At 46.7% G+C, this 72,089-nt stretch overlaps 2 protein-coding genes across 4 annotated transcripts; one reads left to right on the plus strand and one right to left on the minus strand.

Moving 5' to 3' along the window:
* The first annotated feature begins 2,445 nt into the window (after window positions 1–2,445).
* On the plus strand, window positions 2,446–22,032 carry LOC125544565 (two pore calcium channel protein 1). Of its 3 annotated transcripts, XM_048708298.1 has the most exons (25): window positions 2,447–2,902; window positions 3,349–3,508; window positions 3,588–3,731; window positions 3,960–4,067; window positions 4,483–4,578; window positions 5,156–5,265; window positions 5,879–5,939; window positions 6,371–6,537; window positions 6,623–6,728; window positions 6,849–6,926; window positions 7,727–7,788; window positions 15,132–15,204; window positions 15,551–15,616; window positions 15,967–16,107; window positions 16,765–16,822; window positions 17,954–18,061; window positions 18,609–18,672; window positions 19,366–19,534; window positions 19,795–19,859; window positions 20,323–20,413; window positions 20,560–20,646; window positions 20,944–21,015; window positions 21,098–21,138; window positions 21,222–21,313; window positions 21,590–22,032. In XM_048708298.1, the coding sequence occupies exons 3-24, from the start codon at window positions 3,648–3,650 to the stop codon at window positions 21,301–21,303; spliced, it is 1,989 nt and encodes a 662-aa protein (XP_048564255.1). In that variant the 5' UTR covers window positions 2,447–2,902; window positions 3,349–3,508; window positions 3,588–3,647; the 3' UTR covers window positions 21,304–21,313; window positions 21,590–22,032. The 3 variants fall into 3 exon arrangements, with proteins under 3 accessions (XP_048564254.1, XP_048564255.1, XP_048564253.1); XM_048708297.1 differs by lacking the exon at window positions 3,349–3,508 and having other exon boundaries at window positions 2,446–2,902; window positions 21,581–22,032; XM_048708296.1 differs by lacking the exon at window positions 3,349–3,508.
* A 45,752-nt stretch (window positions 22,033–67,784) lies between these two features.
* LOC125544566 lies at window positions 67,785–70,814 on the minus strand. The gene has a single exon (XM_048708299.1). It carries the CDS (start codon window positions 70,756–70,758, stop codon window positions 68,020–68,022), a length of 2,739 nt encoding a protein of 912 aa, XP_048564256.1. The 5' UTR covers window positions 70,759–70,814; the 3' UTR covers window positions 67,785–68,019.
* Window positions 70,815–72,089: the final 1,275 nt, after the last annotated feature.

Raw genomic sequence — 72,089 nt, forward strand, 5'->3', positions numbered from 1 at the left:
GGCGAGCCGGCTCGATGATGTTGGAGGAGATGTCTGGCTCGGGACCAGATTCGCCGAGTACGCCGATGAAGACGTGGATCTTGCCGAAGGGGACCCGGTGCCCGTACCCAATCAAGTCGGCCTGAGGGCGCCAGTCTGAATCATCGATGTAGAGCTTGCCTCGACGACTCTTCGTTATCTGGCTGATCGCGTATCCCTCGATCTCTGGGAGAGCTCCCTCCAAGAACTCAACACCCCCGTGCGTGAGCCCCATGGTGGGCGCCAACTGTCATGGTTTTGTCACGGCAGATATCCTTGTGAATGGACTACGTCTGGAGGCCATCGCAACTAGGTGGTCGCTTGAGAGGGGTTGATCGGGAACGAAGGACACAAGTTTACCCAGATTCGGCCCCTCACGGTGGAGGTAAAGACCTACTTCTTGCTTGATTGACGTTGCTGGAAATCTCGATTACAAGGATGCGGAATCGCTAACCTAGCTCTCGATTGATTGTAACTCAAGTCTTTTCTCCCTAGGGGCTCCCCTTTATATTATAGGTCGAGTCCCTAGGTTTACAATAGATTTCGAGTCGTACCACAACATGTGTCTTGCTCTGTTTTCTACTCATCTCCCAATTAAGGAGAATCTTCACCCTTGGGCCTTCGTCAAGCCAGCCCATCAAACGCCTCCTTCGAGCCGGCCTCCATCAAGCCACACCCTAGTCTTCTGGGTCTATCATTTGCATTGATCCGGCGAGTCGAAGTGACCTATGAGCCGGTGTGCTCTAGGCCGGGTCATTTCTTCCTAGCTAGGTCGTCCCGTGGGGAATATCCAACAACGGGTCTAGTTATTGTTATCTGGGCTATTTGGTTAGCTCGAAATCGAGCTACTTTTGAGAAAAAGATGATCAAATCTCCTTTTGAGATTGTGTTTACCGCTTGCTCCTTTTTGTTGTATTGGGCAGGTCTCCAGAAAGAAGGCGACGCAAAGACGATGCAAAGTGCAACCGAGATGATCCGTGCAGGGACGATGCATTTGTTGAGGGTATGTGACGCAACCCATAAGCCAACTGGAGAAGGCTGAATCTGAACTTTGACGCTTGCTGCTGGAGTTCGTTGGTGGTCGTGCAATCTGCCCGAAGCTTTGCTTTTGTCTAGCGTTATTGGTAGCTCATCTTAGCTTGTTGCTTTTTGCCATGTCGTGGGCTTTATTTGCGCCCTGAACCACTGCTTCCCTCTGTTTTAATAGGGCTAGTTTGATCATGGTGCTGCTAGGTTTCGCTCCATAGCAGCCGTTTCAATGTCGGACAGTTGTAGTGGGTTTTCCAACAATGCATTGAACTCGCTTTCCCTTCCTTTTCCTGTCTCCTGTGAGACTTCCGTTCTCAGTAATGGAAAGGGGGTTAGAGCATGTCTAACAGAGCCCTCAAATTCGTCAAACCCTCAAAATAACTGTTTTTTAAGGGTTGAGGCCGAAACTTAGCGCGGAACAGAACCCTCAGACCCTCAAATTTTTTTGAAGGCTGCACCCTCATTTCCCCACTAGACCTGCACTAGTGCAGATTGAGAGGCAAAACTGAAGGCGCCTGCATTTCGGTCAACGCGCGCACGCGGGAGGGAATTTTCCCCCAACTGCCTCCCCTCCTCCTCCACCCGACCGGGAGCCGCCGGCGCCGGCGCGCTCGATTCGACCGCCACCGCCGTCCCCCGCCTCCCCGCCGCGTCGCCGCCGTCCCCCGCTGCCCCACCGCGCCTCGATTTGGCCGCTGCCCCGCCGCCCCGCCCAAGCCCGTCCCCGATGTCCGCCTCCCCGCCCCGCCCGAGCCCGTCCCCGCTGTCGCGCCGTCCGCCCCACCGCCCCCCGCCTCCCGCCGCCCGAGCTCGACTCCGCCTCCGCCCGAGTTCGCAGACCAGTGCCTATTTTGAAGGTTTGAAGGCCGGGGCGCAGATCAGTGCCCTCAAACCAACCCTCAAAACAGAATAGAGATTTTCGGTCTTCAAAACGACATTTTCTCAGCCCTCAAACTTGTTTTGAAGGTTGAGTTTGTGAGGGCTCTGTTAGACATGCTCTTAGCCCGGTTAAAAAAGAAAACTTTACTAACAAAATTGCATCATGGCATTACACATGGCGCTCATAAGTACACACATAAGCACGACAGATCATAAGTACGAACATAATCATGACAACACAAATTCAACCTCACGCTTCTTGGTCGGAATCTTGAGATTCGTATCAATGCTGTCTGCATCCACTGCTCAAGAATTTTTTGCACACCTGTAGCAGCCACGTCACCACGAGAACGGGCATGCAAAATTCTTCACGATAATGCCCCGCAGACATCACCATCCGAACCCCAGCTGTGCCGAAAGCTACCCCCGCGCAAACGACCTGTACGGCCGTCCACCGTCAAAGCCAAACACCAAACACCGGCGTCCACCAATGAGCTACCGGGCGCTGGTGCCCCGTCTCCCTGCCCGCTGTCGGTCCACGCGCTAATCCCAACGGGATTACGGGCGACCTGTGCTTCGTATGCGGCCAGTCGAGATGGCCGCAACGTGGTCGACTACTACCTGAACACGATCCGTTCCGGTTACTTCTAATCCCATATTCCCATTTCCACACAAGACACAACACCTGTTTAAACTAATCCACTTCCGCCTCCACCTCCGCTTCGGGTTCCACTTCCGCTCGTAGCTTCAGCCTTCAGATCTCCGCTTGCATCTCAGTCTAGCCAGGGGGAGAGAGATGAGCGAAGCGGAGGCGCCTCTCATCACCGAGGAGGCGGCGGAGCGCGGCCTGGCGTCCTCCGGCAGTCGCCGCCTCAGCGACGGGGCCGGCGGGCAGGGCTCCAGGAAGTACCGCAGGCGGTCGGACGCGCTAGCCCATGGCGACCGTTACCAGAAGGCGGCCGCTCTCGTCGACCTCGTCGGTTCCCACTCCCAGTCCACCTCTCTTGGCTCTCTCTCGCTCTGCTGGTCCTCTGCTCCACTTTGCCCTGTTTCGTCGAGCGTAGCTGTTTACTGTAGAGTATAACTGGGACTTGAGACGCTCTAGCCTCGAGGGGCTTGTGTTGTTGGTTGTTGTGGCCGGCAACTGTGAGTGTGGTGGCGTAGGACTGGTGTTTGATGGATTGTCGGCCCTAGCTTAGCATGCTGATCTGGTGCCGAGGTCCACGTGGCCGCCGCTGTCGTGCGGAGATGGTTAGGAAGTTTTTTTTGGGTCTAGGTCTCGGCTGGTTCGTGTGTGTTAGATGCTTATTGTCTATCTGATGAAGTGCCAAAACATGTTACGAGTTGATCCAATATTTTACATTATGGAATTTGACATTCTATTCGAACTTATACAATGAAATAATATTAGTCATATTGCAGAGACATCCTTACACCAAGGGCCTTGAAACAGCAAGTCCCATTTTCTCTTGCAAGGAAATCAGGGTAACTGAATCTTAGCTAGGCTGCACTTATCAGACTATGTTGGATAACCTTTCTTTCGGGAAGAATATTTGTTGGAGCTTCTATGGTGATATAAAACGTACTGTTCATCTGTTAATTTTTTTTGCATCTTTTGACTTACTCGAAAGTCTAATTAGTAATTACAATTACTTTGGCAGGCAGAAGATGGTGTTGGTATCCCTGAGGATGTCTTGAATGATACGAGGTTCGGGAGGGCAATGAGTTTCTATTTTGTGTATCTCCGGTTGGACTGGCTGTGGTCACTTAACCTGTTTGCTTTGATTCTTTTGAATTTTCTCGAGGTTAGTTCTTTTCTTTCTTTCTTACAGTCACGAGGTTAGTTCTTAGAAAGTGGGATCTGTATATTATTTTGTATAGGTTCTTTAGGTCAAGATTGGTGTTGTATTATTCTAACAGTGACCAGGCATCTTAAGTGCGGAAACTTTCCATGGTCAAAATAAAGAACAAATTAGGCACAGTCTCATGATTCCCATATGGTATTGATGTGAGTTCTGTCGCTTGCATTTCAGAAGCCTCTATGGTGCCGGAAAGATGCTCTACAGGCTTGTGATCAAAGGGATCTTTACTTTCTCGGGCAGTTGCCATACTTCAGCAAAACTGAATCACTCATCTACGAGGTACGGCTTTATTCATAAGGGTAGTACTTCTATGCTCCGTCCAAACCTTAATTACAGAAATCTTAAAGCAGGTCAATATTAGATTAGTAAGTCAAGCCCTCAAGTTGCTTTGAGAATTGCACTTCCACTTTTATGGAGAATATCAATGCAACCTGAAAATAAGTGAAATGAACTTGGCCGCTAAAAAATCTGTTGAATTTTGAGATGTGTTGCAGAATTAGTTGCATCAGGTCATATGTATTTTAGTGGATTCAGCTACCTGAATTCTGTTATCCTCGAATTTGTATGATTGGAGCTATCCTATCATAATATGAAATGTGCATATCTTGATCCAAAAGCATGTAGTGACCTATATGGAGAACTGAAAACCTGAATCTGATGTATTGATCTGTAAATGGTTCTTTTTAAATTTCAGGGGCTTACACTTGTTATTCTTGTAATGGATATCTTTTGTCCACTTTCTTATGAAGGCCTAAATATTTTCTGGAGGAGCACCACGAATAAGTTGAAGGTAACAATTCTGTCTTCTCGGAAGCACATAATTTTCCAGTACATCTCTGCAAATATCAGATAACATAGAAAACCTAATAATTCACAGGAGTTGGCTTAGTGAATGTTGTTTCGATGCACTGTGAAAGATGCATGGCAAATAGAGGTCAATAAATTGCTTTTATATAGGCCCAAGTTTAGATTACTGCAGAAATAATGGGAGATGGGAAAACTTTCTGACAAAATGACACTGAACATTTCTGGCTGTTCTTCCTTATAATACAGTGAGGAACAAGGAAAAATAGTTACTACTTATTAGACACAATAAGTTGGAGTATATGTTGTTGACTGAGTGAAGATTTCATTAGGAAACTATATGTTGGTAAACATGAGCTGAAGTTCAAATTTTAATTGGGCTTTCCCTTTTTTGTACATTAATTATATTATTTTGCATGCACACTTCTCACAGTTTAGGTCCTTTCATATTTTGACAGTCTAATTTTCAAACTTGAATTTTATTAGACTACCTTGCTGTGTTAGATGTGTGATTTTGCTTTCTAGTTCACTATGGCTTACCCATTTTTCTGCTCTACCTGTAGATTCTTCTTCTCTTCATCTTAGCATGTGACATACTGGTGTTTGCCTTTAGTTCCCAACCTTTCAGATTAGCTCCATACATCCGCGTAGTGTTTCTAATCATGACTATCAGGTATGCAGTGTTTTGTTTGTTCCAGACTGCTGGTACCTTACTGAACACAGTGAGAAGGTCCTATCTTAATATATTGATAATTAATATGTGTGTTTGTGGGGGTTGGGGGGCGATTCTCCTCGTATACCACATAGATAAACCGGCTATACCTCTTTGTCATTTCCATACACTTCATTAATAAATACTAGATACCCCAAAGTGAGTTCTACAAAAAAAATCCATTTGAGTTCATATATGTTATAATAGTTATATTATTTGCATACTGTTTTCTTTACATAAGAAAGGTATATTGCATAAACTAAGGAATCCAATGATATATTTTCATAACACTTGTATTGATGTATCTAAGAATAATTAATGAGCTATACTTTTAATGATAATTGATACATTGTTATAATAGATACGTATACATGCACGCGCGCGCGCACCACACACACACACACACAGAGGATGCACCTAAAGCTGGTGCGTATGCTAAAGTGCTTCTGTATACAATAAAGGACAAAAAATGTAAATTTGATTGTGAGCTTAGATATATACTGATTTTTATCCAACAAATGTCATATGCTATGGGTTTAACAGATAGATTAACGTGTTCTTCTGTCTGCAATAGGGAACTGCGAATGTGTGCTATCACACTGGCCGGTCTTATTGGGACATACCTCAATGTTTTGGTAAGGTTATATCTATACACAAAATTCTACATGCCTATGCATTGTAAGACGTGCAAGGATTAACAAATTCACTCCAGGACAAGTCATTACAAATTTTATCCATTGAAGTCATGAGGATCTTTCATTAATTATGATCAATGTATGGAGTAAAGGGTATGTGGCACATGCAGTTGAGTTGTGTGGTGGACACAGGGTGGGTGGTTAATTCCACATCTTTGCTTGTAGTGCTTTACTGTGGCAAATATAATTTTCAATTATACCTCTTCTGGTCTAATATAGAGATACCAACAGCTAATATGTTCATCTCTTAGACTCTTATGTCTATTTACTTTAACATAACGATTCCTGTGCTTCTGCATGTTCACCTTAATGTTTGCAACCCATTATCTGTTCACTTTGATGTATAACCTTAGACCGTCTATGTCATGTAGGCTCTCTCTCTGTTGTTCCTCTTATTTGCAAGCTGGCTAGCTTATGTAACATTTGAGGATACTCCACAAGGGAAGACCATTTTTTCATCATATGGTGTAACGCTGTATCAGATGTTTGTCCTCTTCACCACCTCCAATAATCCTGATGTATGGGTGCCTGCTTACAAGTAAGATGGTTATCAATATTTCTGATGTGTTTATGATAATGGCAGTCGACACACATGCAAGTTCACCATACATATTTTGGAGCAGGATATCCCGCTGGTATTCCCTATTTTTCATCGTCTACGTGCTTTTGGGAGTTTACTTCCTGACAAATTTGATTCTTGCTGTCATCTATGATAGCTTTAAGGAGCAGGTACATTTTTACTTGTGTCCTATCTCTTCGCTTTTACTATACTCTTTACTTCTGAATCTTGTGTGTTCTTCTGCCTAATAGTAAATACAACAATAACATGGCATTCATTTGGTGATACAGTTCGCAAAGCAACTTGTTCAGGTGGACTCTATCAGGAAAAATATATTACAGAAGGCATTTGATCTTATTGATACCAACGTGAGTGTTCTGTTGTTATGTTTTCTTGGACACTGATGTACTATATTTTAGCAAATGTATTTTGGTAAACTTCCTATATAATTTAGAATGGCTGGTGGTGTTCAAGTAACCCTTTGCCAGAATATAGTTAAATCACTTGAATCGTCAGTTTTGAGAATCCAACTAGGACAAGTTCCTGGGGTTCCACCCAATTACGTTATCTCATTTTGAAGAATCCCCGAATCCCCCCCCCCCCCACACGCACACACATACACCAAAATGTTTCTGGACCATGTTTAAGTTAACCCAAATATTCTTCAGGGAAAAAGTGCAAATAACAAAACTTTTTTTTGTGTGTGAAGATTCCAATAGTTCATATTTGGTGTTCATATTGTTTTAAATATTTTTTTTTACCAATTGTTATCACAATATCATGACAATCTATAAACAATGTCCATCATTCACAGCAAATGTTCCATTAGTTCGAATGAAGTGTTCTATCAATTAAGCAGCTGTTTCCTTACTAATTTGGGGGAAATGTTCTAGCATAAAAAAAGTGTTAGCTACTTTATATTATAAAGTCACTGGTGAATCAGAAATTGACACATGCAATATAAATAAGCTACTACTACAACTAAATATTAAAGCTGCCATAATAAAAAATAAACTGAAATATGCCTAATGTGAACTGACGAGGAAAGGTGGGTAATATATTCACACTTTAGTAGTTACATATTGCTGTAGTGCCAACTCATGTTTGTGTTCATTCATTTGTTGTATTTCAAGTTTGTTGTTGATCTTGCCTGTTGTTTGTACATCAGAATCGGGGTTATCTCGACAGGGAACAGTGCATATCATTGCTTAATGAGCTGAACAAGTACAGGTAGCCGAAGTCCCCTCATACATTACACTGTATGTTTGTATCAAAGCACTTTCTACATTATTTTTTCATCAGTAAGTCTTTTTGATGATCTTTAATTTTTTTCTCTTGAGAAAACTCAAGCCTTGCGGGTGCATTGATAGAAAGAAGAGTTTGTACAAGACCTTTAGTTGGGAGGCGATCCATGATCCTGTTGACCAAGGGCTAGAGCGCCACACTCGAGGGCTTCTTGAGCCCTAGGGGAGGTAGCAGACTACATAACCTATGCTGCCTCAAGGGCCTCCTCCTCCGAACAACCGATGGGGGACACTGAGCACTTGGCATAGTTGGTGTGCAACCCCTATGCATGCCCGAAGAGCGCAAGCAAGTTGCGAACGATAGAACGCTCCCCCATACCCAGGAGGCAGAAGATGAAGACTTTGTCTGCATAAAACGATACAGTAATTATCAGGTCGCGGGGCGCAAAGCCAAGGAGCAACCCGAACTCTCTGGCCCTAGCAAACAACCTGTTGAGAGCATCAATCACCAACACAAACAACATTGGGGAGAGTGTCTTGCCCTGATGCAGGCCCTTGCGGTGCCAAACCGAAGGCCCCGGTTCGCCGTTGAGCATCACTCGTGCTACTTGAGTGTACAGGAGGATGTCAATCCACTCACGGAAGCATGGGCCAAAACCTATCCCGCGAAGCACTTTGAAGCGAAGAGCCCACAACCCAAAACACTGAATCGAACGCATGGACGGTATCCAGCTTTAGCATGGCTCATGGCTCACCCAGCCGCTGCAAATATCTCGCCATTTGCTGAACAAACATGAAATTATCATGAATGCAACATTTCCTGATGAACACGCACTGTTTCTCCTCAACCAGCGCCCCTAGCCTCGGCGACAGCTGGGTGGCTAGCTTCTTTGCCACCAGCTTGGCAAAGATGTGGATGAGACTAATGGGGCGGTAGTCTCCAAGGGATAACATAAACATAGGTAGGAGGTAGTCTCGGCGAGAACACTTATGTTTCTAGACACCGCGGGTGGTGCTGCAGGCCGCGGCGGGCGAGTCGCTCCGCGGTCCAGCAGCGGTCCTGGCATGCCAGCCAGTGGAAGAACTTCACTTTGGGTGGCGCCCAGCTCCTCCAAATGAGCTTCCAAGAGTGGCAGCCCGTTGCTCCCTGAAACGTTGCCCTGTAGCAGGACTGGGCAGAGTATGCGCCATTGGCAGTCCAGCTCCAAAGCAACTTGTCCGGCGCGTTGGACAACTCGACCTGCTGCACCAAGTGCCATGGCTGCAGGTACTCACCAATCTCTGGAAGGCCGAGCAGACCTTGAATATCCCGCGCCCAACGATTGCCGTCCAAGGCCTCCGCCACAGTTCGCGATTTCCGGCGATGCTTGGGGATGCACTGAAGGAGCAAGGTTGCGGACGGATTGGCCGCCGAGCCAGCGATCCTCCCAGAACAGGGCGGTCCTGCCGTCCCCAATGGCCATGGTCGTGGAAGCGTAAAAGAGTGCGCACTCCTCCGAAGTGAATTGCAGGTCCAGCCCATGCCATGCTCGCTCAGCGTCCGTGCGCGCGAGCCATAGCCAGCGCAGCCGTAACGAGAGCCCCGTGCGCTCCAGGTCTCGGACGCCAAGGCCGCCATAATCGAGCGGGCGGCAGACCCGGCGCCAGTTCACGTGGCAGTGGCCACCGTGGGCATCAGCTCGGCCGGCCCAAAGGAACCCACGTTGGATCTTCTCGAGCTGCTTAAGGATTTTCTTCGGTGGCAAGAGTGCGAGCAGCTGATGAATCGGGATCGTGCTGAGGACCGACTTGACGAGCGCCAGCCGTCCGGCGTTGTTCATCAGCCATGCCTTCCATGAAGGGAGTTGGCCGGCCACCGCGTCGACGAGGGGCTGCAGCTGGGCCGTAGAGGGGCGGCGGATGGTGAGCGGAATGCCTAGATAGGTGACCGGCAGGGTCACGACCGGGCACCCAAGCAGCTCCAATAGCCCCGTCGTCGACTCATCACCGTGTATCACCGTGGCAGAGCTCTTGGTATAGTTCACCCGGAGCCCGGACGCCATGCCGAACACGTCAAGGATGCCTTTGACGGCGGAAATCTCCTCGGCATTAGCATGGCAAAAGAGCATCACGTCGTCGGCGTAGAGAGAGATTGCCGGGATGGCGCGCCGGGGGTGCAGCTGCTGGAGGATGCCCGTCTGGAGGGCGCGACGCATCAGCCTCCCAAGTGTGTCCACCGCGAGCACGAAGAGTTGCGGGGAGGTGGAGTCGCCTTGTCTCAGACCGCGGCGATGCCAGATTGGCGGGCCGGGAACACCGTTGAGCATGACACGGGTGCTCGCCGAGGACAGCAAAATGGCCAGCCACTCTCTGAATCTGTCCCCAAATCCATACTGGCGCAGCACCTCGAAGAGGAAGGGCCAGGAGATGGAGTCAAAGGCACGCGTGAGGTCGAGCTTAAGCATGATCCTGGGCGCCCCCAGTTGATGCAGCATCTTGAGGGATTGCCGGACGAGAATGAAGTTGTCGTGAAGACTCCGCCCGGCGATGAACGCGTTTTGGTTGCGGCTGACAAGGGTGTCGAGCTTGGGAGCTAGGCGCAAGGACAGGACCTTCGCGAAGATCTTGGCCACGATGTGGATGAGGCATATCGGCCGATAGTCGCCGAGCTTGTGGGCATCTGCGCGTTTGGGCAGCAGGGTCAACAACGCTTGGTTGAGCTTACTGAACCTGCGCCCTCGCAGAGCGTAGAGCAGCTCGAAAACGTCCCAGACATCCTGCCGGATGATGCTCCAGCAAGCGCGCAGGAACTCCGCGGTGAAGCCGCCTGGCCCGGGCGCTTTGCGCGCCGGCATCCGCTTGACTCCCTCCCAAATCTCCTCCTGGCAGAAGGGCGCATCGAGGCATTCGAGGTCACTTGGGGCGATGAGCTGGGAAAGGTCCAGCGTGCGTTCCCGGTCAACGGCGGTGCCCAGCAAGCCATCGAAATGCATGAAAGCAGCGTTTGCCATCTCCTCGTGGCCAGAGAGCACCTGCCCGTCCACCACAAGGTTGTGCACACGGTTTTTCTGCCAGCGGAAGGAGCATTGCCGGTGGAAAAAACTCGTGTTGGCGTCGCCGTCTTTGAGAGACGCGATGCGGGCGCGCTGCCTAGCAATCGTGCGCTCCATGGAGGCCATGCCGAGATAGGTGAGCTTGAGCTGTTTGCGCAGCCACTCCTCCGGAGGCGAGAGCGCTCGGTCCTCCCGCGACTTGTCGAAGCGCAAGATCAGCTCACGGGATATGGCCAGCTTGTCCCGAATGTTGCCCGTGGACTTGGCGCTCCAACTCGAGAGGCGGCGCGCAGTGGCCTGGAGGCGTTTGACCAGCCGCCGAAAGGGGTCGTCGTCGTGCACCGAGCCCCAGGCCGCGGCCACGGTGTCGTGGAAGCCGTCCAGCCGGAGCCAGTAGTCCTCGAAGTGGAAGCGTTTGTGAGCCGACGGCATGGGAGAGCAATCCAACAGCAATGGGCAGTGATCCGACACCACCGAAGCAAGGCATCGGAGGTGACATTCGCCGTGCGCATCTTCCCAATCCGAGGTGCATAGAACGCGGTCCAGGTGCACCATCGTGGGTGGCGATTGCTCGTTCGACCAAGTGAAGCGACGCCCATTGAGGTAGATCTCCTTTAGGGCGAGGTCGTTGATGGCGCGGCGAAATCTGCCCATCATGCGCTGATGCAGGCCACCCATGTTTTTGTCCTCGTCGCGGTATATGAGATTAAAATCACCGCAGAGCATCCACGGACCGGGGCATGCCGCACGGATGTCGCGCAGCTCCTGAGGAACAGGATTTTATCAGCGTCGTCCTGTGGTCCATAGACCGTCGTCAGCCACCACGGCGTCCCGGAAGCCACGGACACTTTCGCCGTGAGCGCGTTCTGGGTGAGCAGGGGGTCGGAGACCGAGACAGCCCTGCTCTTCCAGGCGAGGAGGATGCCGCCTCGTGTGCCATCAGCCGGGAGGTACGTGTAGTCGTCGAACTCGGAGCCGAGGATGTCAAGCACGATGGACGAGTAGATCAAAGCCATTTTAGTTTCCTGTAGGCATACAGTAGAGGCGCCGGTAGTACCCAACAAAGAGCGAATGGCAGTGCGCCGGGCGCGCGAGTTGAGTCCGTGAACGTTCCAAACAGCGATCTTAAGTCCGTGATCCATGAGCAAGGGGTCGACGGTGAGCGTGTCGGCAGGTCTAGCACAAGCTGGCAACGGCCTCGCGCGCGGGGGACGTGAAGCATGCTGGGATCACCCGGTCGACCAGGGCGGCGATGGCCTTGAGCACAGACATGGGGATTGGCGCCGCAAACATGTCGTCGTAGGCTTTCATCTCAACTGCTGTGATCTTCTGGTTGATGCCCACAATCCCCAGGGTGCGCAGGATCTGCACATGGGCCCTCCGTTCTGCCGTCGGCGGCGCCATCGCAGTCGTGGCGGCAACCGCGGAACGGCCTCGCCGAGGGGCAAAGTTGAGGGGGCGACGTGGCCTCTTTCCAGGAGTAGGCAGCGACGCGCTGATGTGCTTCGTGGCGGCAGCAAGAAACTCGCCAAGCGTCCAGGCCTGCGGCGTGGTCACACGACTGCGAGATCGTTGCATCGTGATTGGCGGCGATGCGAACCGCCCAGGTGCCGGAAAGCGTGGGCTGCGACCCGACGGGCGGCGATCAGCGTTGGGCGCGGGCGTGAAGGAACCCGGGGGCAGCTGCATAAGGGTTGGGCTCGGGGCCACCGCGTCCAGCGATCCAGCGGCTGGCGGACCAGCGGCCGCCCCAAGCGGCAGCAGTGTGGGAGACGTGGGCTCGGCATCGGGCGGCCCAGCTCTATTTGGCCCAGCATCAGCAACGGGGGAGGCCTCTGGCGCGTGCGCGAGAACGGGTGGGGCGGGAACCGGTGTGCCCTCTCCCGCCGAAATCGCCGGTGTGGGGCCAAGGGCCAACGTAGACCGGTCAGCGGCGGCTCCTAGACCCGCCGGGGCGACAAGAGTGGGCGAGATGCCACTTTGCCCCGACAAGGCGGCAGGCGATCCTGGCCTCTCTGATCCCTCTGGCGCCATGGGCTGGGAGTCTGGGACCTGGCTCAAAAGGGCAAGATCCCGACAAGGCATTGGATTAGCCGCGGCAGGAGCGGGCCCCGCGGAATCGTCCTCGGGATCATGGGGAGAGCCCGGGTTTGAAATTCCTTGGCCTTCCGATGCGCCAGCCACCAGTGGGAGCTCGCCAGCTGGCGCCTGCGCAGCCGTCCTGGCGCTGTCAGCGGTAGCGGCAGCTGCCTGCGTCTGGCCTGTCGCCAAAGTCTGCTGGCGCGGGCCCCTTCTTCCCCCTTTCTTTCCTCTTTTAGCACGACGACGAGAGTGCGTGGGGCCATGCTGACCTGGCCACGACATCATGGCATCCCTCAACGGCCGGGCGGGCGGCGCCACCGCCGCCGACGCCGGCTGAGGCCAGGAGGTTGCCGTGTTCAGCCCGTCGGTCCGCCCCGAGCGGTCGCAGGCGCGCCATGCATGCGCGTCCATGGCCATGCCGTTGGCTCGGCCGCCCGGTGCAGCATCAGTTCTTCTGCGCTTTCTGCCACGGCGCCGCGCCCGTCCGTGCCGGGGCCTTGGCCTTGGCCGTGCCCGTAGCCAGCGCCGCCCCGGCCGGGGTCGTCGTTGCCCTGAACACCGGGCGGGAGCGCCTGGAGTGGGGTGGTGCGCACGAGCGCAATGGAGATGGGGTACATGAGTGTCCTGATCTCCGGCGCCTCTGAGGGGACGCGAGCTGGCAGCAATTCGACAATCTCCAGAATGGCGGCCAGGCGGATGTCGGCTGGATCATGCACGCGGCCAGACAAGTGGAAGACCGCCAGGTTCTCACGAGAACGCGTGCGAGGATGCAGCCTCTCAATCCAGCAGCTCTCCCCGAGGATGTGCTCGGCGGTGGAGAGATGCCAGGCTTGGGCGGGGATGCCGCGGAGCTCGAGCTCGACGGCGGTGTTCGAACCCGCCAGCGCCAGCGTGCGCCAGCTTGCACCATGGCCTCAGCGACAGAGCGAACCGAGGCAAGCTGATGAAGTGCTCACCATTAAGACGACGCATGGTGTCCAGGGAGGAGAAGAAGATGAGGAAGTCCTCGGGGTGGTGCTCGTGCACGGTGAAGTCGCCTTCGGAGAGCTCGAGAGAGCGGAGGAGCAGCTCGGCCACCTCGGCCGCGGCCACCTGCGGCCTGTTGCCGGTGATGGAGGCCACCATGGCGCGGCCAAGAACCCGCTCGGACTCCTCCATCTCCGTGGACTGCGCCATGATGACCCGCACAGGCGCGTCAGGGCGCGGCAGTGGGGCGGTGGCCAGTGGCGGCGTGGCGACGCATGGGAGGGGGCGGCGCTGGGCCGTCACGGCCAGGGGTGTCACGGCGTGGGCGCGTGCCGTCGTTGCGCCGCATGTCGCAGTCACGAGACTCATGGCCCGAGGTGAGGCAGCGCCTGCACCGGACGTCGTTGGTGCAGTCGTGCACCCTGTGGCGGTGGTCGAGGCAGCGAAAGCACAGCCCAGCCACCTCCTCCGGAGACGGGCTGCGACGGCAAGGAGGCGATGGGCTGGGGGTGCCATCCTGGCTCGGCCGGCGGTAGCAGCGGTTCTTGCGCCGCGGCTGCTGGAACCCCTCGGCGTCGAGCACGGCTCCGCCAGAGACGCGGTGGACCTCCGAGCGGGCGGCCGGCGCAGTGCGGCCAGGGCCCCTCGCAGCCGGCGACTCCGCCGGGGCCGGTGGGGTGAGGGCGACGTCCCTGTAGGAGCGCGTCGAGGACTCGCTCTCCGAGCTGAGCTAGCGGTCGCCAGAGGACACGCGCTCGCCGGAGAGGGTCGCTCAACGGTCGGTAGGGGCGGCACCGGTGGATTCCATGACAGGGAGGCAGGGGAAGGGGGCTAAGGGAGCTAGGAGGCCGGCGGCGGCCAGTTGACTTTATCGTAAGCCTTTTTGAAGTCCACTTTAAAAATAACTCCGTTGAGTTTCTTGGAGTGGAGTTCGTGAATAGTTTCGTGTAGGACAACCACTCCCTCCAGAATGTGTCGTCCGTGCACGAAGGCTGTTTGCGCTGGTCGAACAACAGAATGAACAATAGTTAATACCCTATTAGTTCGAACTTCCGTAAAAGATCTAAAGCTTACGTTCATCAAACAGTTTGGCCTAAAATACTTAGTTCGCACCGCATCCTCCTTTTTTTGGAAGCAACGTGATAATACCAAAGTTGAGACGAAACAAGTATTGAGATATTTTCATATTCTTTTGTTGCTAGCTCCTCTGCCAGCTATGGCTATCACATAACTTATTTCACTTTTGTAGGTCCTTACCAAAAACCTCAAGGGAAGATTTTGAATTAATTTTTGCCGAGCTTGATCGAAGTGGTGATTTCAAGGTATGTGTTCTTCTTATGTTCAGTTGGCATGTTTTGCTTTGTGAAGTCAGCAAGTACATAATATTGTTTAGTATTGTGTTGAAGAAAGAATGACATATTCATAATGTTGCTTGCTCCAACTGATGGTACATGCAAATACAAGAGTTGGCGCAGAAATAATTTTGCAATCTGAATTTAGAGTTTCTGTTAAGATTTACAAATGCCTGAACCTTGGTCAATAGTTGCAAGGAACTGAGCTTAGCTTTGTTGGTGGGAGGCGGGGGTGTACTCCCTCACCGCCCATGTCTGAGTCCTCTTCAACTCAGATTTTGGTGCCTATTTGTTCTAATTTATTTATCTTGTCCAGGTTACCTCCGAAGAATTTGCTGACCTATGCAATACCATTGCAATAAAATTTCAGAAAGAACCACCGGTATATTGTTCTTACTTTGGCATTCATGATCCCATACATTTTCCGTGTTACAAAAATGATGCGGTTACTGATGTACACCTTTGGCTGTTAATTTTAATATAGTATTTCAGTAAAAGTTCTAGAACTGCAATTGAAGAATAGCAATTAGACTTTAAGCATAATCTGCCTGTTGTGTAAATATATGAACGGTGAAAATTTGAAAGGTTTGATTAGCAAGGATATAAATTTATTTTGTACCAGGGGTAGTAATACTTTGAAATTTAAATATATATATTTATTTTATGTTAATACCGTGTTACTGTAACCAACATTCTGAATTATTTGACTCAGTGTTGTACACATGTTTGCAGCCGTCTTATCTGGAAAAGTTCCCATTCTACCATTCACCACTTTGTGGGAGGTTGAAATCTTTTGTGCGGAGCCGGGTGTTTGAGTACATTATTATTTTCGTTCTTCTGGTAAACCTAGTTGCCGTCATTATCGAAACAACGGTATGAAATCTTTTACATTTACAATTTTTTGAATCGACAGTTGTATAAATGCTATACTTGGTGGTGTGATATGATGATTGACCAATAAATATGATATATGATCTATGATGGGCATATATCTGATAGGTAGAACCATAATATTTTCAATTCTCGCAACTTATGCACCGAAGTTTTGTGAAAAAGAAAGATCAATGCTCTTTGTCCAATATAGTAAAAGAAAAAACAATTCTTCACATTAGTTGGGAGCAAGTGTTTGCAGCATTATTCATTAACTACGGTGTCCAAATTGGAATATTTTTTTGTTAGAAATGATGAACTTATGAGAAGAAGCCTGATTTGTTAACAACGGTATTAATTAAAAATTGGCACGACATGAGCTTTGTTAATTATAGGACTTTGGGTATTTTGTAAGTGAAAAGGTTATAACTGTTGGGAGTCCTATTTGTGAGCAAAAATAATAATCGAAATGAAGTTTGAAGTAGCTATTTTTTCTTCATTTCTTATTGTCCGCTCTCGTGTGCATGTTTGCTAAGTGATGAATAGTTGGTAGCATAAATGTTTGCAACCCACCATCCTCTTACAACTAAAAATCAAAACAATTGAACTTACAATTGCAAACTATCCCTGACAATCTCTTTGCTAATGTGATATTTGCAGCTTGATATAGAAAACAGCTCCTCACAGGAAACGTGGCAGGAAGTAGAGTTCTTTCTTGGTAAGGATCTTGTGGTGACATTGTTTCAACAGTTCTATGTAAACAGCATTATGATTTTATCTGATGAATTTATACCTAATATAACTTCCGCTGGGAAGTATATCATGTCCTAGAAAGGACGCTGTCAAATGTTTCTCTGACGTTGACTATTAATATATTGAAATTGGATAGGTGAAAATAATACCATTAGATCTATCGTGAAGAATATTACCGCAATAGCATGATTTTATTTTTTTCTCTGACATATTTATATGAAAAGTAATGGTAGAAGTTGCACAATGGAGACCGTGCCTATGTCCAAAGTGTCATTTATTTCCGAATAAAAGGTGTACATTATCTGATTCCAACATACTTGAATAACATATATTATCATCTTGTTGGCTTCCAAAACCATCTGAACCTTTTTCCCTTTTATAGCAGTTTCTTTTCCAGGTAGAATGCCATATGTAAGCATCTTTGTGTTGCTCCAAGTTTAGGCTGTAATGGTGTTCTACATAATTCATATGGAAGCATGTTTAGTCACAAATTCACAATGGGTGTAAGGTTCAAAACGAGCAGAACTTGAGCAAGCCATTTTTATCCCGGTGGAATGTCATACTTAAGCATCTTTGTGTTGCTCCAAGTTTAGGCTGTAATGGTGTACTGCATGATTCATATCGAACCTTGGTTAGTCACACTGGTTGTAAGGTACAAAACGAGCAGAACTTGAGCAAGTTATATATTGGAATATCAGAATTTAAACGAATCAATATCGTAGTTGTATCATATATTCGAGTGATGTGTTCTCAAAAGTAAATTAAGTTATGAAAGATGAACTCGTTCTAGAGGTCACCTCTTTTAGTAGAACTTTAGTGCATTAATGCCCAGAGCATATGCTAGCAGTGGCCTAAAAAGTGTGGCAGTACATATTAGCCTTAGCTTGTATTCTGCAGAATCACACTTCCCCGCCACATTTGCTTGGTGCATGTGTTGCACGGCAACACTTGGACTTCACATCACACTTCTTTCATTATTGTCCCCTTTCGTCTTTCCTGTTGGCACCTCACCAGTCAGTTAACATATTTTATTGATGTTTTTTTCATCTTCCTGGAAAATTTATATTGAGATGTTAATCGAAGTAATATTTTGCAGGATGGATTTATGTAGCCGAGATGGCACTGAAAATATTTTCATTAGGATTTGGTGCTTATTGGATGGAAGGCCAAAACAAATTTGATTTTGTGCTTACTTGGACTATATGTAAGTTTATCACACGTTCTCTTCGAGGAAATTTTATTCGGTTTCTTCTATCGATACCTTTTATCTTGTATTGTTAAGAAAAACATCTGCACTAAGAATATTTTGGTTCAAACGGGAGGAATCAGATCCTTTTCACAACTCTATAGGATTCATAAAAAGAAAAGAAAACTACATCTAGTAATTGTGTATACAAGATTATGGAAAACATATGATCGAGCATAATTGATTCACCATTGATCAGAGTCATCAACTTACAAATCAATATGTATGATCTAAAGAAATATAATGCATGGTTCTTGTTAAAGTTAAGCTTTTGTCTATCCTGGAGCTGTATTGTTCCTCCATGCATGCACTGAAAATAAGTTAACAGCTACTCCCTCCGTAACTTAATATAAGACGTTTTTGACAGTGTCAAAAAACGTCTTATATCAGGTTACGGAGGGAGTACTATTGTTTGAGTATTTCATATCTTTAATAACTTTTCAATGGAAGCTAGTATATCTTACATTATATTCTTGTAGTAATCTAACATATGATTTCCTTGTAGTTATTGGAGAGACTCTAACATTTGCCTTCCCGTCAAAGCTTCCCTTTCTTTCAAATGGAGAATGGTAATTTTAACTATTTTGGATGCATTACTTTACAAATTTTAGTCAAGTCACCATACGTATCGATAATATTTCCATTCCAGTATCCTGTGTGCTCTTCTTATTAAAATTCTAGAACAAAAATGAATGACCTCCATGTGTCTTATGAGGTCAAAACCCAGTCCTAAACCTCATGCTCTACGATAATGGCCCACAAGGCTAGAACCAGTTCAACCAAACTAAAGTATGCTTCTTGGTATGACGGCGATTTGGGGGGGGGGGGGGGGGGGGGGGGGGGGGGGGGGGGGGGTGGCAGCAGGGGCCCTGGCCCCCCCTCCCCCCCCTTAACATCAGAGATGTAGTGCTAATTTGCTGATGAATAGCGCTAAAATTAGTGATTATTTCCTGTCAAAAGCATGTTTTTCATTGGCTTCGCCCTCCCCAAGCAGTTTTAACATCATTCGGCCCTGTTGATACAATTTTCCTGGCTCCGCCACTGACTTTGATTCCACTGTAACAAGAAACTGCAAGCAGAAATTAACCCCCTGAGATATATGTAGTGATGAGCCGTACTTGTTGGAATTACCATTTCAACATTTAGCTACTTTGAAATGTTTCGAGCTATCACATCTGAAAGAATCTGACATTATCTTGTTTGCTCAATCTTTGCGATCTTGCGGTCAGATATGTAACTTTCATTTGATGTTTGCCCAACAGGATTCGATATCTTCTCCTTGGAAGGGTGTTGCGCTTAACAAGAATTTTGCTGCAAGTTCAACGTTTCAGAGCATTTGTTGCAACATTCTTTACCCTGATGTCTAGTTTGATGCCATATTTGGGGATAGTATTCTGTGTTCTTTGCATGTACTGCTCCCTTGGTTTGCAGGTTAGAATGTTTGCATATTAAGTTTAAGATCCAATCTGTTCTTTGGACAATGATCCACCTACATACAATAGTTTGTTATTTGTGCCACTTATTGCTATTTTTTCTTTCTTTGTTCACAGCTTACCCATGCACTAATTACTACTGTTGTTTGAGTTGAACTTATCCTAATCTGAACTGGACATCTTCACTGTTGAAATATCACTAGCACTTTTGACATGTTACTATTTGTGAACTGATAGTTTAGTCTGTTTCATTTGCAGATTTTTGGGGGCATCGTGTATGCTGGAAACCCAACACTAGAAGAAACGGACCTCTTCAATAATGAGTATCCTTGTTTGTTCTTCTTCCACTGTTGGGATTCCACTAGGAATTTTACAGTTTCTTGTGGCCAATGATTCAAATACGTCGTTGCTAACCTCTGTAACTGGCGCTTACTGGCCGTCCTAGCTCGGATTGGTAATATAATGTCAGTCTGAAAGAGATGTTTTCAAATTTTCATATGAATTGACATGAAACAACAATTTAATGCTCATATAAAACCAAAAAACCACAATAATATGAGGAAAAATATATGTTATAAACAAATATCAAGCTAGAATAGATAAGGCACTCGGCTGGTAACCGCCAAGTTACCGGCTAGCCTGCTACTGGCCTTGCTATGGTAAATTTACGAGTTATTTTTTTATCATTTGTCATGGACCACTTAACTGCTATGCTAAACCTAAATCATGCTTTTGAAATGTATCTGTTTCACATAATTCTTGCATTTTTTCCCTTGACATATTCAGTTATCTTCTTTTTAACTTCAATGACTATCCAAGTGGTATGGTTACTCTGTTCAATTTGTTAGTGATGGGCAATTGGCAAGTATGGATGGAGGTAAGAATATTTCTCTGTTCTATAAAATGAATTAAAGTGGTCAGGATTGTCTTCCTAATCAATGCGAAGACATCTGGTAAAAATACTGAACAGATTTTTGTATTTTCTAACCTGTGTTTCTTTATCTTTCTTTCTAATACTTTCAGAGTTATTGGCAACTGACTGGAAGTTCTTGGAGCCTGATTTATTTTGTCAGCTTTTACCTTATTTCAATATTACTACTGCTTAATCTGGTAAGATCTTAAATAGATCCTCATTTTTTTGTTCATCCAGTAACATGCATGACATAAGTTTCTAACTTCGCATAATTTTAGATTTTGAATGACTGACCTGCGCATGGCTAGAACTTTGTTGAGAAGTGGATATTTCCAAGAATTGTACTCCCTCCGATCTAAAATAAGTGTCGCAGTTTTGAACTGGGTTTAGTTCAGAACTGCGACACTTTTTATGGATCGGAGGTAGTAGCTCATTATATGTTATTAGATGTTTAGTTACTGATTATAAATTTTGTATTTCTTTTATCTTCGTAGATTGTAGCATTTGTGTTGGAGGCATTTTTTGCTGAGATGGAACTGGAGAAAGGTGAAGAGGTTGATATCCAGGTGAGAATGGGATGAATAGTTAAGCTACTTTTTATCCGGATTGAAATGGCTGATATTTTAGGACACTCTCCATCACCTGCAGAATCCTACGTCTGGAGGAATAAAGAAACGCCGGTCTGTGCGGTAATGTAGATCTTGTTATTTTCTATTATTATATATCAACATACGGTGGCAGGCTTTGCGGTCTTATCATTTATGTGTTGTAGTGTGAGGTCAAAGGGTACGATGGTTGATATTCTTCTGCACCATATGCTGAGCAATGAACTTGATGGATCTCAAAACTCTTGAACAATGACTGGTATTATCCTGCTTCTCACTCAGAACTTCCATATAATTGTGCTAAAATAATCAAATTCATGAACTTAGATGTTTTTAGTGTATGATATTATCCATGCCAGACACTAGCTCATTCCTAGTGTTTGTTATTTGTTGATGTCTTTTTACTAAATGTCTTACTGGTTAGGTACCTGGCATTAGTTCGCCTACATTATTTTAACGATTACGTTCTGTCGGTGCTGCCCTCATTGTGCTTTAATGGTTATAACTCTCGGTTATTTTTATTCGGTTCTGCTAGGATGGAAGCAAGAAAATACACGGACGCTTCCTGGTGAAAAAGTACATGAATGATTACAGCCAGTATATTCCCAAGCACGGAGTATGTTGCAGCCGCGATAAATTTCTGAGTAGTGCTGTAACGGACTCGATTTACTTCCTCTTTCAGTATCAAGAAATACATCGAATATGCGTATTTGTATCGGGTCGATTTGATACTGCTCTCTGTCAGGCTGATAAGAGTTTGGTAGAGTTCAAGTCACCACTCCGTCTCAGTCAACATACCAACAAGCAACTAAAGAAGAGTTCAAGTCACCACTTCAAAGTGTAGTCAGCAACTTGTATAAAGCAAAAGGAACTGTACTGGAAATCAATATGATACTACAGGCTCTGGTGCTTTTTTCTGTAACTAATCTTATATCAGTTGAAATACTATCAATATATGACACTACAGGCTCTGGTACATTTTTCTGTAACTGGTCTTATATCAGTTGAAATACTGGGCATTTTGTTGACCTCCTATTTCCATGTCTAACACATTCCTCCAGATTTAGAGGAAAATGAACATCTGGTTGGGCCTCTCTTGTTTTGTTTTCCTTTCTGTGGCGTAGAGGTAATGGTGGAGACCGGCAGGCAGAACCCCACCATCTCCTTAGGCGAGTGCCAAGCGGAGTAGTTCCTAGAGGTGGAATTTGAGTGAGTCGAGTCAGCTCGGCTGACTCGCTAGAGCTCGTTTAGATAGCGAGCTAGCTTGGCTCAACACGTTAACACACGACAAAGTCAAGCCGATGCCTGCACGACGATATTGGTTAGAACCGTCCATGCAAAGCAGAAAGTGCAGCCCAGCCGCAGATTTAGTGTCGTCCACAAATCGTCCAAGGAAAAGTCGTCTGTATAGTAGTTTCGACTGGAGGAGTCATTGATAAAAATAGATAAATCTGGAGCAGCTCCCCGTTCCCCTCCCGAGTCGCCCCGCGCGCGACCGGGAGGAAACCCTAGCCGCCGCCGGCCGGGTCCCCCTCCCTCTTCCCCTTTCCCCTCGCCGCCGCCAGAGGGCGCGGCCAGGCGAAGCCTGGTTGTCGCCGGCGGCGGCGGGGAGTCCCTGTCCCCTCTCGCGTCGAGCTCGGGGCGGGCCGAGGCCGGTGGGTCGGGGTGCCCCGCTTGACGGCGAGCGCGGCGGCGTGCCGGTGCAGTGGCGGCGGCGTGACGGGCGTCGTGTGTGTGTGGGGGGGGGGGTGTGCTTGGGGACGGGATGCGGTGGCTTGCTCGACCAGATCTGGCCCTCGGGTGGCGCGGGCCGTGGGTGGCGCGGCTGCGGGCGGCCTCCTCTGCCTTGGCCGTCCTGGCTGGGGGAGGTGACGGCGCAGGTGTGGTGGTGTGTACGGTGGCGCAGGTGGTGCGACCGGTGCGCTGGCCGATCTGGTGGCTGCGTACCCGGCGGATTCAGTGCCTGGAGTCCGGCGGGCGGCGCGGGATGGGTAGTGGCCTGGTGTGGCTGCTGCTCCGGCATGTTTCGGCGTCGGTTCGTCTGTAGGCGGCATGCGGCGGCCTTCGATTCCTCTCCCCGTCGCCCGCGCTCCACTTCCGTCGATGGACTGGGCTTTTTCTAGCCGTGGTCCATCGCCCGTCTCGCGCCCGGCAGCAGGACCGCGCTCGTCTCGCGCCCGGCAGCAGGACCGCTCCCGTTTCGCGCCCGGCAGCAGGACCGCGCCCGTCTCGCGCCCGGCAGTAGGACGGGCCGATGGCGGCTGGTTGGGGGCAGCTCAGGGGTGCGAAAGGTGGGGCCTTTCCACCCGTCTTTATAGGTGGCGTGGCGCTGGGTAACTGGGTAGGTGGCGTCGAGGTCTTGGATGCCGGGGCAGCGGCTCTGGGGTGGTGTCACAGTGCTCTTGGGCAAAGCCCGTGCCTGGGTGCTGCCCTGTGACCATGGTCGTGTGGACGGCATGGTCGCCGGGGTGTGGCGTTCGGTGGCGGTGAGTATTGGCCGGGGTGAAAACCTGCTCTATCCTCGGACGGACCGGCGGCGGCGAAGCTCGTTCCCTTCTTGAAGGCGTCGTTGCGGCCATCATTGCCCGTCGTGTTGCTCCAGGGGAAACTCTAACTCTCGGGTCGGGCGGTGGCGGTACTCCGGTGTCGTATCCTTCCTGAAGGCCCCGCCTTGGAGCCCACGGTTCGTCATATATATGCGGCTTCATTTCTTCGCGGTGGCGTGTTCACGGTCGCGGACCCGGCTGCTCTTGTAGTGCTTGGGGTGGTGTTGCTGCGCTCAGCGCTTATGTATCTTGCTTCGGGTGTGTGCGTGTGTTGTGGTGGTGTGCGTTTGTACGGGGTTGTTGTTGATCGTTGTTTTATTTACAAAGCGGGGCGAAAGCCTTTTTGGGTAGTAGTTTCGGCTCGTTAATATAATGATCTCAGATCAAAGCATGGCTCGACTCCTGTAACTCAGGAGCCAGCTTGTTTAAGCTAATTATGCATATGAACAACAAATATAATGATCATAAAAATGATTACATAAGTATGTAATATGTATATTAAGCATGCATAACGTAAGCAAAACAGTTTTAGTATGCACATATCACGAAATGCCGACTCTCCTAGCCATTAGTACTAGACGAGGGAGAGGCGGCCGAGAGAATGAAGCCCGTCGGCGTCACCACTCGCTAGGGGAAGTAGGACATTGGGGATCAAGGGCGGGGCTTTCGCAGAGTTGTGATAGGCGCTTGGGCTAGACGGTGAGATGTATTGATTTGTTGTTCATATTAGAGCTTGGCTCGGCTCGTTAGTCATTGAGTTCGAGTCGATTCGAGCGGTTACAAGCTACTTGTTTAGCTCGCGAGTTTTGAGTTTTGATTCCAGCCCTAATAGTTTCGTCGGCAAAACTGCTAGCCGGGTACTTCAGGAGCGTGGGTTCCATACTACCATATGTACGGTAACGGCGGTGTTTGTTTCAGCTTTAGGACCAGATTCAGCTTTGAAAAAGCTAAATTTGATAAATACTTCCTCCGTCCAGAAATAGTTGTCATCAAAATCTCCTCTAATCTCTCCTATATAATAATAATAATAAAGCAGATATTGCTTCTGGTGGTACGTCATATAATTTGCCCCTAAAGTTGCTAAATATTACCCACCAATGCCATCTATAAGTAGGAAAAATGATTCAGTTTTCTTTCACAAGTCGCGGCAGTGGTCTCTGGTTTATTTAGTTGGTTGTCTCTAATGCGAAAGAAGGATTTAGGTATTGCATTGGCTGGAGCGTGGGTCTTCTACCGGGGAGACGCAGGTTCGATCCCCTGCCCTCTCAACTTTTTTCATCTTTTGCTGTTTAACCTTTATTTTTTCCCTTTTTCCTGTTTAATTTTTCTTTTTCCTGACAGATTAAACTGGTCTTCAAAATATTTATCTTTCAAACACTAACTCAAAAAGTAACATCTTATATATGAAAAAAAAAACTAAGAAAAATGTGTATAAATTTTAAATATACATACAAAAAATCCTTTCGCCGGCCTAATTTTTTACGTCCCACGGATTAAAATGGTCTTCAAAATATTTATCTATCAAACACTAACTCAAAATATAACATGTTATATATGAAAAAAACCCTGAAAATGTGTTTAAATTTTAAATATACATACATACCTGAAAAATCCTTTTGCCGGCCTAATTTTTTACGTCCCATGGATTAAAATGGTCTTCAAAATATTTATCTATCAAACACTAACTCAAAATATAATTATATATGAAAAAAAACCCTGAAAATGTGTATAAATTTTAAATATACATACATACCTGAAAAATCTTTTCGTCGGCCTAATGTTTTACGTCGCATTGGTCCGAGTCAGGCACAGACGATACACGCGGTTTTTTCTCTCATCTCCCTTTGATATTCCATCTGAATCTGTTGAACGTGGACATAGGACTAGATATACACATGTATAAAAATATCAGAACCAACACGCTTCTTAAAAAATAGGCTCGCCTCAGCAAATTTGTCGCTAGGGCCGCTTGTCGTCGCCTTCAGCGGCAGCCCTAGCATGTGGATGCATGGATCTAGACGCCATGCAACACGTTTTCGATCGGGCACATTAGTACCATTATATTGATCGCATCAGCCATTGCTTCCATCAATCAATCATCAATGGTATAAATTTTAAATATACATACGAAAAATCCTTTCGCCGGCAAATTTTTTACGTCCCACGGATTAAAATGGTCTTCAAAATATTTATCTATCAAACACTAACTCAAAATATAACATGTTATATATGAAAAAAAAACCCTGAAAATGTGTTTAAATTTTAAATATACATACATACCTGAAAAATCCTTTCGCCGGCCTAATTTTTTACGTCCCATGGATTAAAATGGTCTTCAAAATATTTATCTATCAAACACTAACTCAAAATATAACATGTTATATATGAAAAAAAAACCCTGAAAATGTGTTTAAATTTTAAATATACATACATACCTGAAAAATCCTTTCGCCGGCCTAATTTTTTACGTCCCATGGATTAAAATGGTCTTCAAAATATTTATCTATCAAACACTAACTCAAAATATAACATGTTATATATGAAAAAAAAACCCTGAAAATGTGTATAAATTTTAAATATACATACATACCTGAAAAATCTTTTCGTCGGCCTAATGTTTTACGTCGCATTGGTCCGAGTCAGGCACAGACGATACACGCGGTTTTTTTCGCTCATCTCCCTTTGATATTCCATCTGAATCTGTTGAACGTGGACATAAGACTAGATATACACATGTATAAAAATATCAGAACCAACACGCTTCTTAAAAAATAGGCTCGCCTCAGCAAATTTGTCGCTAGGGCCGCTTGTCGTCGCCTTCAGCGGCAGCCCTAGCATGTGGACGCATGGATCTAAACGCCATGCAACACGTTTTCGATCGGGCACATTAGTACCACTATATTGATCGCATCAGCCATTGCTTCCATCAATCAATCATCAATGGTATAAAGGACCCTCGATGATCACATCGTATGCACATATCAGCATAGGGGAGTTGGTCATCTTGTGATTGATTATATCATTTATACGTATATGCACTCCATGGAGAGACCGACACAAGAAGTATTGCCACGGCAACTTTTGATCGCCCTAAACATATTTGTGATTTGGCATTGATTAGTCTACAAGTTTACAACGAGATGGGGAGCTTGCCGATGAGAACCGAGCTGGCTCCACATGCCTCGCTTCCCTCGAGTGGGAGCTCACAGGAGAAGCAGTTGTCTCGATGGGAGGCAGACACGGTCATCCCCGTTGAATCGGTCCCTCACATATCTTCTTTGCTTAGAGCTCAAGCTGATGTATATGCCCTTGCCTGCTGAACAACTGGCTGCAACAACACCTGCAGTAACGGATGTCGCAAAAGCTAGGTAGATGCTTTCTACCGACCATATAGTATTTGACACGTACTCCCTCTGTAAATAATTGAAGCACTCTTATATTTCTTTAAAGAGCGAGTATCATTTTTCAAGTTGAATATATTTTTGGGTAACCTACATCTTTCTTACCCTTCACCATCGTTGGTACCAAATTTTTCCATGTGCATGATCCCACCCAAATATATCCCACCCAAATATATACAATGCAACATCATAGCCTTCTATTGCAGTTATAATGATTACCATCAAGGGATGTGGACACTAGCTTCAAGAGGAGCATTTGGTTATATAACTCAGATACAAGCAAATCAAAATCATTAATTTTGCTGACAACGAAAATAAAACAGATCAAGGCTCCAGTTATTAAGATGGCACTCGGAGTAGGCCTTCACATTCATCTCTCCTTTCTAACTGGCATTTGCTCAGTATGATGATGGAAACCACAAGGCCGTATACATAATAAAAGTTGCAAAAGGGCGAAAGGAAACTTCCAAAAGGGCACGAGGATGAATATGTTGATGACAATGACAAGATGGAGCAATTGTGATAAGTGGCGAAACATAATCTTATTACCCCGTTGTAACACACGGGCTCGTTTGCTAGTGAATAAAAAAGAATGTATTTAGATGTATTTTAGATTTAGATACATCCTTCTTTGTCTATTTTGATGATAAGTATTTTCGGATGGAAGGAGTAGCTATTTTGAACCGGCAGCCTGAATCTGATTCGGGCTATTTCTATAGTGTATAGGGTTGATGCATATCCCGGATCCCGGTGTACTTCAGTGTCAAATCAGATTTGCCAGCCCCAGTGAATCCACAACTGATTCTGACGAACCTGAGGCCTAAACAAACAAGCCCATTTTTTGGGTGGTATTTGTGCTTTATTTCTCTTTTTCTATGCTCCTTTATTCTGCTAGCCTCATCCAAACACTATTTTTAATTACTTCCTCGGTGATTTTAGTTCCGGAGTTCAGCAAATACGTTTCACCACTACATTAATATTCTTTCTTGGGTTCTGATTATTTAAAACTGACCATAAAAATATATGATTTTAAAGCAACTCCAATCATCCCCATTGCTAGATGTATTAACACCTTCTTTATTATTTTTAATCCACGAACAAATCATGATGCTGGTAATAATAGTATGAAGCTCGTACCGATATCTAAACATGTGAGCACGTACCGAACATATAACTGAAACATCTATAAACACAATAAATACGACTAGCACTGAATGAGTAAATAGGGGATGAACAAATCATACCCATAGTGACCAGGTGAAAGGATCGATATGGTTGACTAGAGGGGGAGGGGGGGAGGGTGAATAGGCAACTAACAATTTTTAACTTTTCTTTACCGAATTAAACTTTGCATCAAAGTAGGTTGTCTAGACATGCAACTATGTAAGCAACCTATATGATGCAACAACAACAAGCACACAAGCAAGCAAGGGAAATAACACAAATAAGCTTGCACAAGTAAAGGTACGAGATAACCAAGAGTGGAGCCGGTGGAGACGAGGATGTGTTACCAAAGTTTCTTCCTTTTGAGGGGAAGTACGTCTCCGTTGAAGCGGTACGGAGGCACAATGCCCCCCAAGAAGCCACTAGGGCCACCGTATTCTCCTCACGCCCTCACACAATGCGAGATGCCGTAATTCGACTATTGGTGCCCTTGGAGGCGGCGACCGGACCTTTACAAACAAGGTTGGGGCAATCTCCACAACTTAATCGGAGGCTCCCAACAACACCATGAAGCTTCACCACAATGGAATATGGCTCCACGGTGACCTCAACCGTCTAGGGTGCTCAAACACCCAAGAGTAACAAGATCCGCAAGGGATTAGTGGGGGGAATCGAATTTCTCTTGGTGGAAGTGTAGATCGAGGCCTCCTCAACCAATCCCTAGAAAACCAACAAGTTTGATTGGCTAGGGAGAGATCGGGCGAATGGAGCTTGGAGCAACAATGAAGCTTAGGGTTCGAAGAGGTGGTCAACTCGGAGAAGAAGATACCCCTTATATAGTGGAGAGAGAAATCCAACCGCTATCCACTTAACCAGCCCGCGATAAGCGATACTACCGCACCTGCCAAGCGGTACTACCGCAAGGCCTTACGGTACTACCGCACACCCTTGCGGTCGCAAGGCAGGGTTGGACCAGCCTGGGAAGGCCGTGGACAGATAACGTCCGTGGCTAGTTCCGCTGATATCCAAATAGTGCAAAAAGTCCGACACGGTACTACCGCTGAAGGCAAGCAGTACTACCGCGCGGGGAGCGGATGTAAAAAATTACATCCACTCCTACTTCCGCTACTGGAGCTGTGCCGGACCAGGGCTCACGGTACTACGGCTCCCAAGGAGCGGTATTACCGTGACCACATGCGGTACTACCGCAAAGGTATGCGGTACTACCGCAGGGGCCTGCGGTACTACCGCTCCGAAGACCAGTACTACCGCAAGCCTCAGAACAGCAACAGATAGGGCCTTCTTTTTGCACAAACAAGAAGAAACGAAGGATGCTCCAAGGTGCTAAAGGAAAGGCGGTGCAAAGAGGAGTAAACGTGTACGTGATGATTCCACCCAAACCTTTCCAAAGCAGACCCCCTCTTAATAGTACGGCTTTCCTACGACTCAAATCCACCGAAAAAGGAACGTAGAAAAACGCCGTCTTCAATAATCTTCGAGGGGCTCCTAACCGTCTCGTGCCTAGTCATGAAATATCTGAAATACTCGAGACACACGATTAGTCCGCAAATGCATTGTCATCAATCACCAAAACACCTTAGGGATAAATATGCCCTTACAATCTTCCCCTTTTTGGTGGATTGATGACAATACGGGATTTGCACAAGGGAGAAAGAATAGAACATGAACAAACCATACATCTCTAAAATATAGACGGGCTCCCCCTAGATGTGTGCTAGTTAGATGAGTGCTTTGGACTGCACGGCACACATACTAGGATCAACACCCCCCCTATATTTTATAGACAAGGCATATCTTGCAATGACAATGCTAACACTAAGCATGATAGTAGATAAGAGCAAGAACTAAGAGGCACAATATATCATAAGCTCAGTAAGGTGTGATAGATAGAGTGCATATGTCTTACACCATATGAAAGATAAGTCTCACACGCTCAAATAAGCTCAAACCAAACCAAACACAAGCGAAGCAAACACGACACGACACGGAAAATCCCTACACTCTCTCCCCCTTTGGCATCGAGACGCCAAAAAGGTAGAGAGGACATCTACAACACAAGTGGTGGCTCAAGCGGAGTAGTCGCTCGCACGCTCCTCGTCAGACTCGGCAGCGGGAATGTGCTCCTCCTCAGAACGAGTCCACATGTAGCCTTGTTTTGCCATCCATTCAGCCTCTGGAGTGATGTGCTCCTCGGAGCCGCCAGAAACATCCTCTCCAAAAACCCTCATGATCTTCTTATCGCGGCGGCGACTCTCCTTGGAGGCCACGTGAGTCCGATACTGCCCCTTGGCCTGCATGCAGAACAAGGCCTTCATCTTGGCCTTCAGCTTCTTCGCCCATGAGGGCTTAGTGGAGGGAGGTGCATATCTCGCAAAGCTGTCCTCAACCGCACTCTCCTCCTCAATCTCCTCCTCATCCGCAACCCTCTTAGCAGCCTCAGCCTCGGCACGAGTAGTAGTGTTAGCCCACTGGGGCTTGATGCGGAGTCTGAGGGAGTCATGACGGATCCAGTCAGGGGCCAGAAACTCCTCATTGGGATAGATCTTCTCCCAAGTCTTCGAGATCAGGAGGAATAGATACGGACCATAGATGGGTACCTTGTGGGTGAATACCGCGAACCGAAGCTCACACCACATGATATGTGAGACATCAAGTGGTTGAGTCTGAGAAACTCGGGCCTCCTCACAAATGAGCAACATGTCCACAATAAAGGCATGCACCTTGTCCTTGTCCCCAATGCGAGGAAAGAGGGAGTGGCGGAAGATCCGGTGCATGATGTCAAGAAACGAGTTGAGCACCCGCGTCGGCTTGCCACTGGCCAGCTTCTTCTCAACGTAGAATGGCACAAGCTTGTCCTTGTTTGCTGACTTGGTGTTGGCATGAGGGCGAACACCAACAGGCGTGTGGAGCCCCTCATCAGGCACTCTGAGCAAATCCATGAACTCCTTCCAAGTAGCAGTCAAATGGCGTCCATTGGTCATCCAGGTCCTCCGATCCTCCCCAGAGTGGAAGTGGACCGAGGCAAAGAACTGGGCCACCAGCTCGGGGTCATAGTCTAGATGAAAAGAGATCACATCCTCAATGGCAAACTGCTCCACAAGGTCCAAGGCCTCACCAAAGTAGTGACAATGCTTATCCTCCCTCATGTGATGCATGTCGATCCAGTGCACATCCACATACAGATTCTGCTTGGCCTTGATCACATCCAAGTAAATGAGATTCTGCTGCTTGGTCCAAAACAGTTCATTCCCTCTAAAGTTTGCACAAGGATGCGCATAGGGGTTGATCTTCCTGAGAGAGATAAACTCAGCAAGAGGTATCTCATCCATGTCCCTTGTTGGTTCCTTGACCTTGCTAGCAGTGGTCTTGACATTGCGCTTGGGGCATTGGAGCCCTCTGGAACATCCTCTTGGTTGCGCAGACGCTTGGAACCCGTGTCTCGGCTTGGATTGGAACGACGAGCAGGGACATCGGAGCCACCACTTGAGACACACACACAAAACACAAACACACACGAGAAGCGAGACGGGTCAAAACAAAGACCACAGCAAAACACAAGAAACCAGTAGAAAATGCATATGGTAATTGCCATGAAGAAGATTTGATAGCAGCGGTAGTACGGCCTGGTCGCGCGGTACTAAAAAATTAGTGCCGCTCCTAGTCACGGTAGTATCGCGCGGTGGCACAGTAGTACCAGGGCTCGGAGCGGCAGTAGAGTTTTAGTACCGCGGCCCGTGCGGTAGTACCGCGCTTGAGGAGCGGTAGTACCGTACGAGCGGTAGTACCGCACCTGCTAGGCGGTAGTACCGCACGACATCAGATCCGAACAGACGAATCTGAGAACAACCGCGACAACGAGGCAGTACTACGGTTGATCAAGTCTACCACGAGACAACATATCAAGTACACTTTCTACGCATCACGACTCTCCTACATCCTATTCTTGCAAAGATTTGGCCTAAAATCTCAAGAATCAACATGCATCTCCCCAAAACCTAGAAGCGAAAGCACGAACAAAAGAGAGAGGGATTTGGGGAGAGACCTTGATCCATGGCAAGAGGAAGTGGTGGGGAACGATCCCACCGGTCGGAATCCGAGGAGAGCAGCCGGGACGGAGATCCGGCGAGGCTCTCTGACGCCGTTCTTGAGCAAGAGAGAGGCAGTGGGGAGAGAGACAGACGAATGGGTATGGGGAAGTTGGAACTCCCCCTGCCCGGGTCTTAACCCCACGTGCCCTCGGCAGCGCGATAGTGCTGCATCTCATCGCAGTAGTACCGCTCGGGCAGAAGAGCCGCACCAAAGTGGTAGTACTGCTCCCCCAGGCGGCAGTAAAAAATTACTGCCGCGCTGGGTGCAGAAGTACCATGCACTCCACAAGTGGTAGTACCGTGGCAGGCCGCGGTAGTACCGTGAGCTCAAAACGATGCAAGTTTCAAACAAAAGAAAGGGGCTACGCGAAAAAAACGACAAGCGAACGAGACACCACAAGAACACGCTCAGCATGGAGAAAGAAAGAAAGGCAAGAGACAACAAGGACCAAACACGAGAACCTCTCCAAGGAGAGGGCGGTGGCCGGAGCCACATATGTTTGAGTCAATTGGTATGGCACCGCGAGGAATTATCCTTGGGCCCATGACCAAAACTCGTCTTTGAAGCACAAGTGCCATCAAAAAATGGCTAATGTGAAAGAGTTGATCAATTTATGCATAATGGGGGGAGGGAGAGTTCATTGAGAGAACAACACTCCCCCTATGTCCATGCCTACACCTAAACAAGATAACAAGTTGAGTATGGTGGGGTGTGCACGGGTTCAAGCAACATTGCTCGAATCAATGATATTTAGCTCATGCCTTAACTTGCGAAATCTTGCTTCATCTAAGGGCTTCGTGAAGATGTCTGCAAGGTTATCAAGAGTGTTTACATAGTTGACCTCGATCTCTCCTCGCCTAATATGATCCTGGATGAAGTGATACCAGATCTCAATATGCTTCGTCTTGAAGTGTTGCACCGCGTTGAGAGAAATCTTGATTGCACTTTCATTGTCACACCAAAGAGGCACTTTGTCACAAAGGACACCGTAATCCTTTAAAGTTTGCCTCATCCATAAAAGTTGTGCACAACAACTACCGGCCGCCACATATTCCGCTTCGGTGGACGAGAGACACACACAACTTTGCTTCTTGGAAGACCAACTCACCAAAGAGCAACCAAGAAATTGGCACCCTCCGGAAGTGGACTTCCTATCCACTTTGTCTCCCGCCCAATCCGAGTCCGAATAACCTACAAGCTTGAAGCTTGCTCCTCTTGGGTACCATAGGACAAAGTGAAAGATCGTGGATGTCGCCTAGAGGGGGGTGAATAGGCGTTTTAAAATAATTACGGTTTAGTCTTGAACAAATGCGGAATGAACCTAGCGGTTAATTTGTCAAGCACAAAACCTAAAACAACTAGGCTCACCTATGTGCACCAACAACTTATGCTAAGCAAGATAAGCAACTATGTGATAGCAAGATGTATGACAAGAAACAATATGGCTATCACAAAGTAAAGTGCATAAGTAAAGGGCTCGGATAAGATATAACCGAGGCATGCGGAGACGATGGTGTATCCCGAAGTTCACACCCTTGCAGATGCTAATCTCCATTTGGAGCAGTGTGGAGGCACAATGCTCCCCAAGAAGCCACTAGGGCCACCGTAATCTCCTCACGCCCTCGCACAATGCAAGATGTCGTGATTCCACTAAGGGACCCTTGAGGGCGGTCACTGAACCCGTACAAATGGCAACCCTTGGGGGCGGTCACCGAACCCGTACACTTTGGCAACCCTTGGGGGCGGTCACCGGTACCCGTCAAATTGCTCGGGGCGATCTCCACAACCTAATTGGAGACCCCGACGCTTGCCTGGAGCTTTACACCACAATGATTGAGCTCCGAACACCACCAACCGTCTAGGGCGCCCAAGCACCCAAGAGGAACAAGCTCAAGGGTACCAAGAACCCAAGAGTAATAAGCTTATCAACTTTTAACTTCCACGTATCACCGTGGAGAACTCAAACCAATGCACCAAATGCAATGGCAAGGGCACACGGAGTGCCCAAGTCCTTCTCTCTCAAATCCCACCGAAGCAACTAATGCTAGGGAGGAAATGAGAGGAAGAACAAAAAAGAGAACACAAAGAACTCCAAGATCTAGATCCAAGGGGTTCCCCTCACACAGAGGAGAAAGTGATTGGTGGAAATGTGGATCTAGATCTCCTCTCTCTTTTCCCTCAAAAACTAGCAAGAATCCATGGAGGGATTGAGAGTTAGCAAGCTCGAAGAAGGTCAACAATGGGGGAAGAACATGAGCTTAAGAGATAAGGTTCATTGGGGAAGAAGACCCCCTTTTATAGGAGGGGGAAAATCCAACCGTTATGTGCTCAGCCCGCACACGAGCGGTACTACCGCTCCACAAGCGGTACTACCGCTGGAGGAGCGGTACTACCGCTTAGCATGGTCAAAACACCCGAACGAGAGAGAAAACACGAGCTGAAAACTGCCAGAGAGGAAGACAGTATGAGCGGCACTACCTCTGTAGCCAGCGGTACTACCGTTGGCCGCAGCGGTACTACCGCTTGGCCCAGTGGTACTACCGCACAAGAGCGGTACTACCGCTCCTACTGCCGCTGAACCCGACATGAGAAATGCCCCCCTTGAGTCGAGGCGGTAGTGGCCTGGTACCGCAGCGGTACTGCCGCTGAGGACACACAAGTGGTACTACCGCTGGGGCTAGACAAAAGCCACTTCCAAGAAAACAAGAACTATCATAACTTCTGCATATGAGCTCTGAATTGAGAAAACTCAAGCTTGTTGGAAACAAGACGACGAGTAGCATCAAAATAGGAGGCAGGGGAGGTATGCCTAACAAAAAGAGGAGTGAAACCTCCAACTGAGAAGAACCGGCAAAACCTCCAACATCGAAAACATCATAGAAGATGCATGCGAACTCCGTTTTCGATGAACTCAAGCTTGTCATCAAGATGACCATAAGCTCTAAGACTCACAAAGAGAACCAAACAAGAACCAAGAAAGATGATGCAAGGATGCAATGGTTTGATCTCTCTACGAATGATACGGTCAAGCTACTCATCGAGAGCCCCCCTTGATAGTACGGCAACCGATCCTATAACCCGGTCTCCCAACTACCATCATGAGACCGGTAAAATAGAAAACCTATTAAGGGCAAACCTTTGCCTTGAACATGGTACACTTGAGATAGATGATGACGATCTTGACTCCCTCAAGTTGGACCACCTTTCTTGATTGCATTGGCTTAATGAAGACTAGTTGATTGCTCCCCCATACTCCACTATGGGTGAGCCACTCTTCCGCACATCTTCGCAAGTCCATTGTCACCACAATGGACGGCAAGCTTCAAGCATTTGATCTCTTCGTGATGCTTCACCTGAATTTGCACACCGCAACCTAACCCCACAAAGAACTCTCACAAAGATCATGGGTTAGTACACAAAGCGTAATTGACAATGCTTACCATACCATGGGATCGCTTGATCCCTCTCGGTACATCTTCTATGCTTTGTGGGTTGATCAACTTGATTCACTCTTTGACTTAGTCTTGATCAACCTCTCGCAAGACCAATCTTTAGGTAATTCCTTGAATAGCACCTTGGTCGACACAAACTCTCCTTGAAACCAACACATGTACTCCAAGAAAAGCCTATGGACAAAACCTTCAAATATAACTCAAGGCAACCATTAGTCCATAGAGATTGTCATCAATTACCAAAACCAAACATGGGGGCACCGCATGTTCTTTCACAAAGTTTGGGGTATGAGCCAAATATCGAAAGATTCGCTTGACCGCCACGAAGTGACTTTCCTTAGGTGCGGCTTGAAACCGTGCATAAATTCCCACACTCAACATGATATCCGGTCTAGATGCACAAAGGTAAAGCAAAGAGCCAATCATGGAGCGATATACCTTTTGATCTACCGCTTTACCATTGGGATCTATATCAAGTTGGCATTTGACGGGCATAGGAGTGGCCGCCGGCTTACATCACTTAGCTTGAATCTCTTGAGCATGTCTTGAGTGTATTTGGCTTGGTTGATGAAGGTTCCTTCTCTTCTTTGCTTCACTTCGAACCCGAGAAAGAACTTCAACTCTCCCATGGAAGACATCTCGAACTTTGAGGTCATGAGAGCGGCACATTCCTCAGTGAAAGCTTTTTTAGGGGAACCAAAGATAATATCATCAACATATAATTGGCACACAAACAACTCCCCTTTGACCTTCTTGGTAAAAAGAGTGGGGTCGATTAGCCCAACTTCAAAACCACGGTCTTGTAACAACTCGGTAAGGTGGTCATACAACGCACGTGGGGCTTGTTTAAGGCCATAGAGTGCCTTATCGAGTTGATACACATGATCGGGAAAGTAGGGATCCTCGAACCCGGGGGGTTGCTTGACATAAACCAACTCATTAATGGGACCATTAAGAAAAGCACTCTTCACATCCATTTGTTGTAACTTAAAGTTATGATGAGAAGCATATGCAATCAACATGCGAATGGATTCAAGACGAGCAACGGGGGCAAAGGTTTCACCGTAGTCGATACCCTCGACTTGGGAGTAGCCTTGTGCTACCAACCGAGCCTTGTTGCGAATGATAATCCCATGAGAATCTTGCTTGTTCTTGAATATCCACTTGGTTCCAATGACATTGTGGTTCCCCGTTGGCCTTGGCACCAATCTCCACACCTTATTGCGCTCGAAGTTGTTGAGTTCTTCATGCATGGCATTGAGCCAATCCGGATCTTCGAGTGCCTCATAGAACTTTTGGGGTTCAACACAAGAGACAAACGCGTGATGTTCACAATAGTTTGCTAATTGTCTACGAGTGCTTACCCCCTTTCTTAAGCTTTCAAGCACATTTGTCATGAGATGATCCTTGGTGGAGAGCTTGGAAGCAATCTTGGCGGCACGACGCTCCAATTCCTCCTCGGAGGTGAGACGAGGAGTGGTCACTTGATCATCTTGAGCGCCGTCTTGAGCTTGTTCTTGATCTCGAAGAAGCTCTTGATCTTGAACTTGCTCGGAGGAGAGAACTTGACCTTGGGCATCACTTGATGTTACAACACCATCTTGAGATTGACCTTGCCCTTGGTCTTGTTCTTGAGGTTGAGGGCCTTCACTTTGTTCTTCGGAAGCATGTGGGCCTTGGGTTGGTGATGGCTCCACAAGAGTGGAGCATTGTCCTTCTCCTTCGGCCACAAGGGGTGCCTCAATGGGTAGGATAAAACCAACACCCATTCTTCTTATGGCTTGGGGAGGAATTTCATCACCTACATCACAAGTGCCACTTTGCTCCACTTGGGAGCCGTTATTCTCATCAAACTTGTCACATCCTAGCTAGTTCATGCATTAGAGTGTTGCATCATGTTTACTTTTCCAGAAATTTGAAATGGGGATGACAGAACCCCCAGCACCCCTCTGAAAACAACTAGGGTTTACTAAAATCATTTTCAATGAACCTGAAATGCCCTTCTAAAAAGTCCACCCTTTTTGTCTTGGGTTAGAACCTCTAACAAAATGGGTTCATAATTTTCTAGGTCATCAGAAGATCATTGAATTAAATCATATGTAACTTGCATTTGGGCATTTAAATGCTAGCAACTATTTTAAATGTCCAAATAATCCCAAACTGAAAATGTTCCATGTTGGATATGTTCCATACAGTGAGCATGTGCAGTTTGGTGAATTTTGGAAATGCCTAGGTATTTTATAGAAATGCCACAAACTTGCAGAAATAAAGAAAACAGAAATAAAGGAAAAACAACTTACATGGCCGCAACCCACCACCCAGCCCACCTGGCGGCCCAGCACTGTGCTGGCCCATGCCAGCCAGCTGCTTCTTCCCCGCCAGGCAGGCAGGGAGGTGACGCCGGTGTGCGCGAGCTCGCCATGGCGCCACCTGCTTGCCGCTTTGCCTCTAGACGCGCTGGACGACCTCCATGTCGCCTCCCCGAACCCCTGGACACATCCATTCTCCCCCTGCCTCTCTCCCTCGCCCTCTCCCACCATGGCCGACGCAGCCGCAGCCGCACCGCCGACGTAGACGTGCCCACTATCGTCCCCGCGCCGCGCCACCGTGTCCAGAAGCTCCGCCGCCCTCCTCTCCTTCGAGCAGGCCGAGCCCCAAGCGCTCGCTTGCCCCGAAGCCGCTGCAACGACCTCGCCCGACTCTGCCACCGCCGGAGATCCCCTTCGCCGTCCCCGCCGCACCAGCTCATCCCCGACCTCGCTGTCTGCTCCGTCGTGATCGCCGTGAGCTCAGTCACCTCCCCACCCTTCCCGTTCTCTCTCTCGAGCACCATAGCGACCGCACGAAGCTTCATCGCACGCGCCGCCACCGAGCTCGTCGCCGACGATGCTCCGACCACCCAACGGCCACACCACCTTGTCCACTACACTCACCGCATCGCCAGGAACCTGTAGCACCACCGCACGCCCCTTGCCGTGCCCCCTAGCGACGAGTTTGACCTCGCCGAACTTCGACAGCCGCACAGCTCGTCACCGGTGTCGTTTCCGGTGACCCCGAACCCAACCACCACCACCACTCGACGCGGCTCACACCCTGCATCATGTAGATGTGCTCCGCCATCGTTTTGGTCGTCGGAGCACGAAACCCGCATAGCCCCGCCGTGTCTAGCCTCACCGGCGGCTAAACGCCGGCGAGTTTGACTCCGCTGACCCAGTTTGACCTCGGGTGGGCCCAGTTTGACCCCCCAGGGTCACTGACGTGTGGGCCATGCCCCTATTTAGTTTAGTGTTAGATTAATTAATGCTAACCAATTTAGTTAATGGGTTGACTCACTGACATGTGGGCCCAGGCCCTAATTAACATAGATTAGTGCTAACGTAACACTAACTAACTCTGTTAGTTAGTTGTTACACTGACATGTGGGTCCCAGCCGTTAGGTTTGACCTGGGCTGGCGCCTTTGACCTGCTGACGTCACCCTAACGCAATGCTGACGCAGTAATTCAATTACTAGAATTATTCTTATACAGGAAATTCCAGAAATCGTTCTAAACTTCAAAAATTCATGGAAATTAATCTGTAACTCCAAATGCAAATATTTATATATGAAAAATGATCAGAAAAATCCAATCTTTCCATCTGTAATGGTTTCATGCATGTCAGAACACTTTAACCTTGCTGTTTAAGTGAAACAAGCTAATGCACTTATATGACTTAATATCATGAGTTCTCATTTGAATCTTTGAATCAAATGGACTCAAACCAACCTGTTTTAGAATGCATTAGCCAAATCACAACCATATTGCCATGTCATAGCATGCATATATTGTTGCATATTGCCATGTAATGATTGTGTTCTGTGTGTTCTTCGTGGTAGGTTCTGCCTCCGAGGATACCTACGAATATCCGTCTGAAGGGCAGTACCCTACTACTACTCCATCAGGCAAGCAACCCCATTGATCATTTCGATACAAACCCATCTTCTCGCTGCTGCTCTCGTTTACTTCATTAAGACAACGCGTTTCAAACTGCTGTGTGTTGCGGTAGTTGAACCCACTTCCTCTGCATGACCTGTCATTGCCACAGTAACTAGATGAAACCCACTAGCATGTGTAGGAGTTTATTGAGCCATGTTTGTGTTTCCTACCATGCTATGATTGCTATGCTTAGAGTCGTGTCAGGTCTGGCTCATTGGGGTGATGAACTAGAGTGAATGGTTGTGTCGGTAATGAGAGTGAAGTGTTGAACATGATTTGGTAAAGGTATCGATGAGAGGCCATGTAGGAGTACATGGTGGGTTGTTTCATTGAGTCCATCCTTAAGAACTGAGATCTGTATGCGTGATTTAAGATTTAGCTACTAACACACATTGGGCCCTAAAATATGACCCCGCTCGACTTACTGACCCCTCTCGTCCTCTGTCTAGGAGTTGCAAGTAGTTTCTGGTGTTTGTAGTTGTTGGAGGCCATGCGCAGCGCTGACCTTAGGGGTGGGCTGTGATGCGGTAGGCTCATGGCCCGATGTACCGAGTCGCTCATTTGGTGTCTTGGGAACCCTGCACACATCGTTTGGGGCCGTTGAGGACACCCCGACTGGATTTCCTTGCGGATGGAACCCGAATAGGCGATAAACCCGGACTAGAGACTTGTGTTGTTAGTCAGGTCGTGGTCTACACCCACATCGGCTTTCGCTTAAAGTCTGCCGAGCACATGTCGTGTGCAGACGCTAAGTGGTGGAAACATGTGTAACGAAGTACACCCCTGCAGGGTATAAAACTATTCGAATAGCCGCGTCCGTGGTAAAGGATTACTTGGTCGCTTATGCAGTTCATAGACAAGTTAATGGTTACTACTAAAAGACTCAAGATAAGTGTGAGTACCGCGGATGGCCCTCTTGTAGGATGACGAGGGAGGATCCACGGTGGAGTATTGTGACGGTGATTAGTGGACTCGTGTGCGAAAACTATTTTACAAGTGGTGTCTCGTAGGATAGCTTAGCCAAGAGTCAAAGCTGGCTTGCTGCAATAACTCCACTACCTTCTTGAGAATGTGCATGTATAGTAGGATCTGTTGTAAGACTTGCTGAGTACCTTTGTACTCATGTTGCTTTAATTACTGTTTTCAGACGACAACACCGCCCCCTCCGACGGGTTTTATGTAGATCTCAACGTTGATGAGTGATTTGCCACCCATGTGGTGATCTGAGCTTGTGAAGGGCCCTATGTAGATAGACAGGCTTCGTCAAGCCTGTTGGGGATCGTAGCAGAAATTTAAAATGTTCTACGCATCCCCAAGATCAATCTATGGTGTAATCTAGCAACGAGGGGAAGGAGAGTGCATCTACATACCCTTGTAGATCGCTAAGCGGAAGCGTTCAAGTGAACGGGGTCAACACCCGTTGTATTCGAACGTTAGAATCTATCACACCCGATCATCACGTGGTGCTTCGAAACAACGAACCTTCGCAACGGTGCACAGTTAGGGGGAACACTTTTCTTGAAATTTTAGAGAGGGATCATCTTATTTAAGCTACCGTCGTTCTAAGGAAATAAGATGTAAAACATGATAAACATCACATGCAATCAAATAGTGACATGATATGGCCAATATCATTTTGCTCCTTTTGATCTCCATCTTCGGGGCTCCATGATCATCGTTGTCACCGGCATGACACCATGATCTCCATCATCGTGTCTTTTTGAAGTTGTCTCGTCATCTATTACTTCTACTACTATGGCTAACGCTTTAGCGATAAAGTAAAGTAATTACATGACGTTTATGTTGACACGCAGGTCATAAATAAATTAAGACAACTCCTATGGCTCCTGCCGGTTGTCATACTCATCGACATGCAAGTCGTGATTCCTATTACAAGAACATGATCAATCTCATACATCACATATATCATTCATCACATCCTTTTGGCCATATCACATCACAAGGCATATGCTGCAAAAACAAGTTAGACGTCCTATAATTGTTGCTGCAAGTTTTTACGTGGCTGCTATAGGTTTCTAGCAAGAACGTTTCTTACCTACGCGAAAACCACAACGTGATATGCCAATTTCTATTTACCCTTCATAAGGACCCTTTTCATTGAATCCGATCCGACTAAAGTGGGAGAGACAGACACTCGCTAGCCACCTTATGCAACTAGTGCATGTCAGTCGGTGGAACCAGTCTCACGTAAGAGTACGTGTAAGGTCGGTCCGGGCCACTTCATCCCACGATGCCGCCGAATCAAGATAAGACTATTAACGACAAGTAAAATGACAATATCGACGCCCACAACTGCTTTGTGTTCTACTCGTGCATAGAAACTACGCATAGACCTAGCTCATGATGCCACTGTTGGGGATCGTAGCAGAAATTTAAAATTTTCTACGCATCACCAAGATCAATATATGGTGTAATCTAGAAACGAGGGGAAGGAGAGTGCATCTACATACCCTTGTAGATCGCTAAGTGGAAGTGTTCAAGTGAACGGGATTGATGGAGTCGTACTCGTCGTGATCCAAATCACCGATGATCCTAGCGCCGAACGGACGGCACCTCCGCGTTCAACACACGTACGGAACGGAGACGTCTCCCACGCCTTGATCCAGCAAGGAGGAGGGCGAGGTTGAGGAAGAGAGTCCAACAGCAGCACGACGGCGTGGTGGTGATGGAGTGGCAGTTCTCCGGCAGGGTTTCGCCAAGCTCACGCAGAGGAGGAGAGGTATTGGAGGGGAGGGGCTGCGCCAGGTGCAAGGGGGTGTCACTGCCCTCCCACCCCTCCACTATTTATAGGTGGGGATAGAGGGGGCCGGCCCCCTTAGATCCCATCTAGGGTTGGGGCGGCGGCCAAGGGGGGGGAGGAGCGCCTCCCAAGTCAAGTGGAGGCCCTCCCCCTTAGGGTTTCCCCTCTCCCATGCGCATGGGCCTTGGGGGGGCTGGTGCCCTTGGCCCATTAAGGTTAGGGCGCCCCCCTACAGCCCGTGCTGCTGTATTGGACGTGGTGAAACATTTTCCGGACCTCCGGACCCCTCCGGAATCCTCCGGAACCTTCCGGAAGCTTCCCGGTACAATACCGGAAAAAACCGAACTTTTCCCGGAACCCGAACAACAACTTTCCATATATAAATCTTTACCTCCGGACCATTCCGGAACTCCTTGTGACGTCCGGGATCTCATCCGGGACTCCGAACAACATTCGGTAATCACATACAAGTCTTCCTAATAACCCTAGCGTCATTGAACCTTAAGTGTGTAGACCCTACAGGTTCGGGAACCATGCAGACATGACCGAGAAAACTCTCTGGCCAATAACCAACAGTGGGATCTGGATACCCATGTTGGCTCCCACATGTTCCACGAAGATCTCATCAGATGAACCACGATGTCGAGGATTCAATCAATCCCATATTCAATTCCCTTTGTCCAGCGGTATTATACTTGCCCGAGATCCGATCGTCGGTATCCCGATACCTTGTTCAATCTCGTTACCGGCAAGTCTCTTTACTCGTTCCGTAACACATCATCCCGTGATCAACTTCTTGGTCACATTGTGCACATTATGATGATGTCCTACCGAGTGGGCCTAGAGATACCTCTCCGTTACACGGAGTGACAAATCCCAGTCTCGATTCATGCCAACCCAACAGACACTTTCGGAGATACCTGTAGTGAACCTTTATAGCCACCCAGTTACGTTGTGACGTTTGGCACACCCAAAGCACTCCTACGGTATCCGGGAGTTGCACAATCTCATGGTCTAAGGAAATGATACTTGACATTAGAAAAGCTTTAGCATACGAACTACACAATCTTTGTGCTAGGCTTAGGATTGGGTCTTGTCCATTACATCATTCTCCTAATGATGTGATCCCGTTATCAACGACATCCAATGTCCATGGTCAGGAAACTGTAACCATCTATTGATCAACGAGCTAGTCAACTAGAGGCTTACTAGGGACATGGTGTTGTCTATGTATCCACACATGTATCTGAGTTTCCTATCAATACAATTCTAGCATGGATAATAAACGATTATCATGAACAAGGAAATATATTAATAACCAATTTATTATTGCCTCTAGGGCATATTTCCAACAAAGCCTTCTTTCTTTCTAGTTGTCTGTACTCAGACAAGTTTGCTTCCGCATGTGCTTGTATGTTTGTATGACTTGAGTGTCGGGTCATGTGACCCCTACCTGTATGAACATGTTATGTATGGCTCTCCGGAGCCTCTGAATAAAGTACTTTGAGTTGTAGAGTTTTGTTGTGATGCCATGTTGTATTTACACATATCGAGCATATTGTGTGTATGACTGAAATGCTTGGTATGTGTGGGATCCGACAATCTAGTTGTTTATCCTTGGCAGCCTCTCTTATGGGGAAATGTAGTCTAGTGCTTCCATGAGCCATAGTAGTCCGCTACAGCCCGGTTCATCGGAGTCCTGCTAGCCCAGCACTACTGCTCTGGAACACTTGACTGGCCGGCATGTGTTTCACTTCGTTCCTGTGTCTGTCCCTCCGGGGAAATGTCACGCGGTGACATCTGGAGTCCTACCTAGCCTGCTACAGCCCGGGTTCCCGGAGTCCTGTTAGCCCAGTGCTACAGCCCGGATTCACACGCTGCTGACCGACATGCTCGATGATGATTCATGTATGCATGTCCCCGTAAGTTAGTGCCGCTTTGGGTTCACGACTAGCCATGTCGGCCCGGGTTCTCTATCGTATGGATGCTAGCGACACTATCATATACGTGAGCCAAAAGGTGCAAATGGTCCCGGGCCATGGTAAGGCGACACCCGTGGGAATACCGTGCGTGAGGCCGCAAAGTGATATGAGGTTTTACAGGCTAGATCAGTGTGACTTGGAATCGGGGTCCTGAAAAAACTCCATGTTACATGTCTCCTCAATAAGTCCCGTGGACTTATTGAGTTCACGGTAAGCATGGGAGTTTGTAGCATAACCAACAAATATGCCCTCATGAGCTCTAGCCTCAAATTTAGACAAACGAACACCTTTCTTGAGAATGAAACACTTACACCCGAACACCCGGAAGTACTTGAGGTTGGGCTTGTTCCTGGTGAGTATCTCATATGGAGTCTTATTCAAGCCTTTGCGGAGGTAGAGTCGATTTGATGCATGACACGCGGTGTTGATGGCTTCGGCCCAAAAGTTGTATGGAGACTTGAACTCCGCCATCGTGGTCCTTGTCACATCCATCAACGTCCGGTTCTTCCTCTCCGCTACACCATTTTGTTGAGGGGTGTATGGTGCGGAATATTGATGCTTGATCCCCTCATCACTAAGAAACTCATCCAAGGTGTAGTTCTTGAACTCGGTGCCGTTGTCACTTCTTATTGTCAAGATCTTTGCATTGTGTTGACGTTGAGCCTCATTTGCAAAGTCGATGACGGTTTGTTGGGTCTCACTATTCCTCTTGAAGAAGTATACCCAAGTGTATCTTGAATAATCATCCACAATCACCAAGCAATACTTCCTACCCCTAAGACTATCAAAAGATGGAGGCCCAAAGAGATCCATGTGAAGGAGCTCCAAAGGCCTCTTCGAGAAAATGATAGTCGTGGGAGGGTGAGCCTTTTCATGTAGCTTTCCTTCGATACAAGCACTGCAAGCACGATCTTTTGCAAAACTAACCTTTGTTAGTCCACGGACATGGTCCCCCTTGAGAAGACTTTGCAAAGATCTCATATTGACATGGGATAGACGGCGATGCCAAAGCCATCCCATGTCAACTTTAGCCATTAGGCATGTCGCGGTCTTAGTGAGTCGCTCCAAAAAGTTGATCACATAGAGACCGTTTTCGACATGCCCAACAAAGGCTACTTTAAGAGTCTTGATCCAAAAGAGGGCCACGCTATCAACATAAAAGAAGGTGGGAAAACCCATGAGTGCTAGTTGACGAACGGAAAGTAAATTATATGCAAGGGACTCAACAAGCATGACCTTCTCGATCGTAAGATCATGAGAAATGACAACCTTGCCGAGTCCCAATACCTTAGAGGACGAGGCGTCACCCCACTCGACGTTGGTGGGCATGGATGGAATTGTTTGCACGTCCACCACCAAGTCCTTGCTTTCGGTCATATGATTAGTAGCTCCACTATCGAGCAACCATGAACCCCCACCGGAAGCAAACACCTACAAGAGATCAATGCTTGGTTTTAGGTACCCATTTTGTAATGGGTCCTTTGATGTTAGTAACAAGGGTCTTAGGAACCCAAATAGACCATTCAATGTACTCATAAGGAGAACCAACAAATTTGGCATAAACATGCCCATCTCTAGCACGGCACAACACATAAGAAGGGTTAAAGTCGCCGGCTTTGTTGGGAAGGGAAGCGTTGCCCTTCTTGGCATCACTACCCCTCATGGTGTTCTTCTCCTTCTCCTTAGTAGCACCCTCTCCCTACTTCATAAAGGTTTGCTTGAGAGGAGGAGGTCGTTTGGCCTTGTCATTCTTCTTCTTGTTCTTGGACTTGGGCATGTACCCAATCCCTTCCTTGGCCACAACTCCCTTTTGGTTGCTCAAAAGGTCGTTGAGGTTCTTCTTGCCTTTTATGCAAGACACAAGACCTTTCTCAAGTTGCACCTTTAACTTAGTGTTCTCCTCAACAAGATGCACATGCTCACAACATGGGTTAGTAGCATTTGCATTATCGATTAACATCATACGAGGAAAAGTGGCTTTCTCCTTGGTTAGCTATAACGCCCTCGATGCGGCTATATCTCCCACGTGTCGAAGCACGACTTAGAGGCATAACCGCATTGAAAGCAATGTCGCAAGTGAGGTAATCTTCACACAACCCATGTAATACATAAGGGAAAGAGATACATAGTTGGCTTACAATCGCCACTTCACACAATTACATGAATAAAGCATTACATCATCCAAGTACAATCAAGGTCCGACTACGGAACCAAAATAAAAGAAGAACCCAAAATGCGACACGGTCCCCGATCGACCCCAACTGGGCTCCACTACTGATCAACTAGGACGAAACAACAGAAAGGACAAGATCTTCATCGAGCTCCTCCTGAGCATTGGTTGCGTCATCTGCACGGTTCAATGGCACCTGCAAGCTGGTTTTGGAAGTATCTGTGAGTCACGGGGACTCAGCAATCTCACACCCTCGCGATCAAGACTATTTAAGCTTATGGGTAAGGTAAAGGTATGAGGTGGAGCTGCAGCAAGCGACTAGCATATATGGTGGCTAACATACGCAAATGAGAGCGAGAAGAGAAGGCAAAAGCACGGTCGAGAAACTATGATCAAGAAGTGATCCTAGAACAACCTACGTCAAGCATTACTCCAACACCGTGTTCACTTCCCGGACTCCGCCGAGAAGAGACCATCACGGTTACACACACAGTTGATGTATTTTAATTAAGGTCAACTTCAGGTTTTCTACAACCGGACATTAACAAATTCCCATCTTCCCATAACTGCGGGCACGGCTTTCGAAAGTTCAAAACCCTGCATGGGTGTCCCAACTTAGCCCATGACAAGCTCTCACAGTCAACGAAGGAATAGACCTCCTCCCGAGACGTTCCGATCAGACTCGGTATCCCGGTTCTACAAGACATCCTCGACAATGGTAAAACAAGTCCAGCAAGACCACCCGATGCGCCGACATCCCGATACAAGCTGCACATATTTCGTTCTTAGGGCAACACCGGATAAGCAATCCGTACAACTAAAACCAGCCCTCGAGTTTCCCCGAGGTGGCGCTGCAAGGGGCTCTAGTTTGGACCAACACTTAGACAAGCACTGGCCCGGGGGTTAAAAATAAAGATGACCCTCGGGATGCGCGACTCCCAAGGGAAAAAGGCTAGGTGCCGAATGGTAAAACCAAGGTTGGGCCTTGCTGGAGGAGTTTTATTCAAAGCGAACTGTCAAGGGGTTCCCATTATAACCCAACCGCGTAAGGAACGCAAAATCCGGGAACGCAACACCGATATGACGGAAACTAGGGCGGCAAGAGTGGAACAAAACACCAGGCATAAGGCCGAGCCTTCCACCCTTTACCAAGTATATAGATGCATTAATTAAATAAGATATATTGTGATATCCCAACAAGTAAACATTTTCCAACAAGGAACAACATCTCCATGTTCCAACAAGGAACAAACTTCAATCTTCACCTGCAACTAACAACGCTATAAGAGGGGCTGAGCAAAGCCGTAACATAGCCAAACAACGGTTTGCTAGGACAAGGTGGGTTAGAGGCTTGGTTCAACAATATGGGAGGCATGATAAGCAAGTGGTAGGTATCACAGCATAGGAATAGCAAAAGAGCGAGCAACTAGCAAGCAAAGATAGAAGTGATTTCGAGGTTATGGTCATCTTGCCTGAAATCCCGCAAGGAAGAAGAACGAGTCCATGAAGAAGACAAACGGACGTAGACGAACGGGTCCTCACAATCACGACGTTAACGGAACCAACCCGGAGAAGCAACACCGAAAAACAAGCACACAACATAGTAAACAACCAACACATGAACATGGTATGATATGCGAGATGCGACATGTGATGCATATGCAAGATTTGACAAGGAATGATTGAACCTCGCATCAACTTGGAAATCCAAGTGTGCCACTGGAAAGGTGAGATGAAATCGCTTGAAAACGATATAAAGATCACCGGAATCGGAGTTACGGTTTGGAAATGGCAAGCGATTCGAATATGACATCGGTCTGCGATATACAACAAGTAGCCATCTAAATGCAACAAGATGAGCATGCTACGGCACTCAAACATGGCAACAAAATACATGTCAGGGATCCATTCAAGATGCTTAACAAAATATGAACACTGAGCTATGGCTAATTCATCCATTAACAGGTTCAAACAAGCATGGCAAAAGTGCAATTGGTAAACAGACCTCAGACTTGGTGAAATTAACACTTGTCTGGAATTTCAGATCAGGTAGCACACTTTGGAGCAATAAAACTATATGCTATAGCGCCTGAACATGGCAAAGTAAAGCATGGCATGGAGCTACTCAAAGAGCTTAACAAAAGTCCCTTAGTGACCTTGAGCCAAAAGGGGTCAGGAAATACAATTGCAAGCATGTGAACATGGCAAAAACATAATCAGGTTACAGACTTGGTGAAAAACTGGAGCATGCAAATCAGATATCAAGTAGGCATGTTAACGACCTCGATGCACTCACTATAGAGCAAGGCATGACAATCTAAGCATATACCCACCAAGAATACACATTAAACAAGCTAGACATGGCAAGAACAATAGCATAGCATGCACGGATCAACTACAACATCCTTGGCAAAATCGCTAACAAGTAGACAATCTGCCCAGATTCACGAAATGGCAAAAGTAGAGCTCGATTGACTCAACCTAGGGTGCTCCATAATTGCAAACAAAGACATGGATGGATAGAGCACTACAAGATTAACAAATCATCCTTACTGATCATCCTCAAAAGAGGCACGGATCACTAGGAAACAACATGAACATATGGCATATTGAGATAAACAGATCAAGGACTTAGTGGAATTGCTAAGTCCCTGAAATCAGCATTAATGAATGCACCACTTTGCAAGCTTGTGCTAGTCACCACACACATCACAAAAATACATGGGTTTCACCTCTGGATAGATGGCAAAACATTAACAAAACACATGTAGGGCTCAGGGGCATATCATGCACACAATAATCATGGCAAAAATGACAAATATCTAAATGGAGCAGCAGATCTGACAATTATCTCAAATAGCACTCTTCCAACAGCATTTCGGGCATCAAGATGAACTCAAATGAAAATGATGCAATGAGATGAAATGATGTACTCTCTGAGACGAACATTTTGATATGCTATATGCCCAAAACGGATCTACGGATGCAAAGTTGTGACATGATGAAGAAGGGCATATGAAACACGGAATCTCGGGGACTTAGAGAAAAATTGTACCCTCGGGGTAAAAGTCAATGGCGCGGAATCCGAGGTTCGCCGGAGCTTTAACCGGAGCTGAAGAGGAAGACGTCGGCGCGGGCGCGGAGCTCGCCGGATCGGAGCCGTGGACGCGCGGATCCGGCGCGGTGGAGGTGCGGGGCGGTGCCGGCGTCTCGGATCTGGCCGGAGACGGGCAAGGGCGGCGGGGCCCCTACGTCCGGCGAGAAGGCCGGCGCCGGCGGGCGGCGGAGCGGCGAAGGGCAGGCCGGCGCGGGTGCGGTATGGTGCAGGGGTTTCGGGCCCCGGCGAGGACGTGCTCGCCGCGGTGCCTCGCCGGATCGGGGAGGATACGGGGCGGCGCGGCGACGCTGCATGGTGGCGGCGGAGCACGCCGGGCGGCGCAGCCGGGCAGGCGCCGGCGGTGGTGATGCGCGGCAGGAGGAGAAGCTCGGGCGGCGGCGCTGCGGTTCGGGCCCGGGCGGGCCGGATCTAGGCGCCACGGGACCGCGCGGTGGAGGGAGCGACGGTGGCGACGTGGCCGGCTGTGATTGGCTGCGGCGGGTGGCGCTGCTGATGTGGCGACGTCTGATTCGTCGGAGTGAGGTGGAGGGCATGGCCGGACATGTTCGGTGGCGCGGGACGAAATGTCCGGCGGCGCGTGGAGGAGTTTTAGGGTTTTCTCTGCGCGAATTTCGGAGGGGATCACACCTTTATAGGTAGAGGGAGCTAGGAGAGTCCAAATGAGGTGCGGTTTTCGGCCACGCGATCGTGATTGAACGACCGAGATGATGGAGGAGGTTTAAGTGGGTTTTGGGCCACTTTGGAAGGGTGTTGGGCTGCAACACACATGAGGCCTTTCCGGTCCCTCGGTTAACCGTTGGAGTATCAAACGAAGTCCAAATGGTACGAAACTTGGCAGGCGGTCTACCAGTAGTAAACCGAGGCCGCTTGGCAAGTCTCGGTCCAATCCGGAAATGTTTAATCCCCACACACGAAAGAAAGGTAGAAATGACCACCGGAGGAGAACGGAGCGCCGGATTGCAAAACGGACAACGGGGAAAATGCTCGGATGCATGAGACAAACATGTATGCAAATGAAATGCACATGATGAGATGGTATGCAATGCATGACATGCAAGCAATGACAAGGCAACAACAACGAATAACTAGAGGACACCTGGCACATCGGTCTCGGGGCGTTACATTAGCTTTACTTGAAGTTGATCATGAGACTCTTTGAGGCTAGCATGAGCACCCTTCACGACCTTGTGAGCCTTCTCAAGTAGGTCAAACTCCTATTTGAGTCTAGCAAGATCAACCCCAAGCTTGGCCTTCTTGGAGTTTAGCACACGAGAAACAACAAGAGAATGATCAAAATCTTTCTTTAACTTAGCGTGATCAACGTTGTGTGACTCCTCAAGAGTCAAACGAAGACCACGCTCTTCCTCAAGAGCATTGGAAAGATCCGAAATCTCATCCGCATATTCATGACTATGCCCCTCCATCTTGGAGATAGTATCTTCGTGAGCCTCGATCATGTCATTGGCTTCACCAAGTTGTTCCTAGAGAGCAACGAAATGCTTCTTGGATTTACCCTTGAGTTTACCCATAAAGGACTCAAACTCATTTTCCTCCACACTAGATCCCTCATATTCATCAATGCAATCCGTCAAGGAAGGATTATTAATGATGGTAGTTTTGATGTTGGGGGTTACCTTGTTGGTGGCTTTAGCCATGAGGCACTTGGCGGTGATGTTCTCATTGGGTGAGTCGAAGAGAGACACTCGTGGAGTTGTTGCAATGGCAACAGAGGCCATGGCAACCGACTCACCATCATCATCATCATCATCATCATCATCCTCATGGTACTCTTCTTGAACCACCAACGCCTTGTGAGGAGTCTTCTTGGTGAAGTTGCTCTTGTTTGGGAAAGACTTGGCTTTGTCCTTTCGGATGAGCTTGCCACCATTGTCTTCCCTCTTCTCATACGGGCACTCCGCAACAAAATGGCTCACATTGCCACAATTATAGCAAGTCCTCACACGTTGCTTGCTCTTTGTGCCACTTGAGATGTTCTTGTTGAAGTTTGGCCTTGAGTTTTTCTTGCTCCATAATTGCCTTGAAGCAAGTGACATGTGTTCATGATAGGCATACTTTGTATCTTCGGGGTTGCTTTCCTCTTCTTCCCCTTCTTCTTCTTCTTCAACACAAACCTTGGCCTTCAATGCAAGGTTGGGCTTCTTTGCCCTTTGAGAGCGAAGCACCGCATTGTCGGCGGTCTTGTCCAAGATGCTCATAGCCACAAACTCATCCAACACTTCACTTGAGGATAAGGTGTGGAAGTCCGGCCTTTGACGAATGACGGAGGACATAGCCTTGTGGTAAGGCATCATTGCCTGGAATTTGCACTTGATCCAATTGTCATCCATGCCCTTGATCCCATGATCTCGGAGAGAAACCACGAGTTTGGTTACTCTTTAATAAAGCTCATGAGGTTCTTCATCTTTCTTCATAGCAAACTCATCGGCTTCATCTTGCACCACTTAATAGTTGGAGCGTTGAATGCTTGCGCTTCCCCGGTAGAGAGAAACAACTTGGTGCCATGCATCTTTGGCTATGGCGTAGGGCCGGAGGTGAGGAAGATCTTCGGGTGGAATTGCATCTTGGATGATGAAGAGAGCATTCTCATTGAATTGATTATCCACGGCTTCTCTTGGAGTGAAGTTGCTTTAGTCATGTGGATAGAAATGTTCTTCAATGATTCTACAAAGATTAGTATTCACATGATTTAAATGACGCTTAAACCGATAGACCCAAGAATCAAAGTCCTCATTTTTCACAATCTTAGGGGGAGGACCGGCATGATTCAAATAAGTGGAAGGAATCGGTCCACCATAAACAGGTGGAGGTTCCACATGGGCAAAGATGTCGGTGCCATTTTTACCACTAGAGGAAGGAGCCTTTTCACTAGTAGCTTCCCCCTTGTCGGAGTTAGCATCCGTCACCTTGTTAGTGGGATCACCCACTTTCAACGGTGCGGTGGATAATTTAAGCCCTTCAATGAATTTAGTAAACATGCTTTCAACCTCGGTCGTCATGGAGGTTTTCACTGTCTCCAAGGCCACATTAAATTCCTCACGAGAGACCGAGGTTCCCCCATCGCCCGTAGACGAGATCGGATTCACACTGGAGTACTCCTCCACACCGTCTACGGTGTCAACCATACTCTTCGGATGGCAAAGTCCTTAGTAAAGAGACGAGGCTCTGATACCAATTGAAAGGATCGATATGGTTGACTAGAGGGGGGGTGAATAGGCAACTAACAATTTTTAACTTTTCTTTACCAAATTAAACTTTGCATCAAAGTAGGTTGTCTAGACATGCAACTATGTGAGCAACCTATATGATGCAACAACAACAAGTACACAAGCAAGCAAGGGAAATAACACAAATAAGCTTGCAAAGTAAAGGTAAGAGATAACCAAGAGTGGAGCCGGTGGAGACGAGGATGTGTTACCGAAGTTCCTTCCTTTTGAGGAGAAGTACATCTCCGTTGGAGCGGTGTGGAGGCATGATACGTCTCCGTCGTATCTATAATTTTTGATTGTTCCATGCCAATATTCTACAACTTTCATATACTTTTGGCAACTTTTTATACTATTTTTGGGACTAACATATTGATCCAGTGCCCAGTGCTAGTTCCTATTTGTTGCATGTTTTCTATTTCGCAGAATATCCATATCAAACGGAGTCCAAATGAAACAAAAACTGACGAAGATTTTTTTTGGAATATATATGATTTTTGGGAAGAAGAATCCACGCGAGACGATGCTCGAGGGGCCCACGAGGTAGGGGGCGCGCCCCAGGGTGTCAGGCGCGCCCCTGACCCTAGTGGCCACCCCGTAAAGCGGTTGGTGCCCTTCTTTCACCGCAAGAAAGCTAATTTCCGGATAAAGACCGTGTCAAAATTTCAGCCCAATCGGAGTTACGGATCTCCGGGAATATAAGAAACGGTGAAAGGGAAGAATCTGAGAACGCGGAAACAGAGAGAGACAGAGAGACAAATCCAATCTCGGAGGGGCTCTCGCCCCTCCCATGCCATGGAGGCCAAGGACCAGAGGGGAAACCCTTCTCCCATCTAGGGAGGAGGTCAAGGAAGAAGAAGACGAAGGGCCCCCCTCTCCCCTTCTCTTCCGGTGGCGCCGGAACGCTGCCGTGGCCATCATCATCACCGCGATCTACACCAACACCTCCACCATCTTCACCAACATCTCCATCTCCATCACCTCCCCCCCTCTATCTACAGCGGTCCACTCTCCCGCAACCCACTGTACCCTCTACTTGAACATGGTGCTTTATGCTTCATATTATTATCCAATGATGTGTTGCCATCCTATGATGTCTGAGTAGATTTTCGTTGTCCCATCGGTGGTTGATGAATTGCTATGATTGATTTAATTTGCTTGTGGTTATGTTGCTGTCCTTTGGTGCCCATCATATAATTGCGCGCGTGGATCACACCCTAGGGTTAGTTGTATGTTGATAGGACTATGTATTGGAGGGCAAGAGTGATAGCAGCTTCAACCTAGCATAGAAATTGATGCATACGGGATTGAAGGGGGGCCAATATATCTTAATGCTATGGTTGGGTTTTACCTTAATGAATATTAGTAGTTGCGGATGCTTGCTAATAGTTCCAATCATAAGTGCATAGAATTCCAAGTCAGGGATGACATGCTAGCAGTGGCCTCTCTCACATAATACTTGCTATCGGTCTAGTAAAGTAGTCAATTGCTTAGGGGCAATTTCACAACTCCTACCACCACTTTTCCACACTCGCTATATTTACTTTATTGTTTCTTTATCTAAACAGCCCCTACTTTTTATTTACGTACTCTTTATTATCTTGCAAACCTTTCCAACAACACCTACAAAGTACTTCTAGTTTCATACTTGTTCTAGGTAAAGCGAATGTCAAGCGTGCGTAGAGTTGTATCGGTGGTTGATAGAACTTGAGGGAATATTTGTTCTACCTTTAGCTCCTCGTTGGGTTCGACACTCTTACTTATCGAAAACTGTTGCGATCCCCTATACTTGTGGGTTATCAAGACCTTTTTCTGGCGCCGTTGCTGGGGAGCACTAGCGTGGGGTGAATATTCTCGTGTGTGCTTGTTTGCTTTATCACTAAGTAATTTTTATTTGCGGTTCTTAGTTGTTTTCTATCTTTAGTTATGGGTAGGAAATGCAAAATACCAAAAAAAATAGTTGTACCTACTCAACCAATGGTTGAAGAACCACTCAAAATCTATCACACTGCTGAAGCTTTTTACTTGGATCATCTTCGATCCCTTTGTGCTCGTGCCGAAACCCCAACTAGCTTAGTTTAGGGCAAATCTTTAGATGAGCATGCTTGTTATGTGCGACACCGTATATCTGAAAAAGGGAAATTATTATGGAGTCAAATTCAACGTTTGCAATGCTATGCTTGGAATTTATGTGAATTATATGATTTTACTTGTTGTTCTGAAAACCCTAAGAAACACCTTCCCTACCAATGTGAGTTTATTGATAATGGAATCTTATGTTATTATGCTAAAGGTGTTTATAGTTACTATGATGTTCAACAAATTGAAGAATTTGTTGCTTTTGAGGGTGCTTATGAAATTGCTTCTTTGATTGAAAAGTATGATGCTACTTTTCACAAATCTGAAAATTTTGCTATACTTAAATATTGCTATGATAATTATGCTTCTAATACCTATGTTAAACAATATATTTAGGAATACTCCGCTGCCCAAGAAGAGACTAATATTTTGCAGGAGTCTATGGAAGAAGAAATTGATGAAATTGTGAGCTCATTGGATGAAAAAGATGATGAGGAGAGCGAAGAACAAAAGGAGAAAGAGTGGATTGATCACCCGTGCCCACCTTCTAATGAGAGTAACTCTTCAACTCATACATTGTTTAATTCCCCTTCATGCTTACCGAAGGATGATTGCTATGATGACTATTATGATCCCGTTGATTCTTTTGAAATATCCCTTTTTGATGATGCTTGTGGCCAAGATGCCAATACGAATTATGCTTATGGAGATGCACTTGCTATAGTTCCTTATGTTAAACATGAAATTGTTGCTATTTCACCCACGCATGATAGTCCTATTATCTTTTTGAATTCTCCCGATTACACTATATCAGAGAAGTTTGCTTTTATAAAGGATTATATTGATGGGTTGCCTTTTACCGTTGCACATGATGATTTTGATGAATATAATATGCATGTGTTTGCTGCTCCTACTTGCAATTATTATGAGAAAGGAACTATATCTCCACCTCTCTTATGTTTCCAACACGATAAAATTGCAAGAAACTGTTTATACTATGCATTGGCCTTTACTTTGTGTGCATGAATTGTTCTTTTATGACATGCCGATGCATAGGAAGAGAGTTAGACTTCGTGGTTGCTTGATATATGTTTCTTTGTGCTCACTACTAAATTACAAATCGTTGCTAATTAAAATTGGCTTTGATATACCTTGGGATCCGGGTGGATTCATTACTTGAGCACTATATGCCTAGCTTAATGGCTTTAAAGAAAGCGCTGCCAGGGAGACAACCCGGAAGTTTTAGAAAGTCATTTATTTCTGTTGAGTGATTTTATATAGTTTAAAAACAATAAAAATAAAGAGGGGAACCCAAAACTTTTTCAAAAAGGAAAGCGAAAGTGAGAAAGACAAGCATTGATGAAGTGGGAGCTAGCCTTGAACTTTGTTCATGCTCACGGAAACTTTGTGAATCTTGATTACAGAAACTTTTCAATAAAAATAATTTTCCCCTTGTACAATTCCATTGTATTATAAAAATAATATTCCAAGGTTTGCCTTTAGGATGTTTACATTTGCTTGATGGTTTGTACGGTGTAGGACAGAAACTTTGGCTATAGTGCGTGATTTTACATTTTTAGCTGGAACGTCAAATGGTTCTGATTCTTTTTGCACTGCCTTACTATACAAATTGTTTATTTTTCATAATTTTGGTAGAATGTTTCAAGTATCAGAAGTATGGTGAATGTTCAGATTGCTACAGACAGTTCTGTTTTAGACAGATTCTGTTTTTGATGCATAGTTTGCTTGTTTTGATGAAACTATCAGTTTATATTAGTGGATTAAGCCATGAAAAAGTTATATTACAGTAGAAACAATGCAAAAACAAAATATGAATTGGTTTGCAACAGTACTTAGAGTAGTGATTTGCTTTATTATACTAACGGATCTTACCGAGTTTTCTGTTGAAGTTTTGTGTGGATGAAGTGTTCGATGACCAAGAAGGTCTTGATGTGAGAAGAAGGAAGAGAGGCAAGAGCTCAATCTTGGGGATGCCCGAGGCACCCCAAGTAAATATTCAAGGAGACTCAAGCGTCTAAGCTTGGGGATGCCCCGGAAGGCATCCCCTCTTTCTTCAACAAGTATCGGTATGTTTTCGGATTCGTTTCGTTCATGCGATATGTGCAAGTCTTGGAGCATTTTTTGCATTCAGGTTTTTATTTTTCTTTTTATGCACCATGCTGGAATGAGATAGTCCTTGGTTGATTTATAGAATTCTCATTGCACCTCACTTATATCTTTTGAGTATGGCTTTATAGAATGCTTCATGTGCTTCGCTTATATCATTTGAAGTTTGGATTGCCTGTTTCTCTTTACATAGACAACCGCCATTTGTAGAATGCTCTTTTGCTTCACTTAGATTTGTTAGAGCACGAGCATATCTTTTGTAGAAAGAATTAAACTCTCTTGCTTCACTTATACCTATTTAGAGAGATGACAGGAATTGGTCATTCACATGGTTAGTCATAAAATCCTACATAAAACTTGTAGATCACTGAATATGATATGTTTGATTCCTTGCAATAGTTTTGCGATATAAAGATGGTGAAATTAGAGTCATGCTAGTGGGTAGTTGTGGATTATAGAAATACTTGTGTTGAGGTTTGTGATTCCCGTATCATGCACGTATGGTGAACCGTTATGTAATGAAGTCGGAGCATGATTTATTTATTGATTGTATTCCTTATGAGTGGCGGTCGGGGACGAGCGATGGTCTTTTCCTACCAATCTATCCCCCTAGGAGCATGCACGTAGTACTTTGTTTCGATGACTAATAGATTTTTGCAATAAGTATGTGAGTTCATTATGACTAATGTTGACTCCATGGATTATAAACACTCTCACCCTTCCACCGTTGCTAGCCTCTCTAGTACCGCACAACTTTCGCCGGTACCATAAACCCACCATATACCTTCCTCAAAACAGCCACCATACCTACCTATCATGGCATTTCCATAGCCATTCCGAGATATATTGCCATGCAACTTCCATCATCACCATATTCATGACTTGATCATTCATTGTCATATTGCTTTGCATGATCGTAAGATAGCTAGCATGATGTTTTCATGGCTTGTCCGTTTTTTGATGTCATTGCTACGCTAGATCATTGCACATCCCGGTACACTGCCGGAGGCATCCATATAGAGTCATACTTTGTTCTAGACATTGAGTTGTAAGTAAATAAAAGTGTGATGATCATCATTATTAGAGCATTGCCCCAGTGAGGAAAGGATGATGGAGACTATGATTCCCCCATAAGTCGGGATGAGACTTCGGACTTTACAAAAAAATAAAAGAGGCCAAAGAAGCCCAAATAAAAAAGAGAGGCCAAAGAAGCCCACCAAAAAAATATTAAAAAACAAAAAAAACAAAAAAAATAAGAGAAAAAGAGAGAAGGGGCAGTGCTACTATCCTTTTTCCACACTTGTGCTTCAAAGTAGCACCATGTTCTTCATATAGAGAGTCTCTTGAGTTATCACTTTCATATACTAGTGGGAATTTTCATTATAGAACTTGGCTTGTATATTCCGATGATGGGCTTCCACAAATGCTCGAGGTCTTCATGAGCAAGCAAGTTGGATGCAGTTAGAGCTTTCATACACTTATAGCTCTAGTGCATCCATTGCATGGTAATCCCTACTCACTCACATTGATATCTATTGATGAGCATCTCCATAGCCCGTTGATAGGCCTAGTTGATGTGAGACTATCGTCTCCTTTTTGTCTTCTCCACAACCACCATTCTATTCCACCTATAGTGCTATGTTCATGGCTCATGCTCATGTATTGCGTGAAAGTTGAAAAGGTTTGAGAACATCAAAAGTATGAAACAATTGCTTGGCTTGTCATCGGGGTTGTGCATGATGTGAATATTTTGTGTGGTGAAGATGGAGCATAGCCAGACTATATGATTTTGTAGGGATAACTTTCTTTGGCTATGTTATTTTGAAAAGACATGATTGCTTTATTAGTAGGCTTGAAGTATTATTGTTTTTATGTCAAATGATAGACTATTGCTTTGAATCACTCGTGTCTTAATATTCATGCCATGATTAGACATATGATCAAGATTATGCTAGGTAGCATTCCACATCAAAAATTATCTTTTTTATCATTTACCTACTCGAGGACGAGCAGGAATTAAGCTTGGGGATGTTGATACGTCTCCGTCGTATCTATAATTTTTGATTGTTCCATGCCAATATTCTACAACTTTCATATACTTTTGGCAACTTTTTATACTATTTTTGGGACTAACATATTGATCCAGTGCCCAGTGCCAGTTCCTATTTGTTGCATGCTTTTTGTTTCGCAGAATATCCATATCAAACGGAGTCCAAACGGAATAAAAACTGACGGAGATTTTTTTGGAATATATATGATTTTTGGGAAGAAGAATCCACGCGAGACGATGCTCGAGGGGCCCACGAGGTAGGGGGGCGCGCCCCAGGGTGTCAGGCACGCCCCTGACCCTCGTGGCCACCCCATAAGGCGGTTGGTGCCCTTCTTTCGCCGCAAGAAAGCTAATTTTCGGATAGAGATCGTATCAAAATTTCAGCCCAATCGGAGTTACGGATCTCTGTGAATATAAGAAACGGTGAAAGGGAAGAATCTGTGAACGTAGAAACAGAGAGAGATAGAGAGAGAGATCCAATCTCGGAGGGGCTCTCGCCCCTCCCATGCCATGGAGTCCAAGGACCAGAGGGAAAACCCTTCTCCCATCTAGGGAGGAGGTCAAGGAAGAAGAAGACGAAGGGGCCCCCTCTCCCCTTCTCTTCCGGTGGCGCCAGAATGCTGTCGTGGCCATCATCATCATCACCGCGATCTACACCAACACCTCCGCCATCTTCACCAACATCTCCATCACCTTCCCCCCTCTATCTACAGCGGTCCACTCTCCCACAACCCACTGTACCCTCTACTTGAACATGGTGCTTTATGCTTCATATTATTATCCAATGATGTGTTGCCATCCTATGATGTCTGAGTAGATTTTTGTTGTCCCATCGGTGGTTGATGAATTGCTATGATTAATTTAATTTTCTTGTGGTTATGTTGCTTTCCTTTGGTGCCCATCATATGATTGCGCGTGTGGATCACACCCTAGGGTTAGTTGTATGTTGATAGGACTATGTATTGGAGGGCAAGAGTGACAGAAGCTTCAGCCTAGCATAGAAATTGATGCATACGGGATTGAAGGGGGACCAATATATCTTAATGCTATGGTTGGGTTTTACCTTAATGAACATTAGTAGTTGCGGATGCTTGCTAATAGTTCCAATCATAAGTGCATAGAATTCCAAGTCATGGATGGCATGCTAGCAGTGGCCTCTCCCACATAATACTTGCTATCGGTCTAGTAAAGTAGTCAATTGCTTAGGGGCAATTTCACAACTCCTACCATCACTTTTCCACACTCTCTATATTTACTTTATTGTTTCTTTATCTAAACAGCCCCTACTTTTTATTTACGTACTCTTTATTATCGTGCAAACCTTTCCAACAACACCTACAAAGTACTTCTAGTTTCATACTTGTTCAAGGTAAAGCGAACGTCAAGTGTGCGTAGAGTTGTATCGGTGGTCGATAGAACTTGAGGGAATATTTGTTCTACCTTTAGCTCCTCGTTGGGTTCGACACTCTTACTTATCGAAAACTGTTGCGATCCCCTATACTTGTGGGTTATCAAGAAGGCACAATGCTCCCCAAGAATTCACTAGGGCCACCGTATTTTCCTCACGCCCTCACACAATGCGAGATGCCGTGATTCCACTCTTGGTGCCCTTGGAGGCGGCGGCCGGACCTTTACAAACAAGGTTGGGGCAATCTCCACAACTTAATCGGAGGCTCCCAACAACACCACGAAGCTTCACCACAATGGAATATGGCTTCGCGGTGACCTCAACCGTCTAGGGTGCTCAAACACCCGAGAGTAACAAGATCCGCAAGGGATTAGTGGGGGGAATCAAATTTCTCTTGGTGGAAGTGTAGATCGAGGCCTTCTCAACCAATCCCTAGAAAATCAACAAGTTTGATTGGTTAGAGAGAGAGATCGGGCGAAAATGGAGCTTGGAACAACAATGGAGCTTAGGGTTGGAAGAGGTGGTCAACTCGGAGAAGAAGATACCCCTTATATAGTGGAGAGAGAAATCCAACCGTTATCCACTTAACCAGCCAGCGATAAGTGGTACTACCGCGCCTGCCAAGCGGTACTACCGCAAGGCCTTATGGTACTACCGCACACCCTTGCAGTACTACCGCAAGGCAGGGTTGGACCAGCCTGGGAAGGCCGTGGACAGATAACGTCCGTGGCTAGTTCCGCTGATATCCAAATAGTACAAAAAGTCCGACACGGTACTACCGCTGAAGGCAAGCGGTACTACCGCGCGGGGAGCGGATGTAAAAAATTACATCCGCTCCTACTTCCGCTACTGGAGCTGTGCCGGACCAGGGCTCACGGTACTACGGCTCCCAAGGAGCGGTACTACCGCAGGGGCCTACGGTACTACCGCTCCTAAGAGCAGTACTACCGCAAGCCTCAGAACAGCAACAGATAGAAAGACTTCTTTTTGCACAAACAAGAAGAAACGAAGGATGCTCCAAGGTGCTAAAGGAAAGGCGGTGCAAGGAGGAGTAAACGTGTACGTGACGATTCCACCGAAACCTTTCCAAAGCGGACCCCCTCTTAATAGTACGGCTTTCCTACAACTCAAATCCACCGAAAAAGGAACGTAGAAAAACGCCGTCTTCAATAATCTTCGAGGGGCTCCTAACCATCTCGTGCCTAGTCATGAAATATATGAAATACTCAAGACACACGATTAGTCCGCAAATGCATTGTCATCAATCACCAAAACACCTTTGGGATAAATATGCCCTTACACCAGGTTAATGCCACGTCAGCGGCAACGGCTTCCTCCAAAGCCTTCTTCTTGCCGGCGGCGTCAACCATGGCGTCGCCGTAGGGGAAGTAGTCGAATCAGAGAAGGAGGACGAAGACGAATAGGGAGCAGTCACGCCGAGACGCTCCCAAAAATATTATCACCCTTCTCCTAGTTCAGGATCACAAAGGGCGGGTTCCGGAGGCCTACTCTCCCAAACGGTCGTGCATGTAATCGGTAGAATGAAACCGCCAGAATCAAACAGTGAGTGGAACAGTAGAGTGGCAGCTAAGGTTATGCGTGAGGAGGAACTTAGTGTCAGCTGGTTTCCAACGCCTCCAATATATAGGTCTATAGGCCGTTGGGTAAGGAGTTGTGGGCCTAGGCTTAGGACCATGACCGAGTTAGACAAACAACCCACGGTCCAACGTCTCTAACAGTGGCATTTTTATTAACTAATTAATCTCTCATTAATTAACCATCCCTGAACGGTAAAAATTAAAGCGCATAAATGATCGGCTCGGCTCGTCCAAACAACATGACGCATGCACATGTGGTGTGGCGGGCGGCAGAGGAGCGCACGTGTATCACTCCTCTTCTCAAACTCCAATAGCATGTGGAGGAGAAACCCTTATGAAGGGTCTAAACTTTCTTCCACTAACATGATGGGACTAAACTTTCCACCATGTCATGACACCCCAGATGGGCGTTAGAGATTAACTAGGAATTATTGTTTATATGGGCCTAAAGCCCATTTGTAATTCAACAACCCCCCCCTCCACCAGATTCAACTTTTAAAAAGCCGAATTTGAAACTAGTTCGAATAAGCTTTCAATATCAGCCCGCATCTAATTCGGTCCATTTCTAGTGTATTGGGTTGAAGCACATCCCGGTGTCGAATCAGATTTGCAAGCCCAACAAATCCACAACTGATTCTACCAAACCTGAAGCCCTAACAAACAAGCCCATTTATTTGGTGGTATTTGTACTTTATTTCTCTTTTCTATGCTCCTTTGTTATGATAGCCTCATCCAAACACTGTTTTCAAATACTTCCTCGGTGATTTCAGTTCCAGAGTTCAGCAAATACGTTCCATCACTCCATTAATACTCTTTCTTGGGTTCTGATTATCTAAAATCGACCATAAGAAAAAGATGATTTTAGAGCAACTCCAATCATGTTCCCATCACGCTTTTGAATCGACCAATATAACTTGACAGTTCTAGCAAGCAAGATTACACAAGATTAAAAAAATCCCATAAAAATAGGAGTAAGAAAGATCTAAGCACAAATAATGAAAAAAGAGCACGTGAAGACAATGTGGTTTTCCTCAAAGTGAAAATCAGTCGCGAGTTTGGGAGAAGCATGGGACACCAAGTCATCATTGGTCGGAGATGTTAGTGCTGAGCGCCGACAGGAAGGAGGCATGGTAGAGAGCCTCCCATTCACGGAAACAAGAGCTCTGTCCAGTTTCTCAAGCGTGGGTTCTAGCCGCTCGTTCGACCAGGTGGACCTCCTACCATTGAGGTAGAGCTCGTGCATATCCAAATCTGTGATGCACCTTTTGAAATGCCCCATCATCTGACGGTTGATCCAGTCGTTGCTTTTATCAGATGGATCCGCTATCAAGTTGAAATCCCCGGCAAGCATCCAGGGACTTGGATGTAAATCTCGGATCACCTTGAGCTCCTGCATGAAAGCCACCTTGTTCGTATCCTCCCGGGGCCCATACACCCCGGTGAACCACCACCCCACCGACTTCTCCTCTCCCCTTGCTGGATCAAGAAGGAGGAGACGTCCCCGGGCTGTAGGTGTGTTGAACCCGGAGGCGCCGTCCGTTCGGCGCTTGATCGGATCTTCCACGATTTGAATCGCCGCGAGTACAACTCCATCAACCGTGTTCTTGTAATGCTTCCGCTTAGTGATCTTCAAGGGTATAAAGATGGACTCCCCCTCTCTCGTTACTAGCATCTCTTAGATTGATCTTGGTGACACGTAGGAAAATTTTGAATTATTACTACGTTCCCCTACACATTGATCTGGGTGCTGCGCCGCACTGTGGTCGGAGGAGTCTGGCGCTTTCTTTTTCTGCCTAGTGACGATTGGTCTAGACAGAGCTGGTGTAACCACCTTCTTGTACCGCGCCCTGAACCTTGAAAGTGAGCTAGAAATCAAACGTGTAGCAGAACTCTCCTCGCCGCGGGCCACCGAGCCAGAGAGGCTGACAACAAAAGTGTCAAGCACCCCCACTTGTCTGTTTCCCGCGCAAGGCGATCCCCACCCAGACCGGGCGCTATCCCAACTGGAGCTGGAGGCAGTTAGAGCTTGGTTCAAAATTTGACCCTTGGTATAGCTGGTGTTGACGATCCGACTATCTTAGAGACAATTGCTTTCAGGGAGGCTCTTGCTTAGGACCTCAACCTCCATGTTGTGGTAGTGGCGTCGGATGCTAAGGACGTCGTTGGCGCCATCAACAAATCTTGTCAAGGACAAAATGGAGCCAACATTACCGAGATCAATAGCTTATTACCTTTTTTCAATAGTACTTTTACTTTTGAGAGTCATGCCGTGAATGTCGAGGCACAAAGTTTAGCCAAGCATGCCTTTTCTTTGGGTCTGGGACGTCACGTTTGGTTCGGCCAATCCCATGATCAACCTTGTATCCCACACATTGTGGCTTTCTCTGAATAAAGCCTTGTGTTACCGCTCAAAAAAAGTAATTGCATTGTTAACCCATCGAGATGCCATTTATTGTAGGGTGTGACTAGGTCTCAATCCACTTTAGCTACATTTCAGTTAGCTGAAATTTTAGTTTTGGGTCAGTCGATTTTGTGGTCATTGGATTTTCTCTGAGATTCGTGCTGTGTTTTTTTCCTGACCTGTGTTGTTTGTTGTGTGAGCGTGTTTCTTTTTTTGACCGACCCCTTGTTTGGGTCAGTCTACTTCCTTATGGGCCGAAGCCATTAACTGTGCGCTCCAACCCTCCTCTCTCTCCCTTCGTTTCTTTGATATATTTTTTTGTTGTTATGCCCTTTTGCTTTTTCTTTTCTGTTTCTCTTTGTTAGTTGGTTTTATTTTTATTTTGTGGGTAATTTTTGGGATGTTAGGTCAGTGTAATGTACATACATAAATAATTTGCAATATGTGCGAAAATTAGCGTACTAAAAAACTATAATTTAAGAGCAAAGTTGTGTGCAAGTTTTGCAAACTTTTATTGTTATTTTTAATGGCTAATAATAATGCTACTAATTCATTCTTCTTTATTTTAGTTTATTTATTAATTTTTCTTCTTCTTAAAAGGTAATAAAAATGACACTAATTTATTGTTCCTTAAAAACCTTATTATTTTGACTTTGGTATAGTTTCTATTTTATTTTTTATTCTTAAAGGGTAATACCAATGTTAATAATCCATTCTTCCTTAGAAAACCTCATTATTTTGATTGTGTTCTACTTTTTATTTCATTTTTTGAAAGAGTAATATATAAGACACTATTTCATTATTTTTTGAAAATTTTGGTATTCGGTTTTTTAGTATTATATTATAAAATGGGCAACTTTTGTGCAAATTGTTTGGAAAATATTTCATTATTTGTTATTTTCAGTTCCTTTCTTCTTAACGGGACACCAATGACATTAATTCATTGTTTCTTAGAAAATTTTACTATTTTAATTTTGTTTAAGTTTTTATTTCATTTTCTTTTAGTCTTTAAGGGTAATATCAGTACCTCTAATTCATTCCTACTTAGGATTTTTTTGTGAAATTTCACTATCTCTGCTTATTCTTGCATAATTGCATATTATATAAAAGCACAATTTCTATTCAAACCGCGTGAAAATTTTCCCATTATTATTTTTACTTTTCTTTCTTCTTAAACGATAATACTAATACCACTAATTCATTTTTTTATCCAGAGAAGTAGAGACACCATGGATGAAATACCAATGCCACTAATTCATTCTTTCTTTAGATTGTTTTTGCAAAAAATTCACTATTATGTGTTTATTCTTGCATATTATAACGAAGCGCAATTTATTTGCAGATTGTGTGCAAATTTTGTCATTATTTTTTAGTTTTTTATATGATTTTATTTTCTATTTAAGGATAGTTTTGCTTCACTTTTTATTTTTTGTTTCTATAGGTTTTTTCTTTTCCCTTTTTCTTTCCTTTATTGGTTATTTTTTGTGGGTTTTTGGCTGAGTGTAATTATATACAAACACATACTATATAATATGTGCCAAAATTTCATGATTATATGATTAGTTTTGCATATTACGATAAAGTGCAATTTCGGTGCAAAGTTGTGCGCAAGTTTTTTTAGTTATCTTTCTTCTTAAAGGAAATACAACATTTCGATTATACTCCGTGGGAATTATAGTACTCCTTCCGTCCAACAATATAAGAACGTTTTTGCTACTACATTATTCAAGTGGGAATTATATTTCATGATTTTAGTTTTTGCTACTAATGTTATGTGCAAGTTGTGGGACGGAGGGAGTAGAATGCAAAAATGCGGAGGGAGTAGAATGCAAAAATGCGCTATTTCATGATTATTCTTTGCATATTTCTAAAAGTGTAATATCAGTGCAAATTGTGTGCAAGTTTTGATTTTTTTTCCTTTTTCATTTTCTTTCTTCTTAAAGGGTTTCATTATTTTTTAGTAAACTTCATTATCTTGATTTTGTTTTAGTTTTTTTGTTAGTGTAATACCTTTAATTGTAATACGATGCCACTAATTCATACTTACTTAGGAAATTTAAATATTTTGTGTTCTTTATTTAGTTTTTTCTTAAATGGTAATACCAGTAAACATATTTTTTGTGAAATTTGACTATTATATGGTTATTCTTAAATATTCTAAAAATGCAGCTTTTGTGTAAAATGTATGAAAATCATATTTATTTACTTCTCTTGTTTTCATTTTTTCTTCTTCTTAAAGAGTAATACCAATCCCACTAATTCATTCCTTCTTAGAAAACGTAACTTTTTAATTTGTGTGTGTGTAAGTAAATGCAAGTGCTAAATAATATGTGTGTAAATTATATTAGAATGTGAAAATTGCAAAATTATACGCTTTTTTTTGCATATTTCAAAGAGTGCAATTTCAGTGCAAAGTTGTGTGCAAGTTTTGAAAGGTTCTTATTTTTCATTTGCTTTCTTCTTAAAGGGTTTCGTTCTTTATTAGAAACTTCATTATTTTAGTTTTGTTTTATTTTTCTTTCTTTTGAAAGGGTAATATCAATGCAATGAATTTATTCTTCCATAGAGAACTTCATTTAGTTTTTAGTTTTTATTTCATGAAGTTGTGAAAGATAGATATTTCTAATGTAAGGGCAATACAGATATTTCTTTTGTAAGTGTAATGCCGATGTCACTAATCCATTATGCTTTAGAATTTTTTTTCTTAAATCCCAATATTATATACTTATTTTTGCATAGTAGTAACGGAATTTTCGATATATACGTACGTGTATGCGCGTATATGTATTGTATGCATGTATAAATATATATACATGTGTGAGATTGCACATATAATCACAAACCATTGCATGCAAATATGTATTACTCTTCAGAACACACCATGCACGATCTTCATCTATCATCCATGAGCCCAGGCGCTCTCTTATACACCTATAATATACGTACACAACTATAGTAAAAAAATAATATACGTACACAGTACTTACATAGTACATGCATGGCCAGAATGCGTTCGCAGGTTGCACCCGCGCCTCTGGCCGGTCAATCGAAATGATTCAGGGTCAATTGACTGACCAAAAACTTATTTAAGTCCATTGACTCGTAGCTAGTCCCGTCTCAATCGATTGAAACTTAACCAAGTCTTAATAAAATGACATAACATGTAAAAAAGAAAAAAAATATTTTTCACATATTTTAATGTAAGATCTTTCGAATATAACATCAACGGCAACATATAACTAAGTCTAAATCGACTGATATTTAGCTTTGGTAACTCCATAAACATGAGGGAGCTTTACTTTGCTTTCAAGCAATACTTTTTTTTTGGAACCAGCGCATTGTTGTCCCATCGACGACCACGACTGCCCTCGTTCTGAATTACCAGTATCCCGTTTTCTGTTAGATGCTAGAGACCATCTCATACCCACCGGATCTCTTCCTCTGTGAAGGAAGCAACGCGCTGCCTCCAAGCCGCTGCTGCAAGAAGACCAGCACGGCCAGCACTCCCGCTCCGCACGGTATGATGATGTCCCACGCGACGCCGAAGAGGTCGCCCCGAGGGCTGGCGTACAGGTCGGAGGAGCTCATGCTCGGCTCGTAGACCTGCCGCCTCACCACGTCGTACACGTGTGGCATCACCCGGGTCATGGTGACCCCCGCGTAGAACCACGGCGAGATCGCTCGGAGTCCGGAGCCTGCCAACGACGCGTTCAGGATGATCTGAGGGAGCAGGAAGCCGTCCAGTATCAGACCGCCGTACGACACGAGGTCCTCCCAGATCGTGGCCGGCTCTCCGCCGATGCGCACCACCAGCGGCTCCTCGTTCGCGGCGCGGACGTTGATCACGTGGACGGCCGCGGCCAGGGCTCCTCCGAGCACGTACAGCGGCAGGCATATCTGCAGCACGATCCTCTCGGACACGACGGGCGACGGCGTGGCGGTGTTGCTCTGGTCCGCCGGCCTCCGGCGGCCGGACCACACGAGCTGAAGGAGGCGCAGCTGCAGCACGAAGGCGAGCAGCGTTGGCGCCCTCATCACCACCTCCTTCACCTCGCGCCAGTCGCTCGTCCAGTACAAGGAGTACCGGCTCCTCCTGCTCGTGAACAGGGCGTCGAAGTTGAGCACGAGAGGCGTGAGGTAGCCCAGCGTGAGGATGGCGAGCATGGTGATCGACGTCGCCGGAGCCGCCTCGGGGTTGTTCTTGGTGCGGAGGATCTGCAGGACGGTGAAGACGCACGACAGCGTCGTGGACGCCACCAGCATGATGCCCTCCAGGTCCATCCTCGATATCGCCTCCGACACTTGGTCCGAGTACATCCCGTACAAACCGATGTCGATCTTGTCGAAGTAAAGGCGATCGGACTTGTCTCTGAGGCTGCTGATTACTCCTGTGCCGTGCCCCTTACCCCTGGCATCAAGGGAGGCGAACTTCACAGTGACCAGTATTTGGCAGTCGGTCGAGTCGTTGTGCTCTCGGCATCCGACCATGCACAGGATGCCCCTCTTGGGATCATAAACGCCCTCTGCTGAGATTCGCCGTTTGTGAAGGCTAACTGAGTATGACCGATTCGTGGGAGGCACCCAGCCTTCAGGTGGAGCATGATAATGTATATCGTAGCTGACACTTAGCAGATCCTGCTTCGTGTCAACCTCAAGCACCCCATTCCGCGAGAGAGAATCTTCGGCGGCCAGCCTATCCCCGTAGACCATCACCGGACCGATTGCCACAGGGTAGGCTTCTCCATGGCCATGCCCCGAGTTTCTCCCGTAGAACTGAAGCATGAAGTCGTGGTAAGTGTAATTACCGGCCGGGAACGAGCCCTTGATCTTCTTCGTCTTGATCTTCAGGTAATGCTTCTTGGCCACCTCAAGGATCGTCTTGTTGTAGCTGTACTTCACATCTGAGAGGTTGCTGCTTCTGTGGTCGTCGGTGACGTCGATGAATCCGTTGTCGGCGGCGTCCATGCTCGACGCTGTTGTCACACCGTCGTGGCTGCCAGTACCCGTCTGGCTCCAGTTCCAAAGCATCCCGGCCACGACGCTCCGGTCCCGCACCGTCCACACGGCCGGGAACCAGAAGCTCATCCTGATCCCGCACTCGTCCTTTGGCACCGCCAGAGCAGACGGCGGCGAGGCCGAGCGCCGCACCCGGCACGCCCTGAGGCAGAGCAGGCCCCGATCCTGGTCCCAGTGCCCGTCGGCCACGACAGCCTCCTCGTCCACCAAGAAGCGGTGTTGCTGGTAGTTGAAGAATCGGCGCCTCTCGGTCGACCCAGTGTCGTTGGAGAACACCACGTACGCGCGCACGGCACCCTTGGCGGTGCACTGCATCTGGTTGACGTGCATCCGCCGCGGAAGCGGTTCGCCGCCATGCTCCAGCCTGTACGAGGTCACGAGCTGTTGTTTCAGATGGGCGCACCAGGCGAAGCCGCTGCCGAGCACCTGGAGCGAGCCCCTGGCGGGCTGCGTCGGCGTCGGTGCGCTGCAGTCGTCCGCGCCCTCGGAGGCGTACTTGTAGTTGTCGCCCTCGGCGTACGAGAGGAGCTGGATGGCCCCGAAGCCGGAGACCTCTAGACTGCCGGTCACGAAGGGATCGGTGAGGGAGGGACGGTCGGGGACGCGGAGGCGGAGGACGACGTCGGGGTAGTGCTTGGGAGAGCCGTCGGCGGCGAGCTCGGTGCCCTTCCCGGCCATGCAGAGTTCGAGTGAGGCGGAGGAGTAGAAGCCGTCGAGGACGAAGGAGATGGACCCGGTGTCGGTGTAATTGCGGCGGCGTCCAGGCCTGCCGTAGGTGCGGATGCGGGGGCCGGTGAGGGTGAGGGTGGCAGTGAGGTGCACGAGAGCCTGGTCGCTGGTGTGGGAGGCGCCGTGGGGGAAAAGGGAAAACGAGCGATAGCTGCCGTAGAGGTCATCATCGTCGGCGGCGGAGAACAAGCTGTCCGCGCCCTCGGAGAAGTAACCGGTGGAGATCTGGAAGAAGCTGGTGAGTAAGAGGGTTTCGTTGCCGTCGGTGTAGCGGTCGTCAGCGTGTCCGGGCTTGGGGCAGACGGAGGAGTAGGACGCGGCGGAGAGCGTGGCGGTGGACACGAGCAAAAGGAGGCAGAGGAACAGGCCGGGATGGTTCCGCGGTGGCGCCATTTTTTTGTTGGTTGGCCGGGGAGGAGGAGGATCAAGGGTGAGCCTGCGTGATGTGTCTATATAATGCCAGTAGCAGACTGGCAGGGTGAAGTGGGTGATGCTGCGAGGTGGGACGGCTTGACTTGTCAGAGACCTTTGGTGGTTGTCCGATCCAGTGGGCTGGATGGCACGGAACGATCTACGTTCAGATAATTTTTCGATCTTTTTTGCGTGCAACTTGCTTCATCGAGGAAAAAATGGGAAGAAATGTGTTGTGGCCACGAGTGTCTGGCAGGGAAGATTCATAAAAGCAGTCAGCGGAGAGCTACTGGTATATTTGCCAATGGGTCCTACAGACTTATTGTCTTGTCATGCTTTTCAAAGTAAACGTCAACGTCAACGTTCAACCCTTTCGTTTGAATGGAAGGAACACTCCGCGGACTCTTGGAGCCATGCACTGCCCCAGCATCACGGATCTGGCTTGCCTGCTCCCTCTCCGTGCTTCCATCCGTGTTCCCACTTAATCCTACGGCTGCCTTTTTTCCTTTTTTTTTCAAATCTAATCATCTCCTCACTGATTTTAAGATGGTGGGGCCGAGCCTTATTTTGCTCCAATCAAATCAAGCCACGTAGACGGGAGCACGGATGGGCACACGACAGGGGAGCAGACAAGTCTCGTCCCAGCATCACGTCTTATATGTCCATAAAAGTCACAAATACTAGCCCATCCGTCTTTCCTTTGTACTAATTTTACTATAAAATTATATTAAAGTTAAGACATTTATTTTAGGGCGGAGGAATACTAATTTTATTAAAGTTGTACTGAAGTAAAATCATTTATTTTAGGACGGAAAGAGTAAATGGCATGACACGACGCTTCTAGAGCACATCTAGCCAAAGTCTCATAATTCCTTGAAACATTCCACTTTGAGTTAAATCAGATCTAGTTGAACTTTTAAGAAGTTTAGTTGCTTAAATTTTTATCAGAAACGTCTGCTGCCTCTCAATTTTGAGCAACCAAAATGTGTTCTCTACTAAAGATCCCCTCCCCCCGCGCAGTCGCATCTCTTCTCTGCCTCCATGCTGATACCGCACTCCTTGCCTTTGGCGGCCACCGCGCACTCTCGGCGGTTCCCTGTAGTCCGCACCTACCTCCCGCCCAACTTCGATTTGTTCCTCCGCTGGAATCGTCACATCTAGCCGTCGCAAGCTTGTCACAAGGAGGGCCACCGTGGAGTTTCCGGACCTCCTATTCGAGCTATCACCGCCTCCTCGAGCTCCATGTCGGAACGATGGTCGTTACCGCAGTATCGCTAGGTGCGGCAACAGTTGTGGGGCACTTGGGAAGCGGA

Source organism: Triticum urartu, chromosome 3 (assembly GCF_003073215.2).
Source record: "Triticum urartu cultivar G1812 chromosome 3, Tu2.1, whole genome shotgun sequence".
In the NCBI taxonomy this organism is placed as follows: Eukaryota; Viridiplantae; Streptophyta; class Magnoliopsida; order Poales; family Poaceae; genus Triticum; species Triticum urartu.

Bases quoted from the DNA above. Each gene is read 5' to 3' on its own strand.
- LOC125544566 (XM_048708299.1), bottom strand. From the start codon at position 70,758: ATGGCGCCACCGCGGAACCATCCCGGCCTGTTCCTCTGCCTCCTTTTG.
- LOC125544565 (XM_048708297.1), top strand. From the start codon at position 2,723: ATGAGCGAAGCGGAGGCGCCTCTCATCACCGAGGAGGCGGCGGAGCGC. The intron at 5,266-5,878 runs GTATGCAGTGTT...TGTCTGCAATAG, and splicing joins TTTCTAATCATGACTATCAG to GGAACTGCGAATGTGTGCTA. The intron at 6,538-6,622 runs GTAAGATGGTTA...ATTTTGGAGCAG, and splicing joins GTATGGGTGCCTGCTTACAA to GATATCCCGCTGGTATTCCC.